At 28.3% G+C, this 72,089-nt stretch overlaps 5 protein-coding genes and 1 non-coding gene across 9 annotated transcripts; 3 read left to right on the forward strand and 3 right to left on the reverse strand.

Moving 5' to 3' along the window:
• Positions 1-7,765: 7,765 nt before the first annotated feature.
• LOC148228506 (uncharacterized) lies at positions 7,766-9,797 on the reverse strand. The gene is made up of 2 exons (XM_088199551.1): positions 9,683-9,797; positions 7,766-8,457 (listed from the first exon to the last, which is right to left on the reverse strand). The coding sequence occupies exons 1-2, from the start codon at positions 9,692-9,694 to the stop codon at positions 7,924-7,926; spliced, it is 546 nt and encodes a 181-aa protein (XP_088055677.1). The 5' UTR covers positions 9,695-9,797; the 3' UTR covers positions 7,766-7,923.
• A 2,170-nt stretch (positions 9,798-11,967) lies between these two features.
• On the reverse strand, positions 11,968-12,040 carry TRNAR-UCG (transfer RNA arginine (anticodon UCG)). Its single transcript has one exon. It is a non-coding gene; the product is annotated as a tRNA-Arg (tRNA).
• Positions 12,041-12,273: 233 nt separating this feature from the next.
• LOC148228508 (glutactin-like) lies at positions 12,274-18,112 on the forward strand. The gene is made up of 12 exons (XM_088200181.1): positions 12,274-12,618; positions 12,697-12,881; positions 12,937-13,089; positions 13,152-13,305; positions 13,366-13,544; positions 13,603-13,809; positions 14,978-15,146; positions 15,217-15,306; positions 15,378-15,508; positions 15,824-16,069; positions 16,144-16,225; positions 16,287-18,112. Exons 1-12 carry the CDS (start codon positions 12,615-12,617, stop codon positions 16,451-16,453), a joined length of 1,767 nt encoding a protein of 588 aa, XP_088056307.1. The 5' UTR covers positions 12,274-12,614; the 3' UTR covers positions 16,454-18,112.
• Positions 18,113-20,013: 1,901 nt separating this feature from the next.
• On the forward strand, positions 20,014-23,650 carry LOC148228509 (esterase E4-like). 4 transcript variants are annotated; one of them, XM_088200183.1, is made up of 11 exons: positions 20,017-20,390; positions 21,484-21,639; positions 21,709-21,868; positions 21,933-22,111; positions 22,191-22,397; positions 22,469-22,637; positions 22,712-22,801; positions 22,878-22,999; positions 23,063-23,311; positions 23,382-23,463; positions 23,533-23,650. In XM_088200183.1, exons 1-11 carry the CDS (start codon positions 20,208-20,210, stop codon positions 23,646-23,648), a joined length of 1,713 nt encoding a protein of 570 aa, XP_088056309.1. In that variant the 5' UTR covers positions 20,017-20,207; the 3' UTR covers positions 23,649-23,650. The 4 variants fall into 4 exon arrangements, with proteins under 4 accessions (XP_088056311.1, XP_088056309.1, XP_088056310.1 ...); XM_088200182.1 differs by having other exon boundaries at positions 20,023-20,390; positions 23,527-23,650; XM_088200185.1 differs by lacking the exon at positions 23,063-23,311 and having other exon boundaries at positions 20,014-20,390.
• A 1,065-nt stretch (positions 23,651-24,715) lies between these two features.
• LOC148228510 (juvenile hormone esterase-like) lies at positions 24,716-30,820 on the forward strand. Its single transcript, XM_088200221.1, has 6 exons — positions 24,716-24,793; positions 24,860-25,007; positions 25,077-25,255; positions 25,454-25,660; positions 25,722-25,890; positions 30,639-30,820. Exons 1-6 carry the CDS (start codon positions 24,716-24,718, stop codon positions 30,818-30,820), a joined length of 963 nt encoding a protein of 320 aa, XP_088056347.1.
• A 1,876-nt stretch (positions 30,821-32,696) lies between these two features.
• Positions 32,697-33,350, reverse strand: LOC148228511 (uncharacterized). Its single transcript, XM_088200222.1, has one exon. It carries the CDS (start codon positions 33,336-33,338, stop codon positions 32,697-32,699), a length of 642 nt encoding a protein of 213 aa, XP_088056348.1. The 5' UTR covers positions 33,339-33,350.
• Between the last annotated feature and the right edge of the window lie 38,739 nt (positions 33,351-72,089).

A 72,089-nucleotide genomic window follows, 5' to 3' on the forward strand; every position in this document is an offset into this window, starting at 1 on the left:
AAATTTTAATTATCTGCGATAATTAGAATCATAATTTACGACGGTGGCAGAATTGAGAAAGTCGCTATCGCAAGTTGAAAAGCGCTACCTGTCTACCTGTCAATACCGCTATCTGTGACTTCGCCCCATAAATCTTGCACAAAACCTCTGAGGTTAAGACAGATAAGAAACACGATCAATATAACAAAGATACTCTTTATTTATTTTTTAAATGCCAGTGATAATTTTTATTATTTTTTTTTTGTAATAATAAAAAATACGCATAAACTTTTGAAGCTAATAAAAAAATACACTTTTTATTTTTTTAAATTTACAGTATTTTTTTTTAATTTCGTTGTTCTTTGTTTATATTTGAATACTTTTTATATAGAACTGTTTTCTAGATTATGTTTACCAATAAGTATTATAAGTAAAACAATAAAATATAAGATCATTTCAAGTAATTTTCATTCCAACTAAACTTTTTAATTAGACGTATTTAATTATTGTATTTGAGATAGATAATTCTTAATTTTGCACCAAAGCCGCAGTGTCCTAACGGACTGCTAAATTTATGAGAGACATAGCATCAATCGAAGATCGCCCCCAGGCGATCAACGTGAGTTACTACATTAAAATCTTGATTAATACATTGTATAATGTTAAATGACTCGCTACTGAAATAAAAGAGATCTTAAGCACATCGACTGAATATGATTATTAAATTTTAACTAAATAATAACTCATGTTGATCGGTGCTATGGATAAAAGCGATTTTTTTTTTAGTTATTAAATACTATTATTTAAAAGGCAAAAGCCAAGTTGGATAAAGTTCATGGCACAGCTGCACTAGTGTTTTAAACTGTTTACAATTGGGTGAATGGGTTAAACGTGGTCGTACATTCACAGGTGATAAACATCGTTCGGGCCGTCCACTTGAGGTAACTACGCCAGAAATGATCGACAAAATCTACAATATGGTCTTGAGTGATCGATGAGTCAAGGTGTGCGAACTTGTTGAGGCCACAAGCATATCATATGGCTCAGTGGTTTCATTTTTGCACGAACAATTGGGTATGAAAAAGATATCGGCAAGATGGGTGCCGCGTTTGTTCACTGTGTAGGATAAACGTAATCGTGTGGTTGATTCAATAGTTTGTTTGGCGCTTTTACGTTGCAATCCTAACGAGTTTCTGCATCGATACATAACCGTTTATGAAACATGGATTCACTACTATACTCCAGAGATAAAGGAGCAGTCGAAACAGTGGGTTTCTGGAAACGATCCGGCTCAAAATAAAGAGAAAAGTGGCAAGAAAAAGGTGCTCTTCCATCAACACAATGTATGGGTACATACTGTATTCACCAGATTTGGCCTGATTCTGGCCTTTTTCCTGTTCCCAAATATAAATAAATGGCTTGAGCAATCAAAATCCGGAATCATATTTTTTAATTTGACGTTTAGAACACGTGTATCAAACTAAAATGAGACTATGTTGAGAAATAAAAATGAATCAAGCCAAAATAATGTATTTTTTTATTGTTTTGTAGGGACTTATTGACCTAATAATTTAATTTATGAACTTATTGAATTGCTGCTTTTCATATTTAAATTAAATTGTAGTATTTAATTTTGCTTGCGAAATGCTACAATGTTTATTTATTGCATTAAAGCGTCTGATTATGCATGCAACTGTGTGCTGGTTAATATATACAAATTGTACAATAAAGTAAGTACGCGAGCCGTAGTTAAAGACTTCGTTAGCGTTAGAGTTGAAGTGGCCGAGACAATGATGGTTACATTTTCCCTTAAGAAGTTTCGTGTTGTTTTTTCGTCTTTTTTACTCGACGACTGTAGTCGTCTACCCACGTAATCCTTGCAAGAGGAAGTTCGGGCGGAAGTTGTCACTCAAAACTGACCCCTTCCACGCCCAAACTTCTTCCGGCTGTCCCCCTTGATCTCTCCCTTGAGTATCCTTAAGATTTCAACTTGCAACTCGAGTTTTTATACCGGACCCTCGACCACGGTTGACCTTTTTTAATTAATCAAATTCCAGAAATGGGATGTATAATGAATAGAACATGTTTCGAGTAAGTGTAAGTAATACATTAAAATATTTTTTTAATTTATTAATAATACGATTTATATTTCTAGATCTTATATTTATAAATGTGAATATAATTATAATTTGATCCTGTTGTAATATTTGTCGAAATATCTGCATAGCAGTTTAAACATGGAAATATGGAAATAAAATTCACAAAAGACTGTTTATATAAATAAACAAAGAAGATCGTCTACATCAAAATGGCGACCAATACCTAGACAAACCAGTTGCATGGAGGATACATATCTGCTCAAAACGTTGATCATATATTTTTTACCTCTAATCAAATTGTCTGTTTACATGTACCTTTACGGCATGAAACACAAAATGTTAATGTTATTTATCAACGCAATGTTTTAAACGTTTAATATGTTCCTGGATATGATCTAAACGGTAATCTTTGACAAACGCAATTTTGACTATGGAAAAATCGTTGGTTTCGAATACAAAATTATAATGATTTATTTTAAAAATGTGACAACATTGACGCGTTGTTCCTTGTTAACATTTCTAAGTCAAAGAAAAAAATAATATGTTTTACCAAAAAAGTTGTCACAACAGTAAAGGGACTTTTGGCTTGAAATAATAAAAATAATATTTTTAGATAATTTAAACGATATAATATAATACACGTTAAGACTCGCATAAACTAAATATTAAAAAAATATCACTTACACATTAATTGAAGTATAATATGTACGCTAATATTGTATAATACTTGAGTAATTATTAAATTTCCAATTTGTCTTTAAAAATATTTATTACTGAATCAAAAATTATTGGAAGCCTTACAAAATTTAATTTTATATAAAAGTTTTTCAAATAATTTGCTTTGTGCAAATTTTAGCATCGATACAAAAGCTCAAGTTGCGCCTCGACTTTTACCCTTGGAATCAACAAAATAATGCAATTAATTTGCCTCATCTCCCGACTTAAAATAATCGTCCCTGCGGGAATCGAACCGTGAACTCCCCTCCTCTTATATATACAAGTATTGTAGGCACATCGAAAGTTGTCCGTGTGTCCGAGTCCCCCTAAAAGATTTTTTCTTTGTTGCAATATCGTGGAAGCCAATAAAAGTTACATGGAAAAGTTTCGACCATGAAACGGGAACGAAAAAATTGGTTCGTTTCAGCTTTAAGAACAAAGCAGTGAATAATCGAATTTAGGGTGATTTATTAGAAACGAAAGATTATTATTATTACTTTTAAATTATTCAGTAAGTCAATACATATACATGCATACTACGCACATATGTATTTTTTCTTATTGCTCGTATTACTCATAGATCATGATCCTGAACATCATTGCATAAAATTTCGTTTTCTTTAGAGGACCAACCCTTTTTCTTCTAAATACAGTCGATCACAACTTGTCTCTTTTAATAAGATTTTATTATTTTGTTATTGTAATATATCAAGAACACGTAAATATTATTTTAAGAAATATTATAGTGCGATACGGAAAGTCGTGTTTCGTCCGTGTCGTTCCACGGTCACTAACCTCTTATGCCTTTCGAAGACGATGACAAAATCCCTCGATTCAAAAATTCAGGTCGATGTAGTCTATACCGACTTTCTTATCTTCGACTCTTATTTAAATTGGTTAATAAACATTTATTTATTATAAATTATTTATTTTAATAATTATTAAATGAATATATTTAATTATATATTTTAAAAATCATTAAATATAATCCGTATGTTAAGTATAGTCTCTTATATTTGTGAATCAAAATTTGTCAAAAGCTTTTTCTATATCTAACAATAAAATGGTTATTAACTAATAACACTTTTACTTTCTAAAAGCATTTTCGTAATGTTTAAAGTAAAGAAAAATATTGTTTTTTTATAAACATATTTTAAAAGAATGTCTAATTTGCAACTTTTTACTAACACTAAATATTGATATTTAAATTATTTAGAAGCCTATTGCATTAACGTATGTATATTTCTGTAAGATGTAAAAATATATAACGACCTCGCTGTTTCTGAAACTCGGTATGCTTACTACGCACACATATGCATTTAGCCTCAAAGCTAGTTGCAGAAAGCAGCACACGTTTAATTTCTTAGGTTAACATTTTTCAGCCCCCAGAGTCAGGGCCTTTGACAAGTCTATCCGCCCCCTGGGTTCGTTTTTTGCTCGGTCCTTTTTGACTTTCTTCGTCCGGGCGAGGGAGAAAAACCGGCGCCAAATCCTTTTTTCCGCTTTGTAGCTATCGCATTACACCGTCGCGGTTGCTTACCTAAAGGATACACTTTATACACGTCTTAACATTTTAATGGCAAAGCGAAAAAAATCGTGGCCTAACGAAAAACTCCTACACGCACATACACACTCACAAATATACTAACAGGACAATGCTACAACACAAAAGTTCTTGGACTAAGATAATTTTTAGTATGTATGAATCGCTTTTGCTGAAAACGAAATAATATATTTTTACAAGCATTTAATGAGTCATATTCTTTAATGAAAAAAAAGCAGAATGTCCTTTGTATTCTTACTAATAATAAAATTTGGGCTATGTTTATATTTTATCAAAACACTGCGAACACCAACAAAATACAAAATAATATTAAATTACTGCCTTTCTTGTCGCTAAAGGAAATAAACTTCTATGGATGACGTTTTCGATAAGGTTAAATAGCTAAACTGCAACTTCGTTGTGACGTCACAAGCGTCAGGGCAGATCGGTCAACCAATTAACTTTGTTATCATTAACTCCTTTTTCTTTTGAATTCAAAACTAACGGAGCTAACTAAAAAAAATCAATTAACATAGACGTGTATAGTCGTACGTATATTTAACAAGGTTATTATCCCTCTTTCTAATGACGTCACGCACGAAATATCTGGCCTTATACAGAGTAAATGCTATACCAATATATTATATAAAATATCAATAAACAGTTTTAATTTTAAGTATTTTTTTTTGCGATTCAAGTATAAATCGTAAACGATTTAGTATTTAAATAAATTATCAATTATCAATGATGATGTGGTATAAGATATTAAAACAAATAACTTTCGTTATAGTCCATGAACTTAATTATCGCTCTGTATAGTATATAATCCAGCAAAATTGGAAAACTAGAAAATGGACGCCGGAAAGTGACATCACAACGCTATATACTAGTATGAGGCACGAGCTTAACCGTGTGCGGCAAATCCACGAAAACTTGGATTTCGTTCTTGTTGTGCCCTTATTGTCCCGGGGAGAGCCATTTTCGGTTAAGAACCCCACAGCCGCTGGGGTCCTTCCATCAGACCATAATTAATTCTGTGTGTCACAAGACAAGTCATGACTAAGTCTTTGGTCTCGGTTACATGTCAGAGACGTTAATTATTTTGTTTAGTTACTTTTTCACAAAGATGGTGATTTAGTTTTACTTTAAATTATTTAAGCTTAATTCTAGTTTTATCGGTAGTTTGTATAAAAAAATCGTACTTATTATCTGTGCATGTATTGTAATATTGTTTTTTTATAATATATTTTAATTAATTTTTACGATATTTTCTAGAACGTCATTTACACAAGCGGTCGCCAACCTTTCTGACTAAACATGTCATACATGTAACATTCTAGATACTAGTTTTTAAACTCTAAGTATTTGCAATAAAAAATGCATATGTAATTAATGATCAAATTACACAATTATAACTTAATAAATCATATTAAATAATCACAGATATAATTATAATGAAAAATGTAAGTAAAAAAACATCTTAAATTTTATATTGTGGTAAAGATGTTAATTTTATATATAATTATAACAACTTAAATAAATGTAGTATGTATTAGAGATTAGTTTTTTAATACAATATATTATTTTTGTTTATAACTTATATTTATGCAAAAAATTTAATCACGTTTTTGTAAAGTTGTATAATTATGTTAATATATACGCAAAGCCCTCTTATTCGTGTCTGCGTCTAAAAATATCTTTAGAACCACTGTGATCATTGATATCCTATTTATCTTTGCCAGAATGTTGGGAAAGAAGTTCTTCAAAAGTTTTTTTTAAGCATATTTCTTCTCTATCATCATACAATTTTAAAATCGGTAAAACGTCTCTCGAAACAGATTATGTAACTTTTGTAACATAAATATAAAATATACGGTACGAATATTATTAGCAAATATAATATTATTAGAAATGCTCAAAAAATATTTAATTGATTTATAGATTGCAAATCCATCATAAATTAAATTTTATTTAGGACTCTTATTTAAGACTACATAATACATTAACAATGCATCAAACACTTAAAGCAAAGGTCTACTGTGACCCTGATCTATTGAAACCACACATACTCTGTATCCACATCGTTCAGAAGAATTCTCCTTTAACTCTGCCTTGATATCCCCATTATTATGGCAAGATTATGAGCGGAACATCTTTGTGATTTCTGAAATGATGATGATCTTAGTGCTTTCACATTATCTATCATTTTAACAGTTTAGGTCTGCCAGATGATTGTCTTTTCAGTATAGATTTATTTGCCCTAATAATCTATAGCAAAATCATTTTCTGATCTGGTACAGATCTATTTTGACCGAGCGCGAGGGTTTCCGGAACGTTTTCTACGTCGTTATCACAGAACGGTTGTTCTCATAATACACTTAAACAACAAAGCCACAATTTTCACCGGTCTAACTCATGGATATTAAATACGACAGTGTCTAACCTACCGATTTAAACTTACACAACATCTTACTGTAGCCCACACAGTGTTCCTTGTTGACAGTATATTGTTGACTAAAGAAAGAACAGGTGCTTTAATTATTGAATTTAAACTATAGTCAGATCTTATAAATGTATCTGGTTAATTTATATATCATGTTCTCTACACCAGTCAGCGTTATTCTTTGACTTTTTGCAGTGACAATGAAGTAGTCAAATTTTCTTAAGACGCTCTTTTTGCTTAAATAAATCTCAAAATGAGTATTACAAAAAAAAACTTGATCACTAAAAGTAAATTGACATTACATTTCGTTCACAAGCTGATCTAACCAATTTACACTAAAGACAAAAATATGTATTATCAGCACAAATTCAACTATCAGTACTTAAAAATAGAACCATTGTTGTATTTTTTAGTTACTAAATATCCAAAAATACATTCAAGATGTTATAATTTTTAAATCTTTAATAATATAATTACGTTTAATGGTTCTTAGATTCGATGAAACTATATGTATTTTTTAACAAAAAAGTCTCTTCCTGCTTTTTTCTAGTTTCAAAAAAAATCCACTGCTGCCAACGTCAAAAAATAGCAATTAGACAAGTATTTTTAATTGTAGCAAAGACGTCGTCTCGCCTCGTTTCCTAGAAATGAATCACAAAATAAAGCACAGGACCGCGGCTGGAAAGTGTTTCTCAACCGCTTCCACCCTATTCCATCCCCCGCAGTCTCGGGCCATATTTTAATTCAATTTTTAACATCCTAATGAACCCGCATTGTTAATTAGTTGAGAAGAGCTGAATAAACTTTTTATTTCGAATATAATTAAGTTCAAGGGGGCGCTTTCTTTGCAAATAAATTGACTTTGGGACAGAATTACCAATTAACACGTATTACTTTCGCTCGTAATTTATTACTAATTGAGTTCAACATACACAATATAAAGAACCTTAATTAAAAGTTTTGAAACAAAAAGATGACTTTAAATAAGTTTGAAACTTATATTCATTATTTATTAATTCTTTATTAAAATATAAATTAAAACCATCTAAAAATAAAGGTAAAAATGAATAACGAAACCAGTTCATGCATGGATTATATAATTTATATTTCACTTGGTAGCTGATATATATAATTTAGCAGGCTCATTGTTGCTCCCTTTCATTGGGATGCTTCAATAAATATATGGCGCGAAGTCCTGGGTTTTCCATGATTCCTTCGTCAGAAGCACCAGCCATTCCTCTCATGTCAATAGCTTCAGACTTGGACTTCGCAATTCCAATCTTCTCTCCAATGAAATCGGTAGCTTCTCCTAATTTTTCTCCAACTGAATGCATGGCACTTTTGATGGTCTTTCCAGCTTCGTTCACGTGCTTTCCGATCTTGTCAATGAAAGATTCTCCATCTTCCAATCGTTCAGCAACGTTATCTTTAGCATCTTCTACATGTTCCTTAGCATTATCAACACTTTCTTCGACAGCTTCTTTAGCGCTGATTGCAGTTTCTTTAACATTTTCCATTCCTTTGTCCACATTTTCCCTAACAACATCGACGACTGTTTCAGCTGCAGATTTGGCTTGTTCTCCTAGTTCTATAATTTCAGATTTTACGTCATCCAATATGCTTTCTTCGGCCATGCATTCCGTCAGAATTGTCGCAAGAGCGATGATAGTGCAAATCTGAAATATAAAAAAAATACAAATATAAATACTATCTAGAAAAAATGTATATTTAAATAACTGTATTTTATTTTACAATACATATATGACACCGATTAAATTTAATTGCTCCTAATTGTGGTTTTTAAACATACAACTCTCCCCTAATAAATTTTCCGTAATCTCCACCTAATACTTATTAATGCAAGTGCAATTACTTGAATTCGTTAAATGGTATTCTACATAAAATGTTTCTTTAAGGTTTTTTATAATTAAAGTATATAAAATATATAATGACCGACACAAATTAATCTCACAATCAAACCAAAATAAATTGCGTACGTAAATAGAACAACAAAGAATCAGTTTTGTCGGTGGTGATCTCGTTCATTGTTACCATTGTATGTATAAAAATGGCTTAATTAAACTGGCAAAATATAGAGTATCTAGAGGTAGTATGTTAACTTCCTGCATCAACAGGAAATTAATAAAATAACAAATATTTATAATAAATGGTTCATATTGAAAAATATTATTATATTATTGTGGATAAATATATTTATTTCCATATAACCCTATCAAAACATGGTTTATCCTTGAAAAATCAGTAGTGATTATGTAGTATAATATATTTTTTATAATATTAAAGAAACGTAATCACAATAATAATACTAATTATTATAATTGAGTTTGAGTTTTTAAAACTAAATATAAATAATTATTTTATCTACAATAATACATATTTATTTAGCTCTAACTCTTTTGAGCTACTTTATATTCATATTTTATATTAATTATCTCTTTCTTGTGCTATTGTAATATATTGACAGTGATTACAATAATTTCACACTATAAACATTATACTTCATAATATGTATTCAAACCATAGAAAACTTTTTTTAATCTAATAGTTTTAGTTGTCCTGATTTTTATATTTATAAATTAACTTGTATTATATCAGTGGTATTTAAGTAAAACAATAACTTAATTGTATTATATTTTTATATAATACTATTATTATATATAACACATAAAATTGGTTATTAAATTAATCTTAAATATAAAAATCAAAGAATTTATATAATAGAAATATACCCACGTCTATTTTTAATGTAAAATATCTAGTTTATTATCTAAAATAACAATTGACGTATTAGTAAAATAAATAATATAGCTAATTTTTACATTAAGTAATCAAGATATATAATAAATATTAACAGTGGAAATATTTGAGAATCAAACATACCTTGAAAATCATTTTGATGAGTTCTGTGTATCAGTGGCGTGTACGATTGACCAACAAGCAACGACTAAACAATATAAACCTGACAAGTCACCCACCACCATTTATTGTCAGTGATGATTCACCTTTTGCCACATTGTTTTTTTTTAAATACACGTGTAAAATGTGTATGTAAAATATCTTAGTGAAGAGATTATATTTTATCTCAGCTTGAACCAACCGTTCACTTGAAAAGGCACGATTTTAAACAATTCTCTTCAATGCGAATGTGTTACAGGAAACCATAACAATGGATTGTTAATAATGTTTATGGTTTACATTAAGTAGCTCGTGTCTAATTTCAGCACAATTAAATTATACAAACGTGACTGTGTGTGAAAAATCGATTATTTACATATATTCACATTGTTTAAATAAAGCGTATATACATTTATGTTTTTGGTTCGTCCAAATTGTTTTCGATCGCTTAAATGGCGTACAGAGCGCAATTCATTGTATGAAAGAGGTCCTGACAAAAGGATAATGTCTCTGGATTGTATCAATTGGCGATTTAGTCATTAGGTTAATGATCACGTGCCTTAAAAATAACAAGTTGCTTGTTTCATACTAATTTATTTTTATCAATACTAATTGAATATGCGAAGGGGAGGATATAAAGCATCTGATTAACTTAGTAGCTTATAGTGAATAAAATATTATAAATCACCTGAAAATTGTAAATATTGAATACATAAAAACATGCAGCTTCGCATCTTAGAATAGTCAACTCTTTATAGTGAACTTGGACAATTCTACAAAAATATAGATAGCTAAATAAGGAATTTAAATTAATAGTAATAGCAAAACCACTCTAAATAAGAGCAGGGACATCCTTAATAGATGGTCTGGTCACTTCTGGGATTTACTAAATGGCGAAGAAGATAATGTAGGATGTCAGGATGAGACGGAAATTGAAGTTCAAACTCAAATAGATGATCTTGATGCAGTCAAGGAAATTCTAATGGCCATTATAAGACCTAACCTTTTCAAATACATACATACATTAGATAAGTTAATAGTGTGACAAATATTATCTGAAGACTAGAACAAGGTAGTGATATTTATTTAATTTTTATTTATTTAATATTAGAACTCTGGCCATTATGATTTATATTATATAATAATTAATATTTCCCCTATGCGTCATAACAGCCATTTCACATAATGTATGTACATGTGTATGTACATAAACAATACATCATCCTAACATATGCTCATATATGTAACATACATATTCATACATACACTACTAAACAGACATATTATTAAAGATTCACACAAAATGTTCAATTATACCATTAGATATTTTTAAAAATAGATAAGCACAGTACCATATTATTTGTTTCAGCTCATCATGGCATTCGGCAGATACATTAAATTGACTAAACAATGCATGTATACAATTAAAACTTTTTAAAACAGTTCATCTAGAATACATGCATTGTTTAGTAAATTTAATATAAAGAATCACCAATGTTCAGGACATTGGTACAAATTTGTCTTCATATAAAATGTTTGGAAGTTAGCTGCTTTTTCCAAAAGTGGTGATATTTTTGCTTACATTTTTTGTGACAATTGTAATTTTACGATTTTTTTTTCTATAACGGAGCTTGTAGAAAATGCACATTCAATAGAAAACAAATTTTGAAAAAAGTGGATACTGACACTTTTTTATATAAGGTTTTCAATTATGATTGAATTATTATTTTTTTAATTAAGTAATATATTATGAATATGTAACTGATTGTGTGAAATTGACTTTAAAAATACCTTTTTGTTAATTAATATTTTTTTAATTCAGTAACTATGTTTTTACAGAAACCTGTTAATTAGGATACTAATTATATTTTTGGTACTAATAAATATGTTTTTTTTATAACCAAAAAAATTTTTTTAATAATATTTAAAATGTCGCTTACATGGCTTTGGTTCAATCTCTTCGTATATGTATTATTTTTAAAAGCTCTTCTTTCAAACTTATATTAAAATATGTATACATATTTTGTAACGCAGAATGTGTATTTTTATCACCATCTATAGTTGTAAATATTAACAATTTAAATATTTTAGTAAAAAAAAATTGTAAAATATTATCGAACTAGAATGCAGATGTCTCTAAATAATTTTTAGGTAATAATTTTGAGTCATGGATTTACTAACTAACCTTTAGGAGTAAATATAATAATATATAAAAAATATATTTTAAGATATTTAAATATAGTAAATTGATAAAAATAAAAAATGGTTATCGACCGTGACAGGACTCGAACCTGCAATCTTCGGATCCGAAGTCCGACGCCTTATCCATTAGGCCACACGGTCTACGTCACGTGGCAAGATAAAGCTCTTATATAAATCATTTTCTTTAAAATCAGATCGATAATTTATAATATTTTTATTATATAATTAAAATTCACATAAAATAATAATTTAATCGCAACTAAACGCATAACATTTAATACAGTAGAAATATAGTTTAATACTAAAAAAATATTAATTTAAATACCCACATTACTTCTCATTTCAGTTAACAATCAAAATTATGCCAAATCATTGTTATTGTAATCGGAATAAGATTCTCTCGTGCCTTGTGACTCGTATCGTTATATTTACATAAAATTTAATTCTATTGCATAAGTGATTCACGGATAACCTCACATATAGTATTTTAGTTTATAATTGTGATTGTGAGATTAGATCAATATAAACTCTTATTTGTTACTTCTTATTGCTCAATTGTGTTAATCAAACAATAACAAATTAAATTATAAATAATTGATTACATACATAAAACCATCATTACTGAATACATTTGCAGGCAATATATAAACGACAAACATTTATTCATATACATTATTTTAACCTAAACGCTTAGTGACGTGCTCAACTGCTCATAATGTGTATGTATAATTTGTATTTTATAAATTTTATACTTACATATATAAGTTTTAACTATATATTTATATTAATTTAATCAGATTTAAAGATAACTATATATTGGTTGATTCAATTATTAATAATATGTGAAACTGTTATTGTAACAATACCTGATCTTGGAAAAGTTCAGGGCAAAAATGGATCGACGACGTGGACCGGAAGGATAATTTATCAATTTTATTCAATCAAATATGCGGAATCTCCATCAGGATTAAAACGTTTCATGGTAAATATGCATATAAGCATGTTTAAAAGTATTTATTATATAAATTATGTTTAAGCCTCCAGAACCGATAAAACCATGGAACGGGACGTTTAACGCCACTGTTCCGGGTATACATTGCCCTCAAATGAATGAATTAGATGCTTTGTTGCATTATCCTCCTAATACTGATGTAGAAGATTGTTTATCAATGAATGTGTTTACACCCATCGTACGTACCACAATGGTATATAATAACTTTTGTATGCACAATATTAACTATCAATGTTTTAGATTCCAGATTCAGGTAATAACAAAAAATTACCAGTAATGGTTTATATACATGGAGGAGCATATTTAACTGGAAACGCGCAAGAATTTCCTCCCAACTATTTACTTGAAAACGACGTCTTGCTTGTTGTGATACAATATCGTCTGGGACCAATCGGTAAGTTCATTCATATACAATCTTAAGAATATAATGTGAAATGTGTATTATTTCACATAGGTTTTCTGAGTCTACACACAGATGAAATGCCTGGTAATGCTGGAATGTTTGATCAACTATTGGCTTTGAAATGGGTAAACAAGAATATAGAGCACTTTGGCGGTGACAACACAAAAGTAACCATTTTCGGGCAAAGTGCTGGAGCTTGTTCTGTTTCTTTGCTCCTCGTGAGCCCCTTGGTATGTTCTTCTGCAATATAAAACAATATATAGTAGATTAAAAATTGTAATGTTATAGGTGGAACCACATTTGTTCCAACAAGCAATCGTTCAGTCAGGATCTTCATATGCCAAATGGTTCCTTGATGATGAACCGACTGGCATGGTGAAGGATATTTATAAAGTTATGACAAACAATTCACATAACGTGGACGTGTCTGTAATTGAAAACACTATGAAAACATCCAGTGTATACGATATTCTCTCCGCAACAGTACGATTAGTTGTAAGTACATAAATGTTTGATATCGAAATGCACTTTATATTATGATAATATCATAAAAATCATTTAAAGTGAGTAGACTATTCTAAGCTGTGCCTTATTATTGTCTTGTTGCTAGTCTATCTCACTAATAAGTTTAATGTATGTATGTACATAACACATTTTGAATGTCCTCATACCCCCATTTAAAATGGTTTATCTTTCCTCCTCTATGTTTTATCTTTCCTCTTCACAAACGAAACTGAAATATTTTTGTTTGTGGTATTCATCTAACAATACAGGATTTATAAGAGTTTGAAGACCTGTGACTCATTAGTGATCTACTTACTAAGATTGAGTCATGCTTTGAATGAAAAATCTTGGCTCCAAACAATACATCTGTACGGATTTTTTATTTAACTCGATATATAATACTTTGTATATGATAGACCAGAATATAGATCAGCATAATAAACTAGTGGGATACATCTGCGACTAATACCTGAAAGAACTGAGTTTGAATCCCATATGGACCCAATTGTTTTTAATAAATTTTGTGTCTGTGAGATCAGAATTAGTAAAAATTAAATCACGCTTGGCGAGGGGAAGTGACGGGTGGCAATTAAATAAAGATTGATCCGATGCAGTAATATTTTATTAAACGATTTAAAATGATATGTTTATACAAGTGAATAAGTAAGTGAGACCCGCACCAGCTAGCGAGCGCATCAACGTCGGCAAGAGAAGAGATTCCGTTACGCCAGTGTTACCAGAGTGCCGCCAAGTTTTATCCATAATAAACCTAAATAAATCTAAGTCAGCTGCAGGGTTCCGAACCCGTAGCCTCTGGGTTATCAGACCGGCCCTTACGGACCACGTTATTCAGGCCTTGTGATTGTGATTGTTAGTGACTGGAAATAGAATCCCATCGATTCATGTCAATTTACTTTTTCGCTTCAATTCTCTATTTGCCTTGTCTTCGCCATTACAATAAATAAGCTGCAATATCTCGAGAGATAAATGATTCTCTCATTCTACTAAATGAGTTTTAGTGGGTTTAGTAGAAATATGATTTTTGCCATGAGATAGGCGCAACTTTTTGAGCATCTTCTTAGTTCGTGTTGTTACAATATTTATTAGATTAAATATATTATAATATAGAAAAAAAATATTTACAAAGCTTTATATTTAGACGATTAAGCCAAGCAGAAGAAAATCATTAGGAAGGATAGTCATTCAAAAAGCTGGGACTGTTAAATTTTTAACACAACATCCAAACGATATAGTAGAAAGTGGTAAATACAAAAGCTTACCAATGATGATAGGTGCCACAAAGGATGATGGATCGTTTTTATTGCCAGGTATAATATTATTGTAAATATAAATGATGGGATTTAAACAAATTATAATGCAATCCTGATCATTTTATAGAATATTATGATGTCTTGGAAATGCATAATCTTCAAAATGATGATTTCTTTTTGAGAAACGGATTGACAAATTTCACAATGACGGCTGTGGGTAAGTAAAATTGAATAATAAAATATGATAATTAAATATTTATATATGTATATTATTTATTGTATTAATAGATATATTCGACAATAAGTTTAGAGATTATACAGACTCTTTAGCACATATCATTGAACACATTTATTACAAAAAAGCCTACGATTTAAAAAGAAACATTACCTTTAGAGATATTGCTCCCGGATTAATAGATGTAAGTACAGTTTGGTCACATTATCAATTATATAATTATTTATTTATTGAATATATTGATTACTCAAAACATTCGGAGGGAAAATTAAGCATTAGAGTTAAAAACTATATTTATAACTAATTGTAATTTTGATCTCGTAAAATGCTTTGAAGCTTCATTTTTGTCTGGTCATTTTGAAAACATTTTTATAGCTATATATTATACTGTAAAAGTGTGTATTTATAATTTTTCACAATTACTTTTTTGCTCCACCACTATTTATCACTTAATATTTATTTATTGTATATTAAATAACAACAAATATTTATATTACAGATTACGGGAGTATTCATCATTAAAGGCCAAGTTTTGAAACAGGCAAAAATAAATACATACTACAATGCTAAAACTTACTTGTATACGCTTGATTATAAAGGAGAATATACTCGTTTTGGATTTGGAGTTGATACATCAAAATATCCGTTCGATGGAGGAGTTCATCATTCAAACGATCTCTTATACTTGTTTCCATTTCCCTACAAAAACTTAAATAAGAAAGACACAAAAATGGCTAAGCTTATGGTCATTATTTTTTTAACATGTGTATGTATATATATAATGCTTGCAAATTTTACAATTTTTTCTTATGTTTTTAGACTGATCTATGGGCTAATTTTGCAATACACGGTGAACCAAAATCGAAACAGCTCGACTTCAAATGGCCTACTATGATTATAGGTAGTCAATTACATTCAAAATGTTTTTTTTATAATATTTATTACAATTTAAACTATTTCAGGTAAAAATGGACCTTATCTACATTTAAATGCAACACTATACGTAGACGATGATTTTGTAAATAATGAATTTGGACTATCAAATAATGCTATCAAGAATGATGTAACTAGATTCCTATTGTATTCATCGGCTTTAATATGTATATTCATAAGTAGCAAATCATATTAGTGTTATAGTATTTTGACAGCAGATCAATCAAAGATAATTAATAGTAGATAAAAATGTATATATTATATTCACTAGATATATATAATTGGTAAAACGATTTTTACCGTTTTTGATCACAATTTATTGCTATTCATTACATGGTTATTTATGTTTAAAGTGACATACATACATTTTCACATAACGACTAGCTGAAATATGCTTAAGTGCCTTAACCAAGTATGTATCGCTTATCATAAATATTTAAAATGGTATGTCGATTGTTATATTAAGTACAATATAATGTTAAATTTTGTATGAATAATTATCTGTTTCGAATTGTACATACTTTATATTTATTTTGTATGTAATATAATATTATTTGTCTATAAGTGTTTTTCTGATAACATTTATAATAAAATATATTAACAATGTTAGTGTAACCCAACATATGCTCAGTTGCCGTATTTTGCAGCTGAACTTGCACTTACACCCATATAAAATTCAGATAACACATGAATTGAAGCCTAAATATATAAAGAGCAGCAGGAAGTTGATGCTGATTTTTTAAAAAAAAAAACTTTTTCTCTGATGAGGCACATTTCCACCTCTCTGTGTATGTTAAAAAACAAAATTGCCGCATATGGGGCGATGAAAATCTTGATGTTATTCAAACATGCCCACAGTGACTGTTTGGTGCACATTATAGTCACGAGGCGTCATTGGGCCTCATTTTTTTTTGAAAACGATGAAGTTCGGACTGAAACAGTCAATGGTGAGCGCAATAGGCTCATGATAATCGATTATTTTTGGCACGAAATCGGAGATATGATGTGAAAGACATGTGGTTCCGTCAAGACAGCGCAACTTGAAACATATCGGATGCAACGTTGGATGTTTTGTGTGAAGAGTTCCCAAGATTTTAATAAAATTAATAGAAAATTGTTTCAAGAATAAAAAAATCCATGCAATTTATATTTTTATTATTGTTAATTTAATCAAAAACATATCAAGCAGTGTCGTGAATGTCATTAGCCACTGACAATCTGCTTGATATTGGCCACAATAATATTCAATTTAGTAAATCGACCTTATTCGCATTGACGATGGATTGTACGCGCGTCTTTCTGTTACTGTTATTCTTTTTAACAGCAAATTGTGTTTTGGATTATAATCCATATGAAGGTGATGAAACCACCCCAATAATTACATCATGGACTAATGGAACAATATTTCATTATTTATCTATCAGATATACGCCATCAGATCAGAAGAACTATGTGGTAAAACACCTATAATCGTATATTTACATTATATAAAATAAATATTTTGAAGTTGTTTTTTATATAGGTTTTAATTTACCGTGTTTAATTCGATTCAGAAACAACACATTTGATGATACAATTTGATTAAAAATATTAAAAAGACGACAACAATCCAATGAATATTTATACGACCATCTAACGTTGAACATATTCACATCAAATATATACATACAAATTAATCTTAATATATATGAATATATTTAAATATAAATTTTAGAAAAATGTATAAATATATTTGGAATTGTAATGTAATTAATAATGTAATAATGTAACTTATGAAACAATTTTATTAAAATTATAAGCAATGTTTTAATTGATTATAGTAATTATTTAGCTTAAGCTTTAGATTTCAAATTATACTTTGACAGGTCTTTGTACCATCAGTAATTGTAGAACTGCAATGTTTTGATTTTAATAATAAATAATTAATAACCAATATTTGTTGTTTTAAATTAACCTCAGACATCTATTATTATATAACAACATCTCACTATCTAATAAATAAAATTCTTAAAGAATATTATTATAGATAGTTTAAAATATTTGTGTACAACAGAACATAAGTAATTCTTTATTTTATGTTCTATATTTTATGTAAGTATGCTAAAATATTTATTTATCGCAATAATTATACCAACTGTCTAATCTTTAGAACATTAAGTATTATTCAAAAACATTAAGCAAAGACCTAACACTGAATATTGTATTATTTTTAACATTTCGTTGAACATTATGAAAAATCATAACTTTCACTTTACTTTGGACATTTACCGTATTATTTCGTAATTTTAATATAAACCGTTATACCTAGCATGAGCTGCGATTATTATCTAAAACGTAAAGATTCAGTTGTAAAACTGTATTTTTTTAGATTTAGACCGTGTCCATGGTCAAACCATTTCTCAATGAATTCATCATTGCATAGATACAAATCCCTCATTTACTGCAATAACGACGTAAATTTTAAACATTTCATGAAAATAATTTGATATGCTTCAATTTTGTAATTATGTAGAAAAATTAAGACCTAATTTGTTATAATATAACGTTGCTGTTAGAAATAGTTCAATGACCCTTCATATTATTACATGAAGAAAATCACAAGATGAAATAATATACCTATCATAAAAAAAACATAATAACATATTTTTTGTTAAAAATAGTAATATTGTTTTGCAAAAAACCATTGAATAATAATCTTCTGACTATCTGTGCAGAAAAAAGCAATACTATGTAACAGTATATATGTTATGGTATAATTATATTATTATATTATAAATTAAATTAAGTAATAAACATAGATAAGAACACATTTTTATAATTAACTCAAGCTAGTAAGATTTAATAATGCTATACTGACATAACTGATCTCTCTTGCCAAATTTAAAGAGCTCAATTGCCATAATTGCAATATTTAGATGGTCGATCTCTCTTAGAAAGATTAAAAAGCTCAATTATATCATTACTACTTTTTGCATGTCAATTTTCGAGTTACGTAGCGATATAAATACATAATTAATATTTACTTTTGTTAGAAGTGTCCTCTAAGTATCATTATAGTTTTGAATACTAGTCAAAAAGAGGACGCAAAAACAATTATCACTTCTCAGAAGTTAAAATTGTGTTTTGGTCAAAATTCAGTTTAGAAAAGCTTCATTCGATTCTCAATTATTTTTAGTCGTAATATTGTTATAAAAATGCAAGATAACCAAGCATTTCCACTGCGACGGCACGATTTTATTGCTTTTGACGTGGATTAAATAGGTACCCCGTTGACTTTTGCCAAAAAATGCATGTCATTTAATGAAATAATATAATGGAAAAAAACGATCACTGACATGACATCCATTTGGATCCCTGTGGAAATCCACAATGAGCGAAATACTCATTGGAGTATTTTATATTTACTCACATACTGACGTCGAACTTTTATTTTACATATTAAAAAAAGTTAATATTTTATGGATTACACGATAATTATTTAGCAGAATAAAATCTTTCATGTATATATATAAATATTATATGATATTTAGTATATAAATTTTCACCTTTTTGCTTAAAAGGTTTGAGTCTAAGAAATTTCGTATCTGTAAAATTATAAATATAAACACAATCCATGCATAAATAACGGGTTAAACCAGATTGAGATTACGACCGATAGATAATAAAAATGTTTAATGCAGGATGGAATTGGTTTTCATAATAATTGTGAATCTTCGAACCTGTCGTATTGTACCCATACAATTAATATTGAATTATAAATGTATAATAATTTATGTTTTCACTTACGACGATAGTAAACCTTTGCGCGAAGTTGAAAGAATGTCTGTATAACCATTACGATATGGATATTCATGATGTCGTCACTGGCGGAATGAATCATCCGTTCGCAGCATGGAGAAACTTGGGCAAAATTTTCGTTTGGCAGTTAGTTGCTTACAGCTGCTCTTACGATGGAGTCTGCTTGTATTTTACTGTTGTTTTTGATTTCGGCTGCGAATTGTATATTAGTCCAAGTACCAAATCTTGGGAGTATTCATGGCTTCACAACAAGCTCTACGTGGACAAACAGGACTATATATCAATTTTTATCCGTAAAATATGCGATGGCACCTTCGGGTGAAAGGAGATTTGCGGTAAATAATAAAAAATATTTAATATTCAATATATAAAAAAGTGTTATAAATTTTATGATATTATGCATATTTATTATATATACGTGTTAAATTTGTTTGATAAGAACGTGTCCGACATAACTCGAAAACTACTTGTACATTCCAAATATAACTGTCAACGATATATACATATATGTATGTGTTTTTATCTATATATTCTATTATATAGGATAACATCAGTGACTCGTTTAAGAAACTTCAACTACAGCACTCTCAGATAACAGATACGAACCGCTATTTTTAGAGTACTATTAGTCCATTTTTGAAAAAATAATGAGTTAATGATAGTAAAAACATGTTCTTATATTTATAATCACACAGTCAATGGTGCACAATATCCGCAAAAAATAATCAAAAGTTACTGTAAAATGTTATCGGAGGAATGTTTTTGTTGAAAGTGGAATAAGTCCATTTGTAATAGTCATAATGAGTCTACTGCCTTACAAACCTATTCACCATATTGACTTTACTGTGCTAAGTGTAAAGGAGAATTAAGATTGAAATATTTAAGTTTATTATTATTAGTAATCTTAACAAATTAATTTATTTTTGATAATTATTTATAAACTCATTATAATATAACTGCAATTAACGAATTAGATTATTTGTTTACTTACATGTTTTCATTTTAATTAATATTTTTTACATTAAAAATTTCATTTCTGAAAAGCCAATTTGAATTAAAATTACTATTGCTTATATTTTTCATAATGTGTTATTATTGAAAGTGGTATAAGTCCATTTGTACCTACCAAATCATTTAATTTCCTTAACCTTTAATAATTAGTATAGCATAATGAAATTTAATAAGTTAATACCCTATGGTAACAAAAGATTATAGAAGTTTTAGTTAAAGTGATTAATATGGTATACAAAGATCTGCCGTATCTTGTTCTTGGGTGTTCTAACATATCAATTTTTCTTGAGAGTTTGTTCATGAAGCACATTCGTTCTATTAATGATTTTTAAAGGTGAATTGTGCAGGATAAAATTAAACTAACCTATAGCTTACCATAAATATAATCAAATTACTGAAGCTACTGAATATGTTTAGCCTCCTGAACCTGTAGAACCATGGATGGATGAAATATACAATGCAACAGTTCAAGGCAGAATGTGTCCACAAATATCACAAATAAAATACTTAAATGGTTACACAGCAGATGAAGACTTAGAAGATTGTTTAATGTTGAACATATTCTCACCAATGGTATATTTATAATACACATAAATAATAAATATATTTATATTCAATACTAATTTACTATATATATTGTAGATTCCTGATAATAACACGAGTTACGATAAATTACTTCCAGTTATGTTTTATATACATGGAGGAGGATATTATGAAGGATCTAATAGAATGTTTGCTCCAAATTATTTACTAGAAAATGATGTTGTTCTAGTGGTGCCACAATATCGCTTAGGACCGTTTGGTAAATATATTTTTATAATATTTTTAATATACTTTACGCTATTTAATATATTTTATTTCTTAAGGGTTTCTATCGTTGCATACTGATGAAGTACCAGGTAATGTTGGATTAATGGATCAAGTGCAAGCATTGAAATGGGTTAATAAGCATATTGCAAGTTTTGGCGGTGATAATTCACGTGTCACTATTTTTGGACAAAGTGCAGGAGCTGCTTCGGTGTCTTTTCACTTATTAAGTTCAACGGTTACATTATGTTTCTATAATATAATTTATAAAATAATATTAAATTATGCTCTTAAATTATAAGATTTTGATTCATTAGGTGGATTCGTATTTGTTCCAAAAAGCTATCCTTCAATCTGGATCAGCCTTTGCTGATTGGCCTATTAACAATAATCCTATTGAATCTGCAAAAAGAATCTATCAAACTCTAACAAATGATACAGAAGAGGGTGATGTTGAAATTATGCAAGAGACTTTTAAGAATGCTTCCGTTGTTGATTTATTGAACGCCGTTTATAAAGTTTTAGTCAGTGTCCATACATTAATCATCTGTTTTATATAGTTTTTCTTATTTACTAAATATGATTATTGATTTAGACCAAGAATCCAAAGCATTTGCAAGATTTGGGCTTTCCTGTTATACAAAAAGCTGGAACATGGAAATATTTGACGGAATATCCGGACGAGATCATGAAATCAGGGAAATATAGAACAGTGCCTATGATTGCTGGTGTGACTAAGAACGATGGATCATTTATCACAACATGTATTGTATAAATATAATTAAATAATTGTAAATCGTGCTTTATAACTATATATACTTAACATTTTTGTATTTAGTCATATATGACATTCTTGAAAAGTATCACTTGCAAGACGATGACAACTTTTTGCGACACAATTTAACACAATTCATGCTGAATGCTGCTCGTAATTTTGATACATTTTTATGTACAGATATTTTTTATAAATTGTTTTATATAATAATTAAATTATATTATTATAGTTATAAAAGTAAACGACCCATCTGATGCTATCGTTGATTATATTAACTACATGTACTTCAAAAAGACATACGAACAATCAAAAAATTTAACTTTTGTTGACGTTCAACCTGGAATTACAGATGTAAGTACATATATAATTTTATATTAGTAAAAATATATAGTCTTATAAATATACATTTTTAAGGTATTGAGCACCTTTGTATTGAAAGCTCCAACTTTGAAGCATGCAAAAATAAACGCTCAACACATGAACGAAACATATTTGTACACATTTGATTATAAAGGTGAATACTCCTTATTCGGATATGGAAGTGATACTTCAAAGTATCCGTTCGATGGTGGAGTTCATCACAGTGACGATTTGATATATTTGTTTTTCTTCGGAAAGAGCTATACGTTAAATGAAGAAGATACCAAAATTGCAAAATTAATGGTTTATATTAAAACTATTGAACTATGTCATCTTTTAATTTCATTTTATACAATTGCTTTATTTTTTACAGACTAGTTTATGGAGTAAATTTGCTACAAGCGGAGTACCTGAATCATCTTCATTGCAAGTTAAATGGCCAACGTTTACAAAAGGTGAATTCACATGTGGTTTTAATATAGAAATAATCATTTTTTTATTGTATATTTATATTATAGAAACAGATGCACCATATCTACATATTCAGCAAACTTCTTTTAAAGGAAGCAATTTTGTTGAAAATGAATATTTTGCAACTACAAAAGCGGCTGAAATGCAAAATAAAACAGCAAAAGAATAAAATATTATTCATAGCAAAAATAATAGTATTAAACATATTTATATTATTTAATATTTATATTTATTTACGTGAATCTAAAAAAGCAATATTATTTGTAGTATGAAAAAAAATCATATTTATTTTTTCATTATAAAGTGTAAAATAAATAAATAATTTACTGTATAATTTGTGTTGCTTTATTACAAATATGTGTAATAAATATAAACAAATATTTTATAGTATCTATAATATAATATATCATCCTGAATAACATAAATTTTATGGTTGGTTTGAAGCTTTGCTACTTAAATTATTTTTATGAATATTTCACTAATTGATTTGAAGCTTTGCTACTTAAATTATTTTTATGAATATCAAACTAATTGGTTTAAAGCTTTGCTACTTAAATTATTTTTATGAATATTTTTAATGTTAACATTTTATTTAATTTGTATCAAAATATTTCTTTTTAATAATTGTAAATTATAATTATTTCAATATTTACCCATAAATGTCTCAAATCAACTTACATTTTTTTCTATAGTTTCTCAGCTAATATACGTTTATTATTAAATTATATTAAAATAAGATAAGCTGATATGTATAATAATTAAGAATAAATTAATTTTACCCATAAATACAAGACCTGTATACTTATAGATTTTTTTTCAATACATCTGTACAGTAATTACAGTAATTAGTAAATCTATATCTTAATACTTATGTTAAACATATATCAGTTGTATTTGTGTGACTTTAAGATGAAGTCGTTATTATTTATCATTATATTTGTTATAAATAATTCTAGTGGAATATTGGTACATATCTCAGACCTCGGAGACGTACTTGGCTCAATCACTTTCTCAACGTGGACTAATAGAACTATTTATCAATTTTTATCCATAAAATATGCTCTTTCGCCATCTGGTAATAGGCGTTTTATGGTAATTTAAATTGCATATGTATATTTGATATATTTGTTTTTATATTTAACATAATTTATATGCAAATAGCCAGCAATTCCCATAAACCCATGGACAGGAATATACAATGCAATACATCAAGGAATTGAGTGTCCACAATTAAACATGTTAGATGCCTTAATTAATAATTCTACTGGTAAAGATTTAGAAGATTGTTTATCATTAAATATTTATACACCAACTGTAAGTAAAATAGGTTAATTCTTATTATTTATTTAATTTATTTTTATGCTTCTTATCCATTAAAAGAATCCAAAAGAAAATATAAGTATTCCTGTAATGGTGTATATTCACGGTGGAAGTTTTTTTAATGGTGGCAGTAAATATTTTCCACCTAACTATCTTCTTGAAAATGACGTAGTGTTGGTGGTTCTTCAATATCGTCTTGGAGTATTTGGTATTGATAATTTCAAAACTAAAATAATACTCTAAATGTATTAAATTAAATCATTTATTTATGTTAAAGGGTTTACCTGTTTACATACTGATGATACACCTGGGAATGTCGGTTTAATGGATCAGGTTTTGGCTTTGGAATGGATTCATAAATATATCAAGAATTTTGGTGGAGATAACACTCGAGTAACTTTATTTGGACAAAGTGCTGGAGCTACAGTTATATCATTGCATCTTCTAAGTCCGATAGTATTTTAAATTAATAATTAAAACAGGGCTCGGAACGGATGAGAGTGGACCAAAATACAGCTACAGATTAGGAAAAAAATACTATAATCTTATTTATATTTAACATTTTGGTTCCTTAAGCCTTTTTATTCCAAGTCTTGTGTATCAATGGATACTTAAAAATATTTTTTTTTATTAAATATATGAATAAAAATTTAGGTTGCACCTCATTTATTCCAAAGAGCAATTCTCCAGTCAGGATCATCTTTTGCTGAATGGGTTATAAATAAAAATCCAATTAAAACTGCAATGAAGATTTTTAAAGTGCTCAGAAATGATAATCATACAAAAAATACAGCTTACGTAGAAAGTGTTTTAAAGAATGCTACTGTTATAGATCTACTCTTAGCTGTTAAAGAATTAATCGTAAGCATTTTAAATTTATAAGTTTTATGTTTTTAATAGTATTTGCTATTATTACATCTAGACAATAAACCCAGAAAATAATCAAGATATGGGAGTTCCAGTGTTGCAGAGAGCTGGAAAAATAAAATATCTTACTCAACATCCAAACGATTTGATAAAAACCGGAAACTATAGAAATGTTCCTATGATTAATGGTGTGGTAAAAGATGAAGGATCATTTTTAACTTTAGGTAAATAATAATTGAAATTAAAATTGATTACAATTACATATACTGTATTTAATATAAATTCTTATAGTCATATATCAACTATTAAAAAGTTTAAATTTGCAAGATAACGATCATTTTTTGCGTAAAAATATAACTGAATTTGTTTTGAAAGCATCACGTAAGTATAAATATTTTACATACACATTTGAAGTATTTATATTAAATGACTTACTTAACTAATTTAACATAGATTTGCCTATAAACGATGTATCAGATGCTACTATTGACATTCTAAATGATATATATTTTAAAAATATTTTGAAAATAGATCATAATTTAAAGTTTAACGATTTTGTATCAGGCATTAATGATGTGAGTATATAAATAATACTAATACGTTTTATTTAGTGAAATAATAAATTACTTTTAGATTTTAGGAATTTATTTTATCAAAGCTCCAGTTCTCAAACAGTGCAAAATTAATGCATTGTTCAATAATGAAACCTATTTATATACTTTTGATTATGACGGAGAGATTGGTAAAAATCGTACGCAATATCCTTATAATGCTGGAATTCAGCATGGTAATGATTTACTATATTTATTCCCATATTCACAAAATAAATCAATGAATAAAAATGATATTAATATGGTAAAATTGATGGTAAGTTATTATTAAGATTATTTTATTTTACTTATTACAACGTTTATTAAATATTAATATTATATGTATTTTTTTAGTTTCAACAATATGGGTCGAGCAAATGTTGATATTAAAGAAAGAGCTGCAGCATACAAAAAAGATGGTTTTTATATAAATGATGACAATAATTTGATGTGCCGGCATTGTAATTGTCAGTTAGATTGGAAAAAGAAAGATAATTTAACCAAACATTTACAATCAAATAGCCATAAAAAAAAGAGTTTCAAAACCTTCCACAAGTCATACTCGTCAATCAACAATTCCAAACATTGTAGTCAAAAGGCAAGAAAAATCTGCATTTATAAAAAATACCGTTAGCATGTGTCTTAAAGCTAACATACCGCTAGCAAAGTTAGACCATCCTGCAGTGCGACAATATTTTAGTCAATATGTCCAGGGATCTGGTGAATTACCGTGTGCAGATCATTTACGGAGAACATATGTTCCAATATGTGGAGCAGATATGAAGAAATAAATATTAGAAGAAATAAAAAACAAACCTCTTGTAATAATAGTGGATGAAACTTCTGATAAAATGGGACGATGTGTGTTTGCAGTTTTATTTAAAACAGTGTTACCTGCAAGTGAACAAAATGTGTATTTAGCATCATGTAATTTTTTAGATACAGCTAATGCTACGACGTGCTCGCAAACAATAGTAGATACTCTTAAAGAGTATGAAATTTCGTATTCTGATATTGTAGGATTTGTATCAGATTCAGCGCCATATATGACAGCTTGTTATAAAAGCCTCAATGTTTTAATTGGCAATAAAATGCTTCATTTTCAATGCTGGGCTCACAAAATTAGTTTGGTGGGAAATACATTCATGAAAGAGTTGAAATTGCTGAATGAATACATTAGTAAACTAAAAATAGCATTTTTGCATTCCAGAAAAATGAAATCAAATTATATTGCATTTTTGCAAATATCATACCCAGATCTTCCAGCGGTGCTATTTCCAAGTCCAGTCATAACTCGCTGGAAATCATGGTTCAAATCAGTTAGATATTTGGACACTTATTTTGATGCCTTAATTAATTTTTTTAAAAGCTCGGAATTAAGAAATGTTACAAAAGAAAAAATCATTGAATTATATGAGTCCGATACAATTAGATTAAAAATTGAATGTAAATATGTTAGCGAAATATGCGATAAATTTACCAATTTAATGAACAAACTGGAAGGATCTTTGTACCCCTTTTCTCATTTATTGTGGGAAGAAATTATGGGGATAAAAGATTCCTTAAATTACAATATGGGTGGCATTTTTCCTATCGAAACACAAAACTTACTTCTTGAAAGTAATGAAAATACAAAAAAAGATTTAATAAATATGCTCAAGGAAGCTTCCGGTAAAGCTCTATTGAAACTCGAGTCTCATTTATCTATAAATGAGACTAATCTTTTTTATGAATCATTAAACCAACTGTTCAATCCATCTGTAGCTGGAAGTAAATGCAATTTCCAAAGCGACGAAGTACTATTATTATTTAGGAATTTACCTCTATTTTCGATATTAACAACGATCCAATGTTTAGAGGGTTATTCACATTTTTTTAATAATTTAGTATCTAGTATTAAAAGTGGAGTAAAAACAGACACACTCCAACTCTTACTTGCCACAAAAATAAAACATGTGGAATTTGGTAATGCGACCATACAATCAATTTGGTGTCCTGCAAACAGTGTAGATGCAGAACGCTACTTTAGCACTTATAATTTAGTTGTCACTGATCGTCGTACTAGACTTAAGGAATCATCCATTGAGACATGTTCTATGCTATATTTTAATAAATTTTAATGTCTTTTATATTAATAAAGAAATTCTCATCTATTTACTTATTTTTTAATGTTTTCTACTACTGAATTGCATATTTTATATTAAATTATGTTTAAAATAAATTAATTAAAATAATAAACGCTAAATAGATGCTAAAAATTGTTACTTTATTTGCTCCAAAACGCTAAATTGTAACATCAAAATGCTATTTTTTTCGAAAATAGATGCTAAAAACACGTATCTCTAGTTATTAATAATTATATAAATGAATAAAATGCTTTTAAATATAATTTTTAATATTTGAAATTATAGACAGATTTATGGTCTAATTTCGCAATAAATGGAAAACCAACATCAAAATTATTAAATGTTAATTGGATAAATTTTGAAAAAGGTATTGTATTACATTAAATATAAGTCTAAATGTTCTATCTTTCATCTTATTATATTTTTTTTTAGAAGAAAATGGTCCATATATGCATATAAATAATAAATGTTATATTGATGACAATTTTGTAAGGAATGAATATTTCTAAAATATATATTTTACGTGTTTTATAGCTTAAACCATTTACTGTAGAATATGCTAATATTATTTTAAAAGGTTCTTATCTTTGCTATTTTTTGTTTTAATTAAAATTTATAGATGGCAGTAATAAATAATTTGTTGTTTTAATATTTAAATATTTTAATTTTATTACATATATTTTTTTCTAGCAATGCTTAATACTTTATTGAATTATTATATCAAAACAATACTATTTGTAAGCCGGGAAAATTTCTTAATTATAAAATACTTCTAAGGGTTATTATTGTTTTAATTTCGTAAAAAAAAACATTTCGAACAATTCATTCATTGTGCTTTTCCTTATAATTCTGGACTACAATTAAATTTACAACAACTACATACAACTATATTAAATAATAATATTTTAATAATCTTAGAGGAAAACGCGTCCAAATCTATAATACAATTTAGCAAGATTTAGAATCGGCGAAACAACAAAATATAGACGCAATATTTCTTAGAGTTGTGAAATCGATATGATCTAATGATATTTTATTAGTGTAAGGACTATTCGTTCAAAATTTTTCTACGTAATAATTTCTTTTATTTTTCTTTAATCTTTACTCCGTTGATAAAAAATAATAACTATTTTTGCTTCACGATGGGGTGCAAATACATCCACGAAGTTGCAGTCTAATCGCTTTTTTTATTGAATAGATGAAAAAATCGAGTACAGTTTTATAATCAACCACTTTGACTATTTCATCGATGATGTGGATACCTTCCATTCCGGAATATAAGAAGCAAGTATTTGGCTCTCTGGATTTCGCGCAGTTGCCTCAAGACATTGCCGACGACCGTAGTGCACACAATTTCATCGGTATAAATTAAATTTACTCTTGTAAGAGTGCGTCTCTCCACCTAAATCCAAAATAGTTATTATTTTGTGTCGATTGGCGCATTTCAATGCAATGGTGAAACGCATTTCTTTGGTCAGTAGTGTTTTTTTGGAAGATATACCGCTGCAGACACCCTCTTATCTTATCCACGTATAAGGATGCTTTACATTTATATATTTTCTATTGCATATACATATATAGAAAAAACTATAGCATTATAAGCATATTCGTAGTTTCACTCGATCTGCACCAGGGGCAGAAGTTCTAGTTATTTTTACTATTAACCCGATTTATTACACCCTTTTCAACATTTTTACAGAGAGTTTAAAAACTGACGATTGATTATTACTAACGTACTAAAATTTGTCTTTTTGATAACTTAGCATGCGAATACACAATATTATCGATTTTTATTCAAACTAAGCAGTGGAGAATTTGGAATTATAATTCTCATAAATATTTTTACCACGAAAGCTGCCAGTCTGCTTAGATAACAACATAAAAATAATTAGGACATACGCCTAAATGAATGATAAAAAGTTCCAAGAAATCCAACTTAGAAAACCGATATATCTTAATTTTTTCTGAATAGAATTGATGCTTACATATATTTTTTAAAACGTTAACTACACTTTTTCACAATACATTACCATTATAAAATTTACCAAAAATACACCGTTAATATTTAATAAAATATGCCACATTTTTTTATGAAAACATGTCATAATAATGAACGCACACGCGAAATTGTTCCAATTATAACACCGACCACACAATTGCACCACTGAACATAATAATAACGGATAACTGGGTAATAACACGTTTTTCATTGTGACGCCGGTCTCTACAAAATATGTTTGTGGAATGTCTCATTAGGAAGCTTCCTGCAACCACCATCAACAATGACCACCACAATGGTCGATGATTGCTTCACACAATCGCTAACTGTGATTATAGTCTGCCATTATGCTAGGATAATGCTCCAAAACCTACCCACGCTATTGTCTGTATTGTTGTTAATAGTGACAGTTTCCAATGTGGCGACAACAGAAAATTAAATAAATCTTATACACTACACGCATGTATTTAACGAGTGTATTGTTATAATTAGTTACATGATATGTTTTAATACACGTAATTCTTTGTATGATTTGTAGGTTAATTTTCACTTTAGTGTATGTGCATTGTCGGCTAAGATCAATTTCGATTTATTGAAAGCTAGTTTTGGGATAGATAATATTAAAAAAATGATCACTGCGCTGCCAAAAAAAAAAGGATAAGATAACATAAGTTCATAAATATAATATTATATAATTATTTTGTATTTTTTAAGTGTAAGAATACATCTCTATAAATTCTTAAAATAATGGCAGTGTATAAGATTTTTTTCTAATAAAGAATATCGGAATTTAAAAGGTAATAAATACGCATATATATATTTTTAAAAATAGTTATCTGCTACTAAAGGTTTAATTTAATGTTTCGCACTTCGAAGCTAAATACACTTCTAGATTTTTTTCGCCAAAAATTATATACATATGTGAAACAACGAAAGTACTTAAAATAGCTTTCCTTTTTTATGTAATTATTATACCGATTATGGAATATACAAGAAGAAACTAAATAATTCACAACATACTTTACGCATTATTTCAACTTTTTGCAGATTTTTATCATACCTTTTCTACAATATTTAATTAAATAGCTGCCAAAACAATCAAACAAACACCTAAAATATATTTTTTAAGCAATTTCGTAGAATATTTTTACAAAATATCCATACAGATTTATGATAAATTTAAAACCAACATCAAAATTAATTAAAAATATTTACCATTCCAGAGATTAACTGCACAAAAACGATTTACTATCTAACATGTGTGTACTATATTTTATATTATTTTTCATATTAAGATAGTTTATTAATTTTGATTTTTTTTATGAATATTTAAAAGAAATATTTTTTTACATTTATTATTATTGTTTATATTACAAATTGTAAATTGAATTTATAAGTATTTATTTAAATATTATTTAGAAGATATTCCCAACGAGGCATTCATTTCATTTATTAATAATTTACTAGGAAATAAAATAAAAGCAAAATTTTAAATAATTCATAACTATGCTGTATTTTCATGTCTTCTTAAATAATTAATCATACAGATTCATGTACGTATGTGTACATTCAAACAAACATTTTAATTTTTTAACAAAACATTATCGGTATCATAAATTTAAAAATATAGCTGAGAGTACATTAGGCGTGGGAATATTATTGTTGTATCTTAGACAACGAGACAATATTTTTATACATTTTATTTCTTTACTTGTTTAATTAGCAATGATTTAAATTTTATTTATATAATATTAACAAGATCAACCCATTGAAAAGTTTGTCTAGTATTTTTTTAAATAGATCAACATTTAATATAAAATAAATTATTTTATGATTTTTACTTCTGTATGACCGAATTTTTTAAAAATATTTATTAAATAAATTTAGCCAAACTTTTTAATTTATTAAATATATATTATCATTATACTTTTAGAAAAAAAAATATATTTAAAATTAAATAGTGAGAAGTTTCACGGTTTTTCAATATTACTAAAATATAAATCCATCCATCCATCACAATATTTTTTATAGAAGTGCAATTAAAAAATGTGTAAAAATTTTAGTAGGTACTAAAAACACAACCAATATAATAAATTGAAATGAAAATCATTAGGTAATTTTTTTATCAATAATTTTGTTTAAAGTAATATTTTATATTACTTAATAAATGTTTTTTAATTAAATTATTTTTTTTAGTTGAGAAACTTTTATAAAAATAATTTTCTGTTAATATATATGATATTGGCAGTGCATAACATTAATATTATTTACTTTTCGAGCAAATAATACAGAACGTTATTATCGAATTTTTAAACTCAAGTGTAATATATATTATGATATGTGTGAAACCTCGGATGGTCAGTAGGTTGACTCGCCATCTGAAGATCGTGATAAGCCCTGACCATGACTTGATGCTGAACTGGCTGCAAAGGTGGACTTTGAGCAAGGCTAGCATACGGCGGAAGAACCAATGCCTTATCTTGAACTACCGTCATTCTTGGTGGTTGAAACAATGACGGAAGAGACGGAAGAGTAGTAGGCAAAGGACTATAATAATTTCTAGTAAACGATTCCAATGGATCTACATACGATATTGCAGTCTGATACGTCGGTAGACTATGGCTCATTTCTGGGATTGTAGATTCGATTTTAGTCGTCGGTGCTGTTCCCGCATCCGCTGCTTTGACTTTCCTCCTCGGTCTATATTTATAATCTGGATGATCAGCCATGTGTTGAGATCTTAATCTTTTGGCTTCGTCAATAAAAGGTCGCTTTTCGTATTCCGTCAGTAGCTTCCATTCTGTCCCTAGTCGTTTAGATATTTCTGAATTGTGCATTTTTGGATGTTCAGCGGCTTTCTTGCGGCGTTGTAGTCTTGACCAAACCATGAAGGCGTTCATCGGTCGTTTGATATGACGAGTCAATGATTTTTTTTCGTGATTGCCAATTTCCAACATCACCGACGTCCACTGTCAATGGTCCAATTGCGACTGACCGGTCATCATCAATCGTTTATGATATATTTACCTGTACGCCATCATCAATGGTCGATTGTGTTTGTGCTGTGAAATGAGTAAAATTGTTACGCGCTCATTGTATGTAATTATTTTGTGAATCGGTATGGGAAGAGACCGCTTTGTGACCGCGGCCCGTCATTGTTTACTTCCGACAATGATGTCCTATGAACTATTATATTACGACAGGTGTTTTCAAAATGTTATTTGCGATCATGTTGTTTAAATGGATGACGTAAAAAAATATTGTTTAAGACTTCTCATAGCTAAATCTTTTGACAAACCTTCATGGAACGCATTGGAAAATATTGATTTGTTGAAATCTGGTGTTATTAATAATATCAATCAATTTCACCAAATCCCTTTTTAATGAATTTTTTTCATCTTCCGTCAAATACAGCTTAGAAAATTTAGCAATTTAGAATCGCCAAATAATAAAACACAAAGTGTTCTTGAGATATCTTTATGTGAGGATATCTTTTTTTTATTCAAATACATATAAGATAATATTTATGATCTGAAATAGTTAATTATTAGAGATTGTTTCAATACCTAATATATACAGCCTAGCTTGATTTTAATTAATAATGATTATTACGATATTCAACCGTGAGATTAGGAAAATCTAAGTCAACATAATTTTTATAAATAATAAATTTTAAAATACCAAGGTCCATATAAGATTCGAATTTTGGAGCCCATGTCTTTTAGGTCAACAGTTAGAGACTTACACCACTCATATATCGTGCTTTTTAAATTTGGTTATTATCCGTTCTTGTATCTCAGCTCTTTTATTTTAGAAGCGTTGAATACTATTCGCTGAGCTCTCGCAGAAAATTGTGTGTTGCTAAGCATTTATTCAAACTATTGTAGGGTGCTGTTGAAAATCTATATATTTTTGAGAAATTTTAGTTTTGGGTTTAAATGAGTCGCGATCGCGTCCTTAATTGAGCACTAGCGTTCGCATTATGGTAAACTCGCCTATGGCTGTAATCATCCAGTTTCTTAATATGCTGGCACTGCACGTTGGTATATTTGATGGTAGATACGAAGAGCTGGTTGAATTTATATATTTAAATTTTAATATTTTATATTAAAATTCCTTTCTTTTTATTCACTTTTTTCAGTATAGGGAGCCTATAACGGCACAACGATTTTAATTGAAATAAATACAATGTTGTTTTTTAAATAAAGCATATGTTAGTACCGACCTACATATTATTATTTTATTTTACGTAACAAATGTTCTAAATAAAATCAGATAAGCAGAATGACAAATAATGTAATTAACAATAAAGAAAATATATATATGGTATATATTATTGATTATACATTGGTGATTCGCATTTTCTGATCATGTGTGATTCTGTCCGCTGCGGCTCGCGAACAAAGGTCGCCACAAATTGATTTGGATGCATTTAATAACGGATAAATAAATGATGTCCGCGGGCCGCATTGTCCACCGATAATTCGTATCGCCCATTGTGCAGCCCGAATTCAGACCGGCAATTGCCGTTTGTGTCCACCTTGTGTCCAACAATCAATTATTTCACCGACGGTGATTGCGCGTGTCCATGGAATTGTACCATCCCTTTGTCCTACAATATCATATAACCGAAAGACCGAAAGAGAAATTGTAAAACAACTGTATCACGCGTTCCAATTTCAATGCATATTAATCTGAATATTATAATATTAAAATCTGATTTGACAAAAATTATTGGTATTGATTTAAATATAATGGTAATTTTATGTATGCTTCAAATTTTTTTTAACATTCTCACAAATGTAAAAAATTTAAGTAGTATTTGATAATAAAACAAATATATGTAATATCAGACTTAAATAAAAATTAAATTAAAAATAAAAATACAAAAACTTGAACGTCAAGTAACAGCACGACACTAGCTGTGGTACCTCGCGACAGCGGAGAACCGACAAAGTATGTGATTAAAAACATTAGTGTTCATTTAATATAAATATATTGTTTAAAATATTTAATAAATATTATATATATATATATATATTTATAAATTATTTAATTATATATATTCATTAATAATTAATTGAAGGAAATAATATAAATTTAATTAAATGTTCATTAATTAATTTAAATAAAAATTATTTAGTTAACTAAATAGATTAATTTACATTGCAGGATTAAATTGTATTAAAATTAAAATTTTATGATATTATTCAATAAAATATTTTATTTATTAAACCTTAAACTTTTTAAACACGGTACTGATGTTTTATTTATAATTTTGAAAATGTTTGCCATCTCGCATGTGTACATAGGAAACGTGTTATTTGCGTATATCTGTATTAGGTATAACTTGTTTTAAGTTTATTAATACTTACAGGAAAATGAAGCAATACTTACAAAACAATCTTCGAATAACCCAATACGTATATGTATATTTTCTAATTATTTACATATAAACAATTTTTAATCAAAATCTGATCAAGGTGTGTTTAGACCAAGCAGCAAGAGGTTGGTTGTTCGTCAGTGATTGATAGGCTCTGGCGTCGTGTGCGGATTGTGTTAATACGAATCCTTTCGCATCTACAATCCACAAATGACGTGAATAAATGGATTGCCTGCGCTGTGGATTCAGAACGAAAAATATTTTCGCCGCCATTTATTACGTTTGAATTTATATTTCAAAGGAGACGTATCATGAGCGCGCCATAATAAATGTGCAAAGATACAAATTTGACAGTTCCATTCTAGCGTTCGTTGTGCTCTCCCCAGTTGCGAATACATTCTTGTATCTATTTACGTGCACACTTTCATAATGCATAATACGTGCGTGCGTCTATTATATTAAAGAATCTGTAATATACGCCATAAATATCATTAAAATTACCAAAACATGATTGTTATTAATATTTCAGGTCATAATATATTACCAATTTTGTGTCATTATAATTTTTTTGTTTTCGCAATGTTTAAGCACCTATAAATTGTTAAGCACTTAATTTATTAATAACATAAAAAATATTATAAGATGATTTTGCTAGGAATTTAAGCTCCCAGATTTTTCTTATCCCAGATATATAATATATTTTAACCAATTCTTTTATGACAGTGTATATATATTTTATGATATAATCCACAAGTCCACTTGTTTTTTTATTTATTTGGAGCATGAAAATTATACAATACATATCACTGGACACTAAATTTATAGTTTTAATATTTTGCCTATATCTTATAATTTATTAACCTTAGTTTTAAATGCAACATTTTATGTAGAAAAACAGTACAGTAAGCATGTTTCGATATAATTCTTTTGCAGCTTGATGTTGCTCTCTAAATTATATTTCTCTAGCATAGTTGTTATTTTTAGTATCTGAAATATCTTTATTTCTTAAAAAACGATTAAGAGTGTCATTTCGCGTCGTTAGTTCGTTCTTATTATTTTCGAGAATTGTCGTTTTTTTTAATCCAATAGTATCGTTTTCTCACATATAAATTTTTGCTCCATGTATCTTGTTCTCTGTTGTTGATATATATTTATTTTATAAAATATTTTTATTTGATGCAGCTACTCGAATTAAAACTCTTCATTATTAAAAAAATGTCATATTAAAATGCAAATCAAAGGGGCGATTGATCGTGTGTTTGTTGTAGGCATTGGATTAGTGGTGTGAGTCGGCTGTTTATTGGCAGGGTGTCGGAAAATGGGACCATTTTCCCGATGGGTTCTAATAATACTAATAATAATGATTCCGCACCCGGTGCGCCCAGACAAATTGGTTTTCTCTTCTATGACAGATTAATGCAAACGCTCCCCGACTGGGTCTTACTTACGAGTACCGCCACAAGAACGGGAACACCTTGATCGCTTACGATCGACTAATATAATATTTTAATTTTGATAAAATATAATATTTATTTCTAATTTAGATTTTAATCTAGTGGTTTACTACTTACTAAATAGTAAGTCTCTAGTCACTTTGTAACGCATTGAGTAAATGCGATGGAAATTTCCAATACAATAAATAAATATAGAAGTATCAAGTAAAATAATTTGCAAAAAAACAAAGCGTTAAAATAAATTAAACGTGTCATTCCATTGAAGATCCAACTCTACTTATATTTTAACAATAGTAAATATAAATAAGTCAAAAGTGTATATAAAAGTGAGACAAATATTATTCTCTGATCTGTTTGGATTTTAATTTGAGAAATTTGCGTCATAATTTAGTTCTACATTAAAATTTTTAGATAAATATAATGAGAGGTTTGTTTATAGTGAAAGACAATGTGTGCTATAAGAAATATATAAATAGAGACAAACTGGTAAAGAACCCCTTGAAAAATCAAAAGATCAATTTAACTATAATATAAGGTTTCTACATATACTACTTTATACCAAAAGACATTTAAATTAATATTGAAAATATTTCCTTTTTACTTGAAAGGCCTTGTATAACGCAATTTTTTATCAGTTGTGTTATCTTGAAGTTTTAAAACATCCTCCAGTCAGGAGAGAGATTTCAATACATTTCCAAAAAGTGGAAATGCCATCAAAAGTAATGTATCAATAGAAGAAGTATGTACTTATTTAATCACTAGTTAAAATTTTATAAATCATTGTAAAATATGAAATATTTTTATAGAATTAACTTAGCTTAATTTTACTTTCAACTCTCATAATAGTTCATATTCAATACATGCATTGCTTATTTAATTTAAAATATGCATAGTAGTTTCACGTATTTTTAAAAAATATTTTCTTTGATATTAATGAGTTTAATATTCACTACCTAGCTTGATTTTAAATAATTATCACGATATGCATCCGTGAGATTAGGTAAATTTAAGATAATCGATATAAATTATAATGATATAATAATTAGTAATTTTGATCTCACAGACATGATCACAAAAAATAAAAAAAACAATAGAGTTCATGTGTTATCTTTTTTAAATAAATTATTTTATTTCCAAATGCGTCACAGCATCCGCTGACTGTGCAACCTAGCGAGTTCATCTGTCGATTACAAACGCCTCCCACCTATCTGAGTAGTTGTCGCTGGGTGACATTAATGATATATTTCCACTTAACACCATCAAACTCACAACTTATACCGAGCAAATTCGTTTGCAGCGGTTCAATTCGGAAAATGCACTTCAGTAATAAAATTATATTAAAAAAAATTTAAACACAACAGACATATTGATTTTAACTAAGAAATATGTATAATAAAAATCAAACATATAACTATGTATTATTCTAAATTATTATAAACCGCTGTATTCAATCAACAATCTAAGCTCAACAAACATATTTTGATTGGTTTGAAAATGTTCTGCAGACGGTATTGAGATTTATCTTTGGTCTGGATATATAATCAGGAGCGAAATCGCATTCGCGCTTTCGCGAAGAACCGCGATCTCGCGAAGCACTGGGAAATTGAACTAACAAAGGGTTGAAGCCGCCGAGTAGTACCGCAAGTTTGATCCTGAATCAATTCACGGAAGTCGGAACCGCGGATCTAAATTAAATCTGGGAGATTATACTGCGAGAGATGCATGAATGCAGCTGATTAAATCTGGATCAAAGTTTAACGCATTTTGACTTAAAATTATGGTAATTTCTATCTAGTTTATGTAAAATTATGTTAAACTGTGATTTATTGTACTATTTTTATTAGTCGCATATTATTTTATTTAATAAACAGTTTTCAAAAATACTATAGAATTACCTCTTTGTCTGCTAAACAACGATATGTCGTTGTTCAATAAATATTAACGACAATCGTTGCTGTCGTGATAATGCTCAAAGAGATAAATTAATTTGGTAACCCTTTCCTGAAACACATCGTAGCAGCTACATAACAAAATTATAAAACGTATGATACTAAGAATTTTTTAGTCCTGTCATTTGTAATTCAAATAATCGTTGTGTTTACTTAATGAAAAGTCTGTATTACGCAACCTACAAAGATTTAACATACAGTAATATATCATGAAATTGCCAATTTAAATAAAATTAAATAGCAATATTAAAAAAAATATGCTGAAAAATGATCAAACTTTGCAGATTATGCATACCTAAAATATCTGAAATCTGGGTTTAAATCCCATATAAACCTTGAAGTTTTTCAATTTGTGTAGTAAATGGGAAGTAGAAATTAGAGATTGTTATATCATCATAATAACGATCAATCATCACAGATTGGGTTTACCTAGGTTATCGTGACGATTTATTAACATCGAACTAGGTTATACATATAAGGTATTGGACACTAATAATATGCTGGTTTATCTGATAGAGATATCTTACATGTATTAAACAAAAAATATGGAAAAAGAGGTTGAAAAAGATTTTTTAAACCAATCAACATTGGAAATTAAAAAAAGTTTTTCCATGTCAACTCTGGCTGCTATTTTTTTTTAAAAATCAATAATTATTGTTATAAATTATTACTTTTATAAAACAATGAGTCGGATTTGATTTTTATTTATTTATCACTACGATTCCGACTTCAACTCCAAATTTTCACAAAAAAATGTGGACGAAATTTTTACTTTTATACTGAATCTATCTGTACTTTTATTTTGGTAATATAATTTAGATACAAATAATAAATACTAACAGTCTTTGCTAAGCAATACGTCTAACAATTCAAAATAAGATATAAATAATACAACGAAATAAAACAATGTACGTACATAGGTATATTCATACATATATACATTCAACTTGAAATATAATTAGATTGCGCGTAAACGAGCACGTCAATTACAATTTCTCAATTATTAGGCACTAATCAAAGAACCCTTCAACGACGTTATGCAATAAACGCGGCCGATTCAATACGGGGGCTGGTTTCTCCATTCGAGGGCAGGGGGCGTAGGTGGGTAAGTTTAAAGGCCCGTCTAGTATTACGCCAATTGCGAATAATTTACACACTTTATTATTTCAGTTAATTAACGAAGAAGCCCCGGACGAGCTGAGTTGATTGAGACTCACAAATTCAAAGTAAATCCCACTCGAATTTCACCCTTTCATTGTTTAAAACAGAGTTTTCGTGGCGCACCGCATTCATTACACAATAAAAAAGATTTTTCTAACAATCAAATGCATTCTATTTTGACTATTGTTTTATTTTTTCCGAAGGCCGACGCCCTTGGATTAGGTAATGCGAGATTTGCGTCACTGTGGGTGTATTCGAGGCGTTTGTTGTGGAAAGTTGCACAATACCGCACTGAAAGACAACAAAATGATCTACTCAATACGATTATAGGGTGTGTTTTATATATGTATAAGTCGATGACTAATATTTGTATGCGTCATGTAAATATTATTCAAATGTATATATATAAAAATAAATCAAATAACTTTGAAACTTTAGGGTTTTATTTGTATTGTTAAAGTTTTATATTGTTTTTTATATTGCGCAAAAACATGTAATTTTAAGATTACGAAGCGTTAAGTAACCACAGTGTGATGTGAAAAAATACTTGTTTTTATTCTGAACCAATTAATGAAAAACAATTTATTACATATTATGAAAATAATTTATTGAAATTAAATCAAGCAACTTTTTATTTGTATCTCACTTTTATAATCAAAATTAATTGGAAAAGCAATAACATTTTTTGGAAATAATTAATAAACCTGTTATTGATTCTTTTGAATATGCTTTTTTATATTAAATAAACAGTCAAAATACAATAGTTAACCTATTCATGCGATGGACATAATATCGCTGTATTACATAACTTGATTTTGTAACTTAGCAAAATAGTAAAAGAGAAAAAAATTATTATAACCTACAAGAGAATTATATAAATTCTACTATCGGTAATTTGACAATTAGATTAGATTCAGCAAAAATATAAATAATGCATTCAGTTGCATATGGTTACTTTGCGAATTGAATGATAATGAGATTCGGGAAAAGGCAAAAAACTAATATAACAAATATAACGATGATCTTGGTAAGCTGTTATCTGAAGAAATTTTACATTATTAAAATGAACGTCACTAATGTTGGTCTTGACACACTACTTATTTAGTAATTGTTTACTTTTACCCACTGTAACGTATACGGCTATAGTCTCATGTTTTTAATAAATAAATAAACATCTTGTTTCCGATCTAGCTAACATAACTTTATCTAACTATATGTTATACTATTATAAACAAAATAATAATTAAAACATTAAGATTTAATAAATATTAAAAAATAATTGTCGTCAGACACAATTAGACCGGAGTAGTGGGAACGCTCAGTCATACATTTTATCTTGATCTTTTTCTTTGAAGTCTATATAAATATATTTTAACAACCGACTACGCATTTTAACATTTGAACAAATATGTCCTTGTAGAGCTAATACCAAACACGTGGATGTCCTTTTGAATATGTCTAAAAAATCACACACATAAGGCAGCATAGCAAGGCTGCTGGCTCCTTCGCATTGAGACGCCTCTCGTTACTTTTGCACACACACATACTCGCATTACGTTGATAGATATACATAAATACATAATATCGACAAAGGAGGCAAAACCGCCATTCTGCTTGTACTATAGTCACGAGCCGAATTGTGCGTAGCGAAGCTCGTGTGTGCCAAAGCAAAAACCTTTCTTGTGTGGAACACGACAATGACACACAAACACACAATCATATACTACTCCCATTGTGGCGCTAAACAGCGCACCAAAGGGAATACACACATAAACGAAAAGCGACGACTACACGGTGGTTCGTGTTGCGAGCTCAATTTTAATCTGTTCAAGTGTGTAAGTATGTGTGAACAAATAACGTTTTGTGTGCGAATTTTATTAAATTTAAAGCGAAAAAATTAAGAGTTTATATAAAAACAGTAACTACGCAATATGAAAAGAAACCATTACCTAACCTAACAATATTTTTTTGTCTGAATTTAACCTTGAAAACTGCCTTGTATAAGTTTTTGTAAATAAATTTTAATATTGCCGTATCCTTTGTAGTCGAGGGTTAAAAATAAAATTATTTGATGGAATTTCAATATTATGTAAGATTTTTAGCATATTGTTTTATTTCACAATATAAAATAATTTAATGAGTTAATTTGGCAGTATTTAAATTGCGGTTTGTCAGTAGTTAAATTAGGTTTAAGAGTTTTGACTCATCAGCAACTATAACCCATACACTAGTTAAGTGTTTGTATACTGCGCGGAATGGAACTAGGCGTGACCTCTTACCTGGGCAGTCGCGAGTGACAGTCACGGTCAAGATAACCGGTGCGAAACTATTATTGCTCTCCAACATGACATGAGATATCAGTGAAAATAAAAAGACGCTCACATGTAGAGTGGAAAGATAGGCAAAAAACAAAAATAAAAAAAAAACATATTATAAAAATATTAAATTATTATGTTGAAAACAATATGCTTTATTTTTTTGCGCTTTAAAGTGGAGATGCAAAATAAATTTCGTTGGATATAAAATTAAATGGCAAAAATATATTTTATAATAAATGTAAAATAATAATAAATATAATATCTTACTTGCAAAGCAATTCAAAGTGATTATTAAATTTTACTTTTATAAGTATTATATTTAATAATATTTAATATAATAAATCTTGTGCGTTTGTGTGGTATAAGCCTAATTATGTTTAATGTTTACAATTATTTATATCAGCCGTAAAATTATTATGAATATTTATTATATGCGTGATATATACGATTATTGAAGCAATGATGGACACGTAAGTCGTATCTATTTACCGTAGATTTATAGTTCGTCTAAAATCACAAGTTAAACTTATAATATTTCTTCTAATCTTAAGCGAGCTAAAGGCACTGATAATAAGGTTCTGAAATAAATTAGTAGGAGACAGAAAATTAGAATAAAGATCTTGGTTTTCTTGGTCAAAGTTCACCCCGGTCTATATTACCAACATATGTAGTAAATATATACAGATAATAAAAAAATACTAAAATAATGCTTATAATGTATGTTATAAAAATGTATAAAGGTTTCCAAGACTCTTAAAATTTTATTTGCTGAATTTTCAAAGTGTGTTTTTCCGCTACACGGTGTCTCGGCATTGTGCTGCTCGTAATCTCTCATGTGGGGTATTTTGTCGAGGCAAGCGCGAGATGGCACTGTTCTTGGATAGTAATTTACATCAAAAGAAGAATGCGCGAAATAAATGACGAGAAAGCTCGCTTCTTCTCAAAGCTGTTGTGGTGAAAGCTTTTTCCCCTTTGTCGTCCAAAAGCATATGAAAATGCCGAGGTAGGATCCACGCCCATTCACATTATTTATTCCTTTTATTATTACAAACACATACACACATTCGCACGCAAATATGTATGTGACACAATCCATCAACTACCCTAGGTACATATATTACAAACGAGAACCAAAGTGATGACAAAAGCGATATATTTATTATATTGTCTTGTATATTAAATTTATGCGGAAATATTAAAAATTATAGAGAACATACTTCATGTCTAAAAATAATATGAAACATATTAATATAAAAATTAAAAATGTATATTATTCGAATAATCATATTTATAAAATTTGTATGTAATAAAATTGTTTATTGAATTAAAAAGTTTTTATATACAATAAAATAATTTATTAAAAATATATTATTTTATTTATAAAGTAAATCGCACGATTGATTATATGTAATAATAATATTGTTGTATTTTATGATGTTGTATATAAATATAAATATATTTTAACATATACATTTATGTATATATGTATGTACACATATATAGAGATTTTTCAGCTTTCAATCTGCACAGACAAAATAGTTTAGATAAGTGATTTTTTACAAGCCCATTAAATATTTATCTAGATTTTTTAGGTCTATTAAAATACATGTCATTGAAATGTTTTTAAAGCTTCTTCGAAATATATTAAATGCTAATATAGCCAATAAATAAATTCGTAAATATATTATTAAAAATTAAATTCGATTACTACACATTTTATATAGTTTTGAGAGAATTTAAGACAAAATTGAAGTATTCTTATAAAAAGTAATTACAAAATGCTATCTAGGAAAGTCTTTTTGTTCACGTATCTGATAAAATATTGTTGCAACGCATTTATGTTGTATTCAGACAGTCGCATGAAAGCTTGATAAAGCTCGTTTCGTTCGAAAGAAATTAAATCTCGGATAATTCGGTCGTTAAAATCGTTGCGGTGTAAGCAAATAAGACAGAGTTGATTAGCTTTCAAGTGATTGGGTTGGATGGAGTTGGGTTTACGACGGATTTATACCCCAAGGCACTTTATAGTGGCCAACTTTCACAACTATCGGACCAATAGTAGTATACATAATCGTCTAGAATTGACGACGTCCTTAATGTTGCCCACTTTGACGAGCGTTGGTTGGGAAAACGATTTCGTTAAACATTGTACAATAATCAATGTAAAATACTATCATATTTTTTAAATTAAAACCTAATAACAACATATATAATTCTCTATAAAATACAAAAATAATAATTACATATTTTTTCTTTAATATATTTTTATTATGAAAATAAATTTTGTCATAAGAGAAAAACAATCTTAATTAATACCAAATCTACTCTAGTACAATTTGCTTATAAAATGTAACAATAACTAAATAGCCATACTTTTATCTTACTAAAATAAGAATACTGCTAATTTTAATTTTATATTTATTTATTGTATTGTATATGTATGGCAAAAAAAACATTAATAAATTATGAAGCATAAGGCGACGTATCAAAGACTTTTGTAATAACTCTATCGTAAAAAAACATATTAATTTTTATCTACAAAATGTATTTTATTTACGACTAATACGTCATAGAATTACATTCTGTAACTGTTCAGCAATCTTATGTATTTCTTATTAAGATTTGTGTTATTAAATAATTAATTACTTTTCTGAAGATTTTTTAATTTGATGGGAAAAGTCGTAACGTCAGTTCTTGGAATGTTTGCGTATGCTTTGAAAAACGCAATTATAAAATAAAGTTTACTTACCGAGAATTGAATCGGCTTTGATAAACAAATTAAGAAAAATCGATAGAATGTCTTTACGTCGTTACAACTTCGCGTTATTAATATCCGAATATGTTATGAACTATAAACATACAGGTATGATAAACATAAACATACACAGTATGTGTATGAAATCTTAAATTATTTTAAATGCAATCATGATGTATTGGAGAAAACTGTTATGTCAAGATGGTCTGATTTGTAATAAATAAATATTTAAACGTTGTTAATTTTGAACTCATTTTTCAATAAAAGCTTCAAGCTCCTTACGAATTCTACTGATAGTGAAGAATTTATTTTAATAATTTAATTTGCATTAAAAATCAATAATTATTTTGGAAGACTTTATCAAACTTATTTTATAATGTTTTTTCTGGAATAAAAATATTGTAAGTATCATTAAAATTGTCAATATATGTTATTATATATAATATTTTTTTAATAAAAAAAGTTATTGGTAAGTTTTTACCGGGCTTGGTTTAAAATCGAAAAATCCTGAGATAAGATCTTTAATTAAGAATAACTTCTTTCATTGCCATATAAATGATATAAGGACAAACAAAGCTAAAGAAAAAAAATTAGTTGCGCTTCTTGTTGGTAAGATTATTGACGATGATGCCTTTTTTAAATATTTTATCTACCTAACGCTTATTTTATATGTAGTATCTATTTAATAAATTAAAAAATATATCAGTTTATATTGCTTAAAATAAAATGCCCTTTTAGCGACGCTGTAACTGTTTCGCGAGGAACTTTATCGTGTCCCTAGAGATTGTTCTTCGTGAGGGTTGACGCATTCAAGCACTTCTAGCATTACAACTGACAAGAAAATAAACCGGGAAATTAATCCACTACATTGAAAACTGATCACGTCCATAGCCGTCGTTAAAAAGCTCTGAAGCTGCAAAGCTCTTGTAAGATTACACCAAGCTACATTTGAGTACTTATATTATATATAAATACAATCTCGTATGAAAATTTAACACGTATGTGCCATTCAACACGATTGAAATGCAACATATGTAAGTTTATAAATGTATTATCAAATCAATCTATCCATCGCTTTGATTGAATTGAACATATTGTCAGTGTTTGCCTTGACCAATTTTTATAGTCGGGTGTTTTAAATATTTAATGACTCGGCATCTGTTGTCTTTCGTGGACAATATGTCTTTCCTGGCTGTCGTCGAGTGTCTGGTAAACACAAATAACAATTATTATCGCACCGGCAGGGGTTGGTAAAGATGTCACTAGGGGTGTCCGCCACCCTAATATTCATCCACTCCAATCAACCAAATTAAGGGGCCGCGGTAAGTTGCATTACTTTGCGTTTACTTTTGTGCGGAGGCGAGATTAGTTAGGGAGATTTTTAAATTGGTTTTGGAAACTTTAAAAAAACTTGTTTGCGTAACCGCAAGTTCTACTCGATTTGATTGCGCAAACGCTCTTGACGATTTGTTAATATTACACCTAGAGCGAGGTTATTTAAATGGGAATCGCACAACTGAAATTAATTAAAAATAATAATGTAACATTTGTTGTCGTCAAAAATTCTGGCAAAATATTGTATGGTTTCGCGAATGACGTCGATTACCTCCAACTTGCGCAATTATTTTCGTTGCGTCAGTTTATAATATTTATTAAGCATATTATTTCGATATATTTTTTTTATTGAAACGTAAGACCTGTTTTTTTAAGACATTGTATTATGTAATTGAAATAATATTAGACCGAATTTTTTTCTTTAAAAAATTTAATTCAGCAATATTGGTTTTTGGTATGAGACTTTTCAATAGATTTGAAAAGCCGGAAATAATTCTGAATAATACGTTAATTTCAGCGGTATCATTATTTGTTTATTTTTCACAAAGGTCTTGTTTTCAGATATCGTCTATTTTCTTACTAAGCAATACAATATAATGTTTATTAAAACGTATTTATAAATTGTTGTGTCAAAGTAAAAGTTTTAAAAAACGATGAATTTTAGCTGTTCTAAATGAATGAATGTTTTTATAAGTTTTCTTCTGATTTAAAAATAATCTGTTATTAAGTTTATCTGTTACTGTTTACTGAAAAATTAAAAATTGCTAGATTTAGGAAACAGCTATATGGTTTTATCATATATGGCAGTATTCTTAAAATAATCCGCTTAATAAATTAGCAGTTTTTATTAGTGGAATAAAAACTGTTCTATGACAACCAAATTATAAATCTGCACTGAAGTTTTTTTAATGTATTGTATTTTTAGTAATGTTTTTGATTTATTTTATGATGCTAAACATATTAAATATATGTGGATGTTATTGTATCATATTAAAAAATATGCTACTACATATAAATTTAAAAAAAATCTAATAATAATCAATCGAAATTATAATTTTATAATAATCGCTCTTTACGATCTCCCAATCACGATAGAAATTATAAAACCATATGGGATTTTGAGCCAGGTTGTTAGTGAGCCATGTATTAGTCATCGATTTATAGTACTAGTCTATAGTGTTAATTATGAATTATAATTAATTATGATACTACTAAATATTTCAGTTTTATTGATGTTAAATATATTTATTATTGAGTTAAAAAAAATTACTAGGCGAAAATGTTATTTCTAATAATTTTTTTTAATAATCTATAGATTTTAAGCAATTTGTCTTTTTAATTTAAGAAGCTTCATATAAAAATATTTTTTTCTTGGTCAATTTCATGTTGTGATGTTCCTAGAATAGCATCCAAAATGTAATTGAAGATAAAAATAATTCAACAACAAAAATATCGTCTTTTGGCAAGTGTCTAAGGACTAGGAACAAAAGCGAAGAGATGGATTCTCCGTAAATAGATACGAATAAGACTATAAAATAAATAAATCCCTGTTATTTCAGATTCATTTATATCGATATTGTGCCAACCCAATTTATTTATATAAACATTATGCCATATCGTAATAATAAGAAATATTATGTAGAAAGCTTTTTTGATGACAATATTATACACAGAAAAGTATTGAAAATAATTCAATGACCTACCAAGGGTAGAATAATGCGACAAATAGCGTTATTTATGTATTTCGTTAAATAAAATAAATAAATATACGCCATTTGTTTCGCGCCATTAGCCGCGGCTGCACTCGTCGACATAATGGCGGGGCTATACAATTAATTCTGCCAATATGTCGGAGATGAACCATTGCGCAATAATAATATTTTGACAAAATAACAGCAACAGCCATTATGGTAATACACGTGAGCGGGCTGCGGAGAACCTCCATTAGCCGCCCCCCACCCACGATTCGACCAATAAACATTCGATATTGGCTCAGTGGCATCGAGTGGAGCTAGAAATATATTTTTATAAAGTTTATATTTTTTATATTATATATACATATTTATGTTACTAAAATAAATTATAATATATGACTGGAAATATTATTATTTTTACACGTTTGCTTTTTTTTATTAAATTTATCATGTATTTAAAATAATTAGTTATTAGTATATGTATGTATGTAGTAAAAAATCTAAAAGCCGGGATTATTCTCAAGATTTGATACACATTAATAATGCTATACATAATGAAGGTTATATCATTATCAAGTTTATAGACGTTAGCCCAATACGTTACAGCTAGGTAAACACAATCAAGAACCACTAAATAAGTAGTGAGACACCGGACTGAAATCAAAGTCAAGAAATCTAGCTTGAATTTATTTAAATTATTCATTGAGTTTAGGTACATGTAAATCTAAGAGAATCAACTTTAAATCGAAATTAAAAATTATATAATATTTTTTTTTCGGAATGAATCACCGACTTTTATCATTAGTAAATTTAAGTTAATATATACTAATTTAGTGTATTCTATGGTAATTGCTACATGAATACAATACAATTTTGATTATTTATAAATATAATTAATAAAATATTTTAAATATATTTTTTCCGTAATTTGTCTATTTATTCATCTAGGAAAACAGGAAAAATGTTAATATGTATTGTAGTACAAACATGTCTTTATTTCTAAACGATAATATAACAATGTTGTTGGCGAGGCGCCACTGGCGCGCAAACGCCACCACCCCATTAGTGTGAATCTGCTTTTAAGGAGGTCAAGCAGACATTAGCAGAGGACAACAATGGCGAATATATGAATTGGGAATAATAAAAGTATAACTGGCGAAACAAATGGTCCTATTTGCCGACACGCTTCGCGGAACACTATTGCCGTTTGTCAAACCACGTCGAACGGAACGAGACGAAATTTAATAAACACCACGCACCACCCTTGTACCAGTAGTCGCCAACTATTTTAATGGAATGCGGCCAGAATAAGATTTTTTATGGGTTTGTTCGATTTTTATAATAAAATATTTAATATTTTCTTATATTATTGTACTTTACTTGTGTTTTTAATGTTTTTTATATTACAATATAATTTATTAAAAAGTATAATACCCTGTATTTAAGTATAAAAATACTTTGAAGTTTATTTGATTGTGCAGTGAGAATATTTTTGTTAATTTAACTTAGTACAATGATTTACAAAGTAGTTGTCTTTACTAATATTAAATCAATGACAAAATACTAATTTACTTTAATACAAATGTCATCTGTATTTCCTTAATATTTTTTATTAAGCATATATCTAAGTGATTTGTACGTTACGACAAATTTTGTGCAATTAAATTGTATGTAGGGAAAGATATGCATTATATAATTTCCAAGGCGCTCTTAAAATTCCTGGTGGCTGAGAAGCTACAGCTGGGTTGAACTAAATATTTGCCTTTTAAATACTGACTTTTTACGGACTTCTATTGTGTACCAGTCGATTTTTTCACAAGCTCCACTTGTGACGAATGTATAAAAGAGCAATAATTCCTGTCTTTTTCTCCTGCTTTCTTCAACCACATTTGAATTTGCTCGTAATTATTTTTTTATTTACTCTTAATTGTTGTATAGTACGCTTATTATTTATTGAAAATATGTTTAAAATTACTATTTAAATTATTTAAATATATTTTATTTATAAGGTTATTGAACTATTTTGGCAAACGCTCTACATTAATCTTAGATAAAACCTATATTATGTATTATACATGACTATATGTTTACAAATACGAAATTTTCACGAAACATTTTGTCGATACTATCCACCTCCTCGGCGTATCCTCAGGAATTTCATGCGAGGAAAATGTTATCGGTCGACCGGTATGAAGAATGGCTTCCGTCGCTTTGGGTAGGAAATGGCCGTAAGTGGTCGACAACACGCATCGCTCATACTCGTCCCAACAATGGCCCTAATAATTCTCAATGGACGAGTGTCCGACGCCGGGGACGCCCACAAAGGGACGCCATTATCACACAGCTTTTTTTGCTACGACACACAACAAAAAATACACAACGGATATACGCGCGCGCAATAATTTATATAAATTGCTCTTATCACTTAACTCTGGCTGGAAAAATGACCGACAAAACTCGATATATTCCATGTTGACGTTTCACATTAAATACGCCCTTTGGTGAGCTTAAACCATTGTGTTTTGTGTTAAATATTAATTTATGTATCATTTGTACAAATAACTACTTATCCGTTCCAAAAATATGTGCTTGAATTTAAGACACCGTTTTTCTATAGTTTATCTTTTCATAACGAGATTCTTATAATCAGAAGCAAGCAAGCAATGAATTTTAGTAATTTTCCTTTTCGTACAAAAGCGATAAACGAATCTGGCACTCATTGTCATCTGACATTTAAATCCATTTTACAATATAACTTTGCTGCAACTGAAATTTGTTTTGCTCTGTCACGTCACGCAGACACCCTCGTAAAAAAATAATGGTGAATATGTAAATGTATATATTATACTAAATAGTTGAAATCATGTAACGTTACTAGCACTTGATATATAAATTATATTTTCACTTGTAAAAGTGTATATCTATCAGTGAAAATGTATTCCGATATATGATTTTTCAGAATTGACATTACTAAAAAAATATTTTCGAGATAGATTCAAAATTGTTTTTTATAGATTTTCTTTGATAACCCGAGAATTTCTGGTTTAAAATCAGAGACGTCATTTCAGCTTCTTCAAGGAGGGGGGGGGGGGGTGGTGGCTAGTCAGTGGTCTTTTATTATTATTTTGATTTCATATTTATTATTAGAATTTTATTAAACAACATGCATTTTTTTACCAAATTCTAAGGAGCAAATACCCCTCCCCCCCACCGGCCTTAATTATTTTACGTCGTTCTTGAGACTTACTTTTTGGCTCAAGGTTTGTTTTAATAAATATTGATAAAAATGTGTCGCTTGCGTATTTATAGAAATAAACATTTTTATTAGGATATGGAATAAAAAACATAAAATATATAAAAATTTAGTTCTTAACTTTAAATATTTTTGTAGCTGCGCCTTCGAGGTTTAAATTCAGTTTATTAAAATAAACAAAAATATTCATCTCTGTTGCTCTTATTTATACTAGGTTTCATTGTTTTGTTTATTTTAATTAATGTCAAAGTTGTTTAGCGGACCCTCGGTAATCGCTACGTGGACCGCAGTTTAAGGACCGCTTTTAGAGAGTAAAAAAATCACTTCCAGTTTTAAAAATATCCCTCGTAGATGACATGTCTTTTGTTATTCATTAAATACATATTATTTTTTGTATATAGACATTTTTAATCTAATTAAAAATACAAAATAAACGTCAAGGATAATAAAGCACATTAAGGCTCGGTGTAGGTTTCAGCGCACTTCGCCGGTCGCATTGACTATTTTTCAGACCCATTCTATAGCGCTTTGTTCACTTCATTTTTCAGTCGCCATTGAGGTTTTTTATATTGTATTTTCTCCATATCTTTCAGTGCGCATTGCGCTTTCAGGAAATATATTGTTATAAGGTCATTATTCTCAAACGAATTGTTTGTTGTTCGGTCGAGGTTTTTCACGGCGCGTCTGAAGACTGCGCCTCTAAAAAAATATTTTTATTATTTAATATAAATAATGAACTTATTCCGTATACATCTGAGTAGGTACACATTAACTAAATAGATTATATTGTAGATATGTTGCATTTTTAGGTTTAAAATGTTATATAAGTAAAATATTTTATTCTTGAATGTGTATGTGAGTAATGACGCATGATGTGTGAAAGTATAATTTAGGGGAATATTGTGAAATTCTTATATAAGCTAAAAACCGGGTAAAGGATATCCTCGAGGAGTGACGCGCAATCCTCCTCACAATGAGTATTGCTTATTTCGGTCTCCGCTAGATGGCAACAATGCCACTTTTATGGAGTGAACAGAATGGAGTCGAAATGGCCTGAATGGCGCTCCCGCTTCTTGGCTCCAAGCATTCCTCTTTCTTCCACGTGAATGGGCTGCGGCCCAAAGAATGGGGAATATTATATTTTATACAAAATTCTCTGAAAGAGCTTTTAATGTATACCCGCCATTCTGTGTCGCTCAAAGGCGTCTTGAGGCGTATCTTGAGCGCAAAGAATGGGATTCTTCAAAACTTAGAAATAATGGAAGTCACGAAAATTCAACGGGGTATATATTGCTACAAGAAGGAGGGCGCAGAAAGAACAATGTTTCCAGACTCGTGTATATGTATTGGCTTTTGACGGAAATTCGTCTTTGGATAAAAAGAGAGAGAGGATACGAAAAAGCTTTTCGCCCTTTATGGCGACATGGCTCTTGTGAATTTAAAAGAAAAATATATCGCTTAGAAATTTTGACGACATACTTTTGCCGTTGATCTTGGACGATGACGATGTATAAATTATATTTTTATTTTATTGTTATATATTACAGCTATAATATATGAAAATAAAATCTATGTCTTAATAATAAATAATATTTTTTTTAGATATTTTCTAAAGATGTTCAAAAAGCTTTTTTTATTCTAACCTAATACATATTTAATAAATGCACAATTTATAATTAATAATATAATTTAACATATATATTCAAGAAATATCTATAAATAATAAAACCCTTTTCCATATACATAAATACCCTATTTATAATTAATTCTAGTGTAAAAATCAAAACTAAATAGTACATTTCCCTGTACCATTTTCCGTTGCTAACAATTTCGTCATAAATTCAAAGTTCTATGAAAAATTAAATGCTAGATGCATTGATATTTTTAAAATAATACTTTGATAAAAAAAATAACAACAATGAAAAATTACCTTTTCAATCAAATTTACTTTGAAATTTAAAAAAATATATTTAGAGTCTAATGCATGTAATGTAATTTAAAAAAAATATCCGGAACAATACTGTATACCCGGTTATTTTATGGAAGAATACCTTAGAACCGGGTAATGGATTTGGGCGGGTATTTGTATGTCCTAGTTAGTGTGGTTACGCGAAATATTTGTATTTTTTGGTATAAAAATGACAGTGTTCTTTGATTGTTGGTATTTGTTGGTAATATAAATTTGTTTTAAGGTTAGTATAAAAAGGTATATATAAAAATTATTTTTATAGCGTTATCTTGTTTGACTTGCATTTTAGAAAAAAAAATAGTATTACTGGTGTTACTCCACATTACATGAATATCTTGAGATTGGTCTGATTATTTGTTTGTATATTAAGATTCTACTTTTTGTGGTTAGCGTGCTCTTTCTACTAAATATCGGTCTAAGGGCCGAAATAGCAGCAAGCTATATAGAGCAAAGTTCAAAACGTGTATATTAAAGTTTAAGCTTAGAGTACATGTGTCAACTACATTTTACTGTCATATTTACTTCGGAGAGGCGGTCTCTACGTTTCCTGAATATATTTAATTATTTTATTCTGGTTCATTGAAATTTTTCACCTAGCAAAATATTTACATATTTAAATACTTATGACATTTTTGTAAATTTTTGCGATAGGTTTAAGACCGTAGACACTCGTTAAAATATCGGTATCATCAACATATAAGAATAAACGGTCATTCTTTATTTTAAGATATCATTCGTATACAAGATGAAGAGAAACGTCCAGAGCAAACTTTATTGAAATACTTCAGCTGGAATTTTACGCGGTTTTTAAGTATATTTGAATTTTAATTAGGGAAAATCTAAATCGTATTTGGTTTCACAGCTATCAATTTTTCTTAATTAAAAAATATGGTTTATGAACAACGTCATCAATAATTTAGTGATATTTATCTTAATAGTTTAAAAAACTTCGTTAATCTTTATATTAAATTATTTTTTTATAAAAATGTTACATTTGAAACTGTTTTTGCAACTTTAATTAAATATACGACAAAGGTAATTTTGCTGAAAAACGTGTTTCTTTATTATTTTTTCGAAAGATGAAATTTTAATCAAAAACGTCAAAGTTAAATTTTACTTGAAGAGCAAATTGATAATTATTTCACGCAATACGAAAATTTTAGTTAATCTAATATTGTTAAATAATACAAATGCTTGAATAATACACAGCGAGTCGCAATATTTTAAGAAATTTTACTTAGGCTTCTTTTTTACGTAAAATGTATTAAAACATCAGAATAATACTTGAAAGCTACCGAAAATAACACTGCGAGCTTTGGCGACAAAAGTACTACAAGCGATTCGCTACTAAAACTACTGGGCAATGTTTCAGTGGTTGAAACTGTAAAAAACACACTAATTTGTAGAGAAAATATTTTTTTTGGAAACAATATAATTAAAGTGAACAAAGCATTTTTTATAAAAACAAAGTTATTTTGTCAAAAATTAAAGAATGTTTACTTTGAAATTTAATTTGATTATTACTTTGTATTCAACTTTAATACAGCAGATTGTTTCTTACCCATTGGTAATCTTTAATAATTTTAATATTTTTGAGCATATTTAATACATGAAATGTTTATTTATATGATATAAGAAGAACATATAAATTTTTATTTTACCTTGAATTAGTTAATTTTTTAAATACCATAAAAAGTCCATTCTTAGAATATTTTATGTTCTCATATATATTAATATATATTCTGTCTACTAATAAAAAAAGGTTATTAACAATATGATATGTGTTTCATTATCGCCAAATCGTATACATAATCGTATACAGGCATAATATTTTAAAGCAAACAACTATGCATATTCAAGTCTGTTTTGGTTGAATATGGGTTAGTAATTTAATTAAACAACCAGTTATTTAATAACTGGCTAGTTGTTTTTAAAGCGTTGTATCTAATATTTATTTGTTATCATAAAACAAGTTTTAGTATTGCAGTTTTAACAGATTTAAACCCAAAATCAGAACATAATTTTAAGCTAACAATTTAATATTAATATTATTGCCAGTTTTATTGAAAATGTTGTTCTTTAAAAAACTAACTATTTAATTTGTTGTATTTTTAGCTGTTTCTAAATATTATATTAATTTAATTATTGTTTTTGCGGTACAATATGTAGGAGTATATACTTTTACGCTATATTATTGAATACATAACGATATCATAATTACATCTTTGACATACCTTTTGATATTAAAAGCAAATATTTTCAACTAACTTTAAATATTAATTAAAACTGTTTTTTGCCAAGAAAAACGTCATCTCTCAAAGATGAAAAATAAAATACCCCACTTTCTTCCGTCAATGCGTTTATTAAAAGTGTAAAGCGGTGAAAACATCTCTTGTTGTAAAAAATGGGGGACGTTATCAAAATATGTGAGCGTCTTTATGACGAAAAAAGTTTCGCCCCCCAAACCTGGTCGCCCGCCTGGCGAGAATGACAGGCACTCGTGCGTATGACGAGGCTGTCATTTCCCCGCTATTTTTTTCGCCTTATTTTTCCTCAGCCAATAAATACACTTGAACGAAGAAAATCGGCGAAAAATAGACGCCCAAAGATGACACGTGTCATTATCGCGAAAACATTGACGATGAGCCGTTTTTGAGGTTTGAGAGATAACTGTCGTGCGTCTGCATTTTAAAAAGGTATTAGATAAATTGGGGATATATTTTTTCCTTACTAATACATAATATATGAAACAAATACATTTTCTCTTGTATTATTATTTTCTGGTACTATACAAATATTAATTTTTCTGTTACTTATAACCAAAAATTTTCTCAAGCATCGTAGAATTATATATTGTATTTAATATAAATTCAGAAATAAATAAATTTTATTGCGATTTAATTAAACTGGATGTATATAAATAATTTATTAAAGTTTTAAATGCAAATTTAATATTACTTATGATTTTTTTTTTAAATTAAATCTATTATTAACTCTTTGTGCACAATGCAAGGGCTGTATAAAAGGGTGTTCAGAATTCATCCTTTATCATATAGTTAACGAGAGATGTCCATGGATGGGTACGCCGAGTGATAGATCACAACAGGAAATGACTAGGCTAAAAGTATTTTCTGAAAATTTTCTTCGCTAACTGTGCATACCATTAATCGTCGGCAATGTAAGAAATAAAATTGATTTCGGCGGCCGAATGATGAATTTATATCGAAAACAAGCAAACGACGGTCATTGTTGGGCGGGGATAATTTATAACCATGAAAGTATTCGATTTTTTTAATAAAAAAAAATATCAATAGAGGCTTAGAAGTTTTGTATGACATAAGCATTTTAAATATAATTTTATTTTTTATATTTCACGTTTTAATTTTTAATAATGTTTAACTGATTATGATATAGAAAATAAATGTACGATATTTTATATGTATGTGACTTCTATAATTACTATTAGACATTATATAATAACTATCCATATATTAAAATGCAAAAAATCACTCGTTGTACATTGTTTATTAGTCAATAAATACGTATATTAAGTGTTTATTTTATTTATTAAATACAACTAAAAAAAATATTTTGACGTTTAGTTTTGGATGAAACTTAACTTAAGTTTTACATTTTTTACGTTATGTTACGTTAAGTATTATTGCATTTAATTATTTATTTAGTTACTTTAAAAAGATAAAAATTGAATATATGTTTCTTTCGGAGTTTTTACTACACCTTTTGTGACTTATGCACTGTATATATTAACATACAAAAGCGTAAAAATTAGATATTTTTAAATTAAAGACTGCAACTTTGTTAATGTTGTAAAATAGGTTTATGTTTAAGTTTGCTAAAAAAAGTTTGTTCTTTGATTACTTTACTTATTAGTTCATAAAGATGTTTTTCATACATAATGACCATTTATTTGTAGTGGATATTATTTTTGTACTTACGATTTTGTTAATTTTCCGGGCGTCAGAGACGCCCATTGTGTATCCGTCTACCGGGCATGGTGATTGGCGCCGCGTCCGTTGGGGTGACAAAATTGCTGATCAAACTGTCTGATTATTAATCAAAGTTTTTTTCCATTTCACAACACAATCATGACGTTGAAATTTTTCTTTATTATTTATTTTTGCGTCCCATTTTTCGCCTGTGTGCTTTGCGCGCGTTCACAGGGACAAAGATATGTATATTGTTTTAAAAAAATATAAATCAATCAATCGCTGATTTTTTAAAGTTTGCTTAAAACAAGAAATTTTTTTATATCATAAAATATGTATATGTTCAAAACAGACATTAAAGTGCCTTATAACATTGATTAAAGATCTTTTAATATTCTTTAATAACAATGCGTATATGAGTTTTTGGGCTTAATAAATTTGTAAAATACCTTAAAAATCTACACACTTTTTTTAAGTAAACATGCTTGCATAGGCACAAAATATCAATAAATGCGTAAAAAATCTTTTTGTTTTAAATATACACATTTATATACCTTCATATGAGTTTTTGGCCCATACACAATACGTTGAGAAATCAATTCCGAAACCCAACAGCTCAAACAATAAATTATGTGTGAATATATCAAGGGTGAAATTAGATCATTTACAAATACTATTAAACAATCGATTGAGCGGTGCACAATTAAAATTTAAAATGAATAAGAAGAACTCCCAACCGATCGAAATAAAAAAAAGAATAAAAATTAAAAATCAAAAAACTCATATGTGGTAAAATTACCGCAAAAATAGTGAAAAAACAACCAAATTAAAATGACCGTTGCTAACCATAATCAAATTTTGAAAAATAAACTTAACGACTTCATCCAGATAAAAATTCTCTTAACTTTCTCTTAAGAGGCTTAATCGATTACAAAGAGAATTAAAACTCAGAAAAGCGTTATAAAAAAAATATATAAGGAATGATAATAAATAATGAGATTTCTTAAATATTAAACAGAGCCCTATTTGTATTGCCAAAAATAATTTGTCAATACAAATATCCATCAAAAATAAATAAGCAGGAAAGAAATCATGGTCTGAGAACTGCAAAACATATTAGATACTGTATTTGAATTTTCAAGACAACTAAATAAAAACTAAAAGTATTTAAATTGTCGACAAATTTATAGCTTTTTATATATTTGGGCTTAAAATACCCGCAGAGTTAAAAATATATTTTTTTAATACACAAATGTATAGCCTTTCGTAAGAGTTGTCAGGCTAAAAAATAATCCAAAAAAAAAACAGAAAAAAATATCTCAGAATTTTATTTGTATGAATTTAATGCATAAAACACCCATAAAAAACTTCATAATCTTTTTAATATACTCAAATTGAAAGCCTTATATATAATATAATATATAAATATATTTATTATCAGATTTTAGCCTCATCTACAATTTTTTTTCTATATTTAAAAGTTGACTTGTTAAAATAATATTTAGTACTGAATGTAAATATTTAAAATGTATAAATTTCAACACAATCATCACCGGTGATTAGCAGTCATGGACCACCATAGTACTGCGCTTTCAGCTATAGTCTGAGCACAATACCTGTGAATAGTATTAATATCAGTAATTGCACTCGACATCGTCGAGATCAGAGAGTGAGAGAGAGACCTGGTTATCTAGAGTGCCCTTGACTCCAGGGCCCTACTCTCCCACGGTCGGCGGTCCCACGGACTCCATTGTTTCATCCCTAACCTTGCCAAAACCCGTGACGTCACTCTATTAAATTTCACCCCAGGGTGAAATCACGGAGGGATCCAAGAAGTTTCCCTTTCCTAAGGGCTTTGACCACTCGACTTTTACCAGCCTCTATTATTTTCACATTACAAAAATCCTTCGAGATTAATATAATAAAATAATAACACATCCACTTCAGATATTTTTATTATGCACCTCGTAAACGATACGGAGCTTTTAACGATTCATTGATTCTGAAGTAGAGGTCCTGTAGATTGTTTAGGGCAGCACTTGTACTGAAGGTGTTGAGTGAGATTTCCTTGTCGGAATTTATTCCATAGATTTCAAACGAGGTTTAACCGATCTTTATCGTTAAGATTCTTATAAAAAAATAAACGAGTCTTAACTGAAGAAATACAAATGATTTATCCATCGCAATCGTACAAATAAAACTACTGAGATTGTTATTTAAAAAGCTTTGTTAGGGTTCTAAGTGGTTTTGTATATATATACATAATGGTATATCAGTATCAAAAGTCTTCCGAGAGAGCGACTTTTCAAGTGGACCACGTTTAACAATTAAAAACAGCTCTCTCAATCTTCGGACACTCGCCCTTTGTCATTTATGCTAATTCAGTTACGGTAAACTCTCTCAATACCGGACATGTCTTTTGTTATCTTTTTGCATGACTATTTAAACTCGAATTAATGAGGTTTCATATTGAAGAAAATAAGTGATACGTGAAAAAATATTTAATGGTTATTGAAACCAACACAGATTAATAAAGGGTTAATAATAATTTAAAGGTATGGTAAAAAAAATCTTTAAGCGTAAAATGATTTTGAAAATTCGCACTCACCTTTCGGTATATAAACTATTGTATTGAGGCGTAGTAATGTACCTTATTGAATTCGGTCCAAAAAGTGTTGTATTATGCAAGATTGAAAATACACAATTTCCTATGATATTGTAGGTGAAGTGTACGTCGAACGAAAGCGGTATATTTTTCATTCACTCGCAAAAATGGGATTGTTAGATTGTCATTCAAATAACTTTCGGAAGTATTAATGTATCGTGCAGAACTTTTCCCAACCATGAATATAACGGATCGAACTTGGCATCGACTAGTGCTCGTAAAATTTTGTTGATTGCTTGTCGGAAAATATTTATTTACACAGGTTGACTAAATTATACTGCAATGGACATAAAATAAAAACAAATAGTTGGGAGGATTTTTGAAACTTTAAAATATCACAATTAAAACTTAGGCATGATGATAAATAAAAAATATTTTTAAGATCATAATAATAAAAGCTTAAGGGCCTTGACTGTTCTACACTACACATGAGATCTAAATAGCTTACAGTGATTTTTTAGAATCTAATAATCAATAAAAGAAAAATAACTTAGTCTGATATTTTTTTCAAATTACCACAATAATGGACAAATACTATTTATATATAATAAGACCACATATTTTATAAAACTATTTACCAAATCTTTTCTCACTTTTTGCACAAGCCATATACCATTTATAATCAGCTATTATAAAAACTATTTATTTTTAAATTTACAATCTCTTGATTCCATACATAGGTTTTAAAGAAAATAAATATAATATATTACAGTATTATTTAAAAATAATAAGTACCTCACCTATTTTTGTAACGGTTGTTTTTTAATATGAAATATAAATAACTTTTGAATATGTTAATGAACTACTCATTATTGATTTAAAATCACCTAATAATTTATATTTATTACAAATAAAATTGCTATGGCAATTATTTTACTCAAGAATTTAGCGAAATATTTCAATTGTTGATAACAGTAAAAAATAATTTATAAAAGGAGAGGAAGAAATTATATTTCCAAATAAAATAAAAAAAAAAACATGTGTTTGTTAAAGTTATTTTTGATTTTAATCCAATAATATCTATTTTATTAGTATTACTAATCGGTTGATTACAACTTTACTTTTTACAATCATACTATTCCAAATGCGATCACAAAGCTGATTTTTCATATATCAGTGCACCAATATCTAGTTTAATAAAAGAAGTAGTGAAGCAAAGAGTATTTTAAATATGCTCGTCTAAAAAATGTTTTAATATTACTTTTGTATAATTCATAAAGAAAAAAATAAACGTACTATTTAAAAGAGACGTCATAAACAAGGCATATTCATAGAGTGTACAGAATATTAATTATTTAGTTATGAACTTAGAAACCAATAAAGAAGATTGACTAATAAAATCTTAAAATTACTGAGAATAGAGTAACAAATATTCTTAAATTCAGTTTTTGTTTTCAGAAATTTAAAAATCTAGTCTAAAAACATGTGTTATAATAGCAATTAAGGCCGCATATTATTTTCTGTTAAAGTGACATTGTTAAGGCAATGTTTTTATGTGAATCAAGTTAGTACTTATTCTCAGATAGTAACAATTTTAGTTCGATTTCAAATGCCAACGCTATTAAATTGATTGATTCATTTTAATCTTGAATATGTATGTTCAGTTAATTTAAATAAGCAGTGTTTTTTTTTTAGAAATTTTAAATCAGTCATTTTTAAATTGTCAGATTTTACAAAATCCATTAATTTTCTGCCACTGTAATAAATTTTTATAAATAAGTAAAAATATTTAAAAATACTAATATCAGTCACATACCTAATAAAATAAAAATATTATAGTAAATAAAGCAGCAAGTGAAAAAAATGTTCAGCTAGATTATTAGAAATAAACATATTTTTTAAGACTCTCTCTTGGCATTTTATTTTCGAGCTACTGTATTACTTAATATAAACTTATTTTTTACGCTGCAAGGATAATAGTATTTTACAAACATATTTAGAGTAAGCATAAGTTAAATATAGATTATTTATATGTCACCTTAAACAAAATTAAATTAGTGTTTTAGTTAAAATTTTACTACATAATCCATAACTTATCAACTTGCTATGTATTATAATGATTAAACAATATTTTAATGTAATATTTTACTTATATAATATATTACATAAAATTACTTATGTTTTTATTGTGAGTAATAATTTTTCGTTTTCATAGTATTATTAGCATAATGTTGAAAAAAATAAGTTGCTCTAAGAAAGCCCAAACTTGAAATTACCCCACTGGAATTTAAAGCATACGTAAGTCTTGATCTTTATGGTATTATTAACTTACTTCTAGGCTAGCTATATACAACTACAACAATGGTATGGCGATGATCACATACACGATTCAAATGAGACGATTTAGGGGTGGGTGTCGAGACGCCGCATAAGGGCGTCGACAGGGAAGCCACCCCCGCTGAGAGCACCCACTGTGCTCTCTCAATAGAAAATAAGTTTTTCGGTTTTCACAATACATTTTTCTGACACAATGTTACTGTGGAAAGAGGTGACGATGTGCTGGGTACAGTTTTCATAGTTTACATACGCATTTAAATATTTAAAAAAAATATATTATAAATAAAGAATTATTGTTAACTGTTACATTTTACCAAAGTGAGTAATGAGTTAGTTAAACAAAAAAAAATACTTTTTTCATAATGCTAAAGATATTGCGTGATATAAATATGGATATATGTATTTATTTAAATATAAATATTTCTTATTTATAAGTTATTTAAAGTTATTTTATTTTTTGTTAGAAAATTCTCTACATACGAAGTGCGCTCGGTGTAAAATGTTTGAAAGGGCCGTGAATCAACAATCGTCCGCCATTCTGTTCGGGGAATATTGAATTGTGAATTGCTGTCATGTGCGATGTTTGTGGCCGAACTACCTTTCGCATTCTTCGCCAACACTTATATTTACATAAGAATACGCCGCCTGTGTGGAATTATTGAAATGAAAAATACTTCGTTCGACAGGCGTTGAGTGCCGATCAAGTGCGGGGCACGCACAAATCCCAAAAAAAGTAGATAGACTCTGAAAATGTGAGGAAAATGCTAAGTTAAAAATGAAAGCCTCGGTCACTTGAGTAGCAATGCAAAAATTAATTTTTCTTGTAGAATCACATCAATACTTGTAGTCATCTTCTTTGAATGAAAAAAATATATGCTGATATCGATTTTTATTTTAACAAATATTTGCCGATTATTTATCGTGCTGAAGCAAGCAATATCGATTATGTGAATAAAAATTGTATTGTCAATTTTACGGTAAGTTAATTTCATTAGCAAATCCATTTTAAATCCTTTCTTCATGTACAAAAATATGTTCCTCAGATACGCATACAGGGAATTTATTAACAGTAATAAAAGGTATCTTATAATATAAAATATACGTTCCTAATATAAGTAAGAAACATATTTTGTGAAGAAAGTGTTATATAAAATAAATAAATAGTATTTCTGAAACGCAAGAAAAATACATGATGATTCTCATATGTATATTTTTAAAGCAGTAGTTCTTAACTTGTTCCAATAAATTATTTTTCGGTTCCGTAAAAAAGTTAGTAATATGTTAAGCAAGTAGAGCTGTTTAAACGTCACCACTTACTATAATATTTTAAAAGAAAACAGAAGTCATCTGACAAATCTAAGCATTTTATTTTTAAAATATTACCAGATTATGAATTGGAAACAATGGCTTCTTACAGAGTGTATTCCACTTGCAAGAAAAGCATAGACAATTTTCAAATTCTCAAAAAACCATGCATCAAAGATGTTGATCACTCTTGGCCACAAATTGAAAAAAAATACTTTGTTTTAATAAAACTATATATATATATTTTATGATATGGTGAAAGATTGAGCAGTAATTTATTTTTAAACTTTGCTAATGTAATATACTGTAATATGACTCAAATTGTTGTGCAATAATCATTTATAAATAAATAACTTTGCCTTATATTAAAATAAATCCACTGACGCTCAGGACAAAAGATTAGTAAACACAAATCTTATTGACATGTCTTTAGGTGTTGTTTGGTGCTTTTTTGTATTATTTAAAAACGAATTTTCTTTATACAAAATATAGAAAGACATTAGATACCACCCCCGGTATAAAAATACAGTTGTCCCAATCAGTGGCGTAGCTAGGGTATGTGCCGCCTAGGGCGATCCTTAAAATTGCCCCCCACTCATATATTTTTTTCAGAGTCATAAAATCAGCATTTCTTAAAATATTAAATTGGTTATTATTAAGCTTTTGTTATTCGTGGATTTATATATGTTTTAGTTTATTTAGGATTAAGAACCACACTAGACGACCCCATCGCGAATATGCTGCCCCCAAGCAAGTGCCGCCCGGGGCGGCCACCCCCTCCGCCCCCCATAGCTACGCCACTGTTCCCAATATAAACCAAATTTTGAAAGAATACTAAAATAATGGTTTCAGTTATAAATCTGTATTACTTAATTATTATTTATATTTTTTAATTGTTAATTTTATGAACAAATGAATTTGTAAGGGCTTCAATTTTTTTTAACAGGTTAAAAAAAAATTCATTGTTTCAACGCGTCATTGTTTTTTAAGCCATTCTCAATATATTTCAAAGTGAGAATATTTTTTACATGTAAGCTTGTTTACTGAATTGCTAACCTCAAATAAAACAATACCAATTATCCATCAGTATGGGGAGTTCAAGCGCCGCGTGCGAGGGCGTCGATCCGCCGCAATCTTCATGCCAATTTCACGCGCCGCCCTTGCGCCGCAACCGCTAATTTTGTTTACCAAAACGTCACGCCCACCCGTGCCACCGAAAACGATTGTTGCCCACCATTGTCGAGCACGTGAGAAATTCGCTAGTTACATACACTCCTGTGTCACTCTTTTTCTCATTATTTCGCGCGGACCGCGACCAACACGCCCACATTGGCAAATTACACACCAGGCCAATGTTAGGCGTCTCAATTACACGTGACCGATTCAAATAGGGCAATTCGATACTTTGAAAGAGACAAAAACGTTTTTTTGTTGAAGAAAATAAAACCTAATTATGTTCAAATTTGTAAAATGTTTGGGTTGGCTTTGTATTATTTTCGGTTTTAAAAGAAACAATGTGGAGCTTATTGGGTTTCTCGCTTATTTTCATATAATACTAATTGAATTGACAATATAAATTTGACGTGTTTATAGCGGTTTATAAACGGCTCAAAAATGTAATTCGTAAAATTACTTAAAATATTTGGCTGTAAATATCAGAGGTGGTTAAGATGCAGACGATTCCAAAAATTACTTAATAAAAAGTTTCAATTAATCAGGTATAAGTTCACACTTCAACACCAAGGGACTAATTGAACAAGCGTCTTAAATAATACAATGCTTATCAATTTATTTAGCTAATATATTATTCTAAAGCATCAATAAAAATATAATAAAAAACATTCATATATATATTATTTTAAAAAAACCGAATAAGTTTCTCTATTATATTCATAAAATTGCTAAATTTTTATTTCAGCAGATAATCATAATAATACTAATATATACATTTACACCCTTGTACAATATAAATTTATTACAGATAACATGCTATTCTTATGCTATCAATATTTTTTATTATTAAATATATAAACACGTTTACTTATTAATAAATACTAATTTAAAAAAAAGAACATATAGTTCTAATATTTTAACCTTTTTTTTATAAAAATAAAAAACATTAAATTATGTGATACTTAAGTCATATCTGAGTGACAGACATTTTCAAGTCAAATACCAAAAAGTGTTAACTTTGTATAAAATAAGATCGGGGGTGTCTCAAGGCAGTGTGCTTGGACCGATAATGTACCTACAAAACTTTACATGAGCGCAGATATGTTTGAAAATATCAAAGTTATTAATATTTATTTTCTTATACATCTATGTATAAAACAAAATAACCAATTCAAAGCAATATAAACAATTTAGATAGTTATTTGTATGAACTTATAAAAAAAAGCAAGAAATTAAAGAATGAAAAAATTATTAACACTGATTTACTATTCTAAAAACTTCTGAAACAACAAATTACTAATCTTTATGGTAATAAATATTATGTTATATACCATTTATAAAAATCACTACTTTTTTAGCGTTACACAGAATAATCTTGTTATGTGATGTTTACATATAAATGTCACTGTATTTGAACTTAAGTGTCAAGTATTAAGATCAATCTTTCTCAATAGAATAAAAACGATTAAAAACAAAACTATCAATTTGACTTTTAAAGAGCAGTAAAGATCAACACAATCTTAAATTATTTTATAAATTTGAGTAAATAGATTTCAGATAAAATAATAATTAAAATAGAAAATATATATTAATAAAATATTTACGTGAAATTTATTATATGAATTATTAAAATTGTAAAAAATATCTTGTTTAAGTTTAGAAACTATCAAGTACCACTATATATAATACAAATGATGGGGAAATATTTATTATTTTAATAGGCATTACTTATGAATATAAGAATATTTATTAGAAAAACTATAATATTAAAGTTGAAATAATAACCCCTAATTGTATAACAGGTATGTATATAAATGAAAATATTTTTTTTGGTCTGAAAAATAATTTATTCAACTTCTTCATTTGTATGATTTATTTAGAAAACATAATCGAAATTATTGTATTTATACTTCAAAAAAACTAGCATATTTCTATAAAATTATTTTGAAATAATCTTTAAGGTTTTTACTCTTAAATTTCTATTTTATTCAAAAATAACAATTAGTTTTGATTTTGATGCACAGTGAAATTTGTTGTAAATATTTTACTATAAACTCAGAGGTTTTCAAACATCCCATAGATTGCCTATTATTAATATAATTATTATTTTGTTTCTATAATTGTATTTTTTTTTAAGTGAAATATTATATGCCATAAAAGGTTCAAAGACACTGCTATTTGACCTTATGGATAAAGCAACCATTAAATAGCACAATGCTCAAAAATAAGCTGTACAATGTAGCCCTTAAAAACAAATTATTTTTCAATTTAAGAAATCACATAAATTAGTACATTTATATTATAAAAAAATACAATTGTAGCCATTTTTATAAAAGCATATAATGTCAATTAAGCACAATAGCTATTTAAAACGTACCACAAAAAGGTAAGCTTTTGTAATATCACTTAAACATCGATGCTGTAAAAATATAAAAATAAAAAGATAAAAATTGCTCTGCATTAGCATTCAAAAAAACAATGAAAATCGTACTTATCTTAAAAATTATTAATGCTATAAAAAATATGTTTTTTTTAACAAAGCGTCTAAATGTTAGTGATTTTAAAGAGGGTAATTGTAATATCTGAAGAGTTTTAAGAAAAATAGAATCACAATCTCAACAGCAATCGCCGTTAGTCAAAACTCAGATAAAAAAATTAACACATTATTAAGATGTTAAAATAATATTTATTATGTATTATATTATATATTAGTAAAATTATACGTTTATTTTTTCACTCGAATTACTTTATTTTCACCTGACAGATTGCGCCAGTGTTAGTGAACCAGAAAATGGCAACTGGTGTAATCTGCATAATGAACTATTTATTATCAGCGGGATAGGAATGATGTGGAAATGGAAATGAAAACGTAGTGGTGGGAACAGGAAGGGGACAACTACAATAAAGGCTTCACCAGAGGCGGAAGTCGAATTATTCGTTTGACTCTGAAACAGTAAACTAGTACCTACCTAGACACAAAACAGAAGAGTGATTATTTAAGAAGCCAGCTTCCCCGAGCCTGCAGAAAACATTTCCCTAGGCGCAAGAAATACATACATTCTAAATATAGTAGTAAATTTCGTATGATAATTATTATTGGTATATTACAATATTATATATAATGGAGCTACTTTTTACAACTATAGTGAGCATATTATATTTGTATTTAATTTAATACAATCAATATATTAAAGTATAGATTTTTTCTATTTTAAGATGCTTTAATATGATTTTTTTACATTTTAAGTGGAATTTTAATATAAAAAAAATATATAAAATATTTTAAGCTTGCTATATTGCAAATAAAATTATAAAATTGTTACTTAAATAATATAAATATAATAAATGAAATACTATTTTGCCAGATAACTATACATACTTCTCGAGAAAATGTGCAATAGTATTTTTAATTAATCATAAATAAATGGTAAAAGTTTCTAAGCAATTACCTTACTTAAATTTGCTTGATATGTTCAGGTCATTGAGTCATTGAAATTTAAAGATTAATGTCGATTTCAAAATTTCAAAATTAATGGCGAAGAGTCATATTCGTACATATGTATGTAGATAAAATAATATTTCTTAATATATTATATGTATGTAAAACTCTTTGAGTTTTACATACATATAATATATTAAATTTTATATAATTTACATACATATAATATGTATGTACACCTGAATGAGTTTGTTTGCGAGAAATCTCAATATTCGTATATATTTATTTTTTATTTTTTTTAAATTTACCTACTGCTTACTGTTTATTAACTTTGTAGAAGCATGAATATATTTTTTAATTGGGCCAGACAAAATTGTAATACCTTGCTCTCGGTTATTTACTAATCCAACTATGACGCTGTTTAGCATAAAAGAATATTTTTTTTTAATTTGATTGATTACACTAATGGAACTGTTATTCACTTATTGCTACTGTTTTACAGTTTTTGAAAAAAGCTTTATTATACGTACTCGGGTCTTTATAATGAATGCAGAAAAAATAAAAGCTCCTGCTTATGTCTATATAATTAATTTTGACTACTCTGTGGAAAAATTATTTTAGAACAGAATGAATACGTCTGCAACAAGAACTATGTACCAATAACCTTGTCTTATATGCATATAACTTCTCATAAACGATGAACAGTAGCGACGTGACATTTGCACCTGTTATTCTGGCTACCATTTATATGTCAACTGTGCTATTTTCAACATTAAGTTTTTAAGTTGAAAATTGAGCTGAACAGTGACGTACCGACACCGATTAGGTGCTTTAATGCAATACGTGGTAATAAAACCACTGAAGAAACTGAACAGCGACATGCTGATTACGTGCTACTGCAAGACTTAAAATATTATATATAGCCAAGCATTGAAATAAATTTGTAATGCGTTCGAAAGCGGGTAATAAAGCTAGAATAGATATAAAATTTATAGATTTATTTTAAAAATATTGTTTAGTTGATTATAAAGTGATTTATTCAAGTTTATACAATATAAATAATAATGTTATATATTATTAATTTATGTATTCTTTTTTGTAATAAATATTGTTGCATAGAAAACTTGATTATATGTATTTTTTTCTATTTTCATTATAGCTTACAAGAAATGTATCAATACCAACTGGGTCAGTCAATCAAGCATAATGAATACTTATTTAAGTAAGCATTAACCAACTTACTTAAATAAAAAAGTATAATATAACTTATAATCAATTGATGCCACTTTCCAGTTGGTTCTGCTTTTCTAATGATAGCTCATTTTTTTATAAATAATAATTCGAGTCTGCTATGGGGACTTGAGCCCGTGGCCTCTAGATTAACAGGTTAGATTTTACGAACTGCACTATTTCGACCTAAATATTATTTATATTTAAAGAACATCTCTTTAATTAATGCTTTATTTTTAAGTTTAAAAATTAATTTGAAGTCTATATGATATTTTAAATATTTCTTAGAATATTTTAGAAACTTTAAATTAAATTAAAGTGTTAAAATTATTATTTAAATAATAAAGCAAATAATACAATAATATTTTAACCGATACAAAACCAAAAGCTAGCTGTCGCACATATGTACTATAAGGGCGTGCGTGGTTGCACGAACAAAAGTAATGGTAGTTCCCATTCACTACTTCCTATTTTAATTTATTCAAATTTCCCTTGACATTTCACCTCGTGTACCTTTTTCGGTTTTATTCGCCATCGCAGCCTATTATTTTTATGCTGTGTGGCACGCAAGCGCACTTTTGCCCATTAACGGCCACCCACTTATATGACGAAAGGGGGAGTCGAAAGCCACCCGGCGCGAAAAGGGGTGACAAACTTTACAACGCGGAAAGATGCCTTATACAAAGCAGTGAATGTGTATGTACGTGTGCGAAGCGAAACAAAGCGCCGTAAATTATCTTAATTACTTCTTTATTGTATTTTCCTATTAGTGAAACGCAATTATTACGCGGCGGGGCGCAGCCATAGTAGTATATGAATGGGTGTAAAAATATTAATTAATTTTGGTTTTATTAGGTAAAATATTTTTTTTTTGTAAACAAGTTTTCGTGAATAAGTTCATACAGAAATGAAAAAGTTCTACCTATTTATTGCAAAATTATGTAAATGTAAACATGTAAAACACAAACAGTTACATAATTTGTTTTTCATAATACATATGAATAACATTGCTTTTTAGAGTTTCTTCAGATTCAAAGTTATGAATATTCTAATCATATAGCAGTATTTCTACAGGATGTATTTTTTCAATGGTAATATTTCATGAACAGTTAATTCTAATGAAAACAGAGTGATATAGTATGTAATCATAGTGTGTAAAAAAATATTTGAAGAGGAAAGATAAATATTTCATATTTTATTATTATTTATAGGAACTTTAGTAAGAATGAATTAGCATTTATATATGTTTTTTACTTCTATTTGTAGCATCAAAAATCTGTTTTTATAATATTGAAACATGAAAATCTAATTGTAGAACATTGATGACTAATTAATTTTTTAAGACAGGTTTCGGCATTTTAAGGAAGAGGTAGAAAAATATTCTAAATTTGATAATTTAGCATTTATTATTTTATTGTTAGTTGCCAATCTGCCATATGACTATAATGAAAATTTGAAAATAATGTTATACATATAATATTAAACATATATATAAAAATATGGACCACATTTAGACAAAGTTTTTCATATACATAATTTCGAATCGTCAACGCAATTATGGAAAGAATATTACATTTATAAAACTTTAAAATATTGGTGATGCATGGAGTAATATTTTAGCATCTACTATAAATAACGTGTAGAATAATCCCACTCCTTAGTTTCTTGTGAATAATTTGCAAACCAAAGAAGTTGATAATGATATTAGAAATGACAAAAGAACTGGATCTAAATCTGAATTAAAATGATTTAATTTTCAATTAGCAAATGAGCAACTTTATTTTAGAAGATCACCAATAGATTGAATAACCGAAGCAATTTTAACCAACAAAATGGTTTAGTATAATATTTTAATATGATTGAGAAATTGTTAAATACAGTGAATAATGTTTTACATTAATTTATAAAGAAAAAAAAACTACATACCTAAACATGATTGATTGGCACTTAAACGGTTAATTTAAACTTAGTTTTTGTTCTTTACTTCACTATAGTATCAATATCAACTAAATACGTATAATTTAAAAATTATTTTAATTATAAAATGATTCTCGCCGCTACCCCTGAACAAGCCCCGGTTCAGTAGCTATATTCTGAAACTTCCTGTCACGAGATGGTACAGACCTCTGAGACACGAGCCGGTCCCAATCCACCCTCTTTTTCTCCTGTTTCGTCAGTTCAATTCCACCTACCACTGTTTGCCACCCTCCATCCTACACGTATGATAATAAATTAAAATGCCATACGCGGAAATGGCGAGGAATGAGATGACGAGTCATTGTTATCGGGAGTCTCATTGTTTTGCACACAGGAGAGTAAACCTCTGAGGGACGCATTAAAATTAAAAAAACACACACGCATTAGATCCTTTGAGAAACACAACGAAAAGTAAACATTAAAA

The sequence above is a fragment of the Plectrocnemia conspersa genome, unplaced genomic scaffold, assembly GCF_051122295.1.
Source record: "Plectrocnemia conspersa isolate PC_06_02 unplaced genomic scaffold, ASM5112229v1 ptg000012l, whole genome shotgun sequence".
Taxonomy (NCBI): Eukaryota; Metazoa; Arthropoda; class Insecta; order Trichoptera; family Polycentropodidae; genus Plectrocnemia; species Plectrocnemia conspersa.

What these genes read in the sequence shown, in the direction of transcription:
- LOC148228509 (XM_088200182.1), top strand. Translation starts at nt 20,208, where the DNA reads ATGGAGTCTGCTTGTATTTTACTGTTGTTTTTGATTTCGGCTGCGAAT. An exon ending in CGGGTGAAAGGAGATTTGCG is followed by an intron (nt 20,391 to 21,483) that starts GTAAATAATAAA and finishes GAATATGTTTAG; the next exon opens with CCTCCTGAACCTGTAGAACC. An exon ending in CCAAAATTGCAAAATTAATG is followed by an intron (nt 23,312 to 23,381) that starts GTTTATATTAAA and finishes TATTTTTTACAG; the next exon opens with ACTAGTTTATGGAGTAAATT.
- LOC148228508 (XM_088200181.1), top strand. An exon ending in TGCTCCTCGTGAGCCCCTTG is followed by an intron (nt 13,545 to 13,602) that starts GTATGTTCTTCT and finishes GTAATGTTATAG; the next exon opens with GTGGAACCACATTTGTTCCA. An exon ending in ATGGCCTACTATGATTATAG is followed by an intron (nt 16,226 to 16,286) that starts GTAGTCAATTAC and finishes AAACTATTTCAG; the next exon opens with GTAAAAATGGACCTTATCTA.
- LOC148228511 (XM_088200222.1), bottom strand. Translation starts at nt 33,338, where the DNA reads ATGTTGGAAATTGGCAATCACGAAAAAAAATCATTGACTCGTCATATC.
- LOC148228510 (XM_088200221.1), top strand. Translation starts at nt 24,716, where the DNA reads ATGTTAGATGCCTTAATTAATAATTCTACTGGTAAAGATTTAGAAGAT. An exon ending in TGCATCTTCTAAGTCCGATA is followed by an intron (nt 25,256 to 25,453) that starts GTATTTTAAATT and finishes ATAAAAATTTAG; the next exon opens with GTTGCACCTCATTTATTCCA. An exon ending in TAGCTGTTAAAGAATTAATC is followed by an intron (nt 25,661 to 25,721) that starts GTAAGCATTTTA and finishes TATTACATCTAG; the next exon opens with ACAATAAACCCAGAAAATAA.